Below are 72089 nucleotides of genomic sequence, written 5' to 3'. Positions count from 1 at the left end.
AGTTCACTAGCTGATGAAGAGAAACGAATTTTTTCGAAATCTAATAAAGAGTTCTTTGAGAAGAGAGCTTCACATGCTCAGTCTGAAGGCACGAGTCGAGTAGCTGATACTCGTACTTGTTTTAGGTGTGATCAGGTTGGTCATATTGCATGAAAGTGTACTTATGTGAAGCCTAAGACTGAAGCTGTGAAAGTTCAACAGAAGAAGGTTGATATGAAGGGTAAAGCACCGATGATTGTTGAGAAAAGGGTTGCTGAAAAGAAGAATGTTAAAATTGATAACATCAAAGTGAAAAATGAACCCGTAAAGAAGTTGGTAACTCAAAATGATAAATTTTACAAAAGGGTTGCAGTAACTCAACAGGTGTGGAAACCAAAAATTGAATCAAAAGTTGAGAAGAAAGTTTCAACTTCTGAGGTGAAAAAGGCTGAAGAATCAATTACGGTTGATTATGATGCAAATTTTCCACCTCTCAAGGCTGAAAATTTCAAAATTCAAATTGCGAGAGTCAAGGTTACACCTAAGGCTGATGAGGCCTGGGTGGACACCATGTTTGACTAAACAATTTGAATTGCCGGAGCTTCCTGGTTTGCGAAGCATGAATCGGCATCTTTCTTGAAGTTGTTTAAGTGATGATTTGTTATGTGCAGGATCTTCCAAAACTTGTATCCAGGTGGATCATGGATAGTGGAGCATCGAGACATATGACAGGGAAGACCGCATTACTGTATGATGTGAGAAACATTAACGGTGGTTATGTGGGTTTTGCGGGTAATCAAGGAGGAAAGATCATAGGTGAAGGAATGTTATCGAACGGCATCATAACGTTTGAGAGAGTTAACTACATCGCTGAGCTGGAGAACAACCTGCTGAGTATCTCCCAGATCTGTAACAGGATGTATACTACTCATTTCACCGACAAAGAATGTTTGATCTTGAAACCGGGATTTGTGATACCTGAGGAATGGATCATCATGAGGGCACCAAGAGTCAATGATCTGTACGTGTTGGACATGAGCGTCGCTACTACAACCACGGGTCAGGCTCATTGTTTTGTGTCAAGAGCAACGGAAAAAGAGTCAAGATTATGGCACCGAAAGATGGGGCATATTTACCTAAGGAAGATGAATCACTTGGTGCAAAACGATTTGGTTACAGGAGTGCATGTCAAAGGTTTTCATCTGGAAGGGGAGTGCATAAGTTGTGTCAAAGGCAAACAGAAGAAAAAGTCACACCCTACAAAGCAAGTCAATTCAGTTTCAAGACCATTGGAAAGACTTCACATGGATTTGTTCGGTCCAGTGAATGTCAAGAGTATAACAGGAGATTATTACTGTTTGGTCGTGACTGATGATTATTCCAGATTTTCTTGGGTTATATTTTTGAAATCAAAAGATGAAACGTTTGACAGCTTGATGGCGTTGTTTAAAAGAATTGAGAATCTGTACCAGAGGCCTATCTGTAGAATTCGCGGTGATAATAGTACTGAATTCAAAAACAGTAAGATGGAAGAATTTTGTGATGAAAGAGGTATACTGCATGAGTTTAGTGCTCCGTACACTCCGCAGCAGAATGGAGTAGTAGAACGCAAAAACCGGACGCTAATCGAGACAGCCAGAACGATGCTTGCAGACTCTAAGTTGCCAATAAATTTCTGGGCTGAAGCTGTTTCTGCTGCATGCTATACTCTCAACAGAGTTCTTACTGTAAAGAAATTCAACAAGACGTGTTTTGAGCTAATCAATAACCGCAAGCCGAATTTGAAGTATCTAGAATCGTTCGGATCTCCCTATACGGTGATAGAGCATAATGGAAAGTTTGGTCCGAAGAGCATTGAGGGTATCTTTGTTGGTTATTCAAGTCCTACACGACGTGTCTTCGTTCCAAGCGAGAAGCGGATTATTGAAGCAGCGAATGTTGAATGTCAAGGTTACACTATGCCGCCACAGAATTCTGGTGATTCATGGAGATATAATTATGACAAACTTTGGGATTCGTTTGACATGAGAGAAGAATCAGAGGAAGATGAAGATTTCTTTGATGAGCTGGACATTTTGCGAGAGTATGAGTCGCAGCTCAGGTTCCCAGCAGAGTATTCTGGAAGACCTCGAGAAACTTCAAATGACGATGAAGCAGGTCCTAGTAATGCTGGTGAACATGATGATGAAGTTGCTCCTGGTAATCAGTCGGAGGTGAATGATGATCAAGAAGCTGATAACATGCCAGTATTTGACCATGGTGATTCAGATCTTGAGGGGGAGCAGATCCAGTTGTCAAGTCAAACAAACCAAGTTGGTGAACAAGATGCAGAGCAGAATGTTACTAATCTAGAGGGAAATGTAGATGTTCCAAGCGAAGTGATGCCGCGAACTCTTTCTTATCATCCAGAGGAGTTGATCATAGGAGAATTGCAATCAGGCGTTCGCACGAGACGTCAAATTGACCAGGGCTTAACATGTTTTTATTCTACAGTAGCACCTTTACAAACTGAATTTTCATTAAGTTGTTTTATCTCGCAGGTCGAACCGAGAACTTACAAAGAGGCGCTTACTGAAGACTCTTGGGTCATAGCGATGCAAGAAGAGTTAAGTCAGTTTGAAAAGTTAGGAGTGTGGAAGTTAGTTGATTTGCCGGATGGTCAAAGGAAAATCAATACAAAATGGGTTTTCAAATGTAAGAGGGACGATAGAGGAGTGGTTGTAAGGAACAAAGCTCGACTCGTTGTTCAGGGCTTTAGTCAACAGGAGGGGATTGATTTTACTGAAGTCTATGCTCCTGTCGCACGACTAGAGGCTATCAGAATTTTCCTAGCATTTGCGTCTTGGAAGAATTTCAAAGTATATCAGTTGGATGTAAAGTCAGCGTTTCTTTATGGGAAGGTCAAAGAGGAGGTTTATGTTGGTCAGCCGCCGGTTTTACTGACCCAATCCACAAGAACAAAGTTTATCTGCTGGACAAAGCGTTGTATGGTCTACATCAGGCGCCGAGAGCCTGGTACGAGACTTTGTCTCAACACCTACTCGCTAACCAGTTTATATGTGGAAAAGTGGATGCCACTCTCTTCACTAAAGTCGTTGATGGTCATCTTCTGATAGTACAAATTTATGTGGACGATATAATTTTTGGGTAAATGAGAAATTGTGCAAAGATTTCGAACAGGTGATGAAGCAGAAATTCGAAATGTCATCAATGGGGGAGATGAAATTCTTTCTGGGTCTACATGTAGAACAATTTCCTGAGGGAATTCTCATTCATCAAACGAAGTACGTGCATGATATTCTAGAGAAATTTGGAATGTCAAGTTCTACTCCGGCTGCTACTCCACTTGCGACTAATCATGGGATTCACCCAGATCTCACCGGAGACAGGGCTGCTGAAACGTTCTACCGTTCTATGATCGGTTCTTTGATGTATCTGACTGCTTCACGTCCTGACATCATGTACCCAACGTGCCTCGCAGCAAGATTTCAATCTAACCCGAGAGCTTCGCACATGATCATTGTCAAAAGGATATTTCGTTACTTGAAAGGCACACCCACATTGGGGGTGTGGTATCCTAGAAAAGGCGATTTTACGCTCGAGGGGTATTCCGATTCAGATTTCGGAAGCTGCAAAGTCAACACGAAATCAACAATTGCAGGATGCCAGTTCTTTTGACCTAGATTGGTTACCTGGCAGTGTAAGAAACAAACATCTGTGGCGCTATCTACATGTGAAGCAGAGTACGTTTCTGCTAGCAGTTGCTGCTCTCAGATCTTGTGGATACAGCAACAGATGTGTGACTACGGTTTGCAGTTTCTTAACACACCTCTGTTTGTTGATAATGAGGCCGCAATTAACATTACTAAAAATCCAGTACATCACGCTAAAACTAAACATATAGAGATTCGTCATCACTTTATTCGCGATTGCATCGAGAAAAAGTTGATACGAATTGAGAAAATCCACACTGACGAACAAAAAGCTGATTTGCATACCAATGCTTTTGATAAAAATCGGTTTCAATATTTGTTAAAACTTAATGGTATGAAATTGCTTTCAGTTTCGGATGGAATTGTGAGCGTTGATGAGAGTACTGTTGCGGATGAAGACGAGAAACAATCTGCGATGGTTTGTCGGTTTTTTGCGTGTTTTGGTATTTAGGGGGAGATAGATAGTTGTACATAGTTTATTTTCAGAAAATACAAAAACAGTAAAAAATGCAAAAATACAAAAACATGATAAAATTAAAAAAGAGCTTGTGTATATAGGGAAAATGATTGTACATCGGCTAGACAATTACAGTATGCTAAAGATTTGGAAAGTCAAAATGAGTTAAACAATCTCACTAACGATGTGTCGGTAGGTTTTCATACATTTAGTAAATTTTTTCGGGATATAAACTTAAAATTTCAAACTTGTGAAATTCGTGGGGAACACTACTTGGATATATAGGTAACCCCTGAAATCTCGTTTGAAAGGTCCCATATTCTGAGATACTAGGTCTTTATACTCAGTGATATCTGGGGTATTATTCCGGGACTTCTGCTGTATGGAAGTACTGACCTAGTCTCCGAATAATACTTTCTGCAAAATGCTTGAAACATAGCATCGCCCTCAGCAAGCTGATGAAACAATAAAATTGATAGTCGCTGCTGTTGTAATGCTAAAAGATCCTCTAAAGGGGACACACCAAAAGTCGAGCCGTCATCTCTCTGCTGAACAAAAGTTCTAACATGAGCTCTCACGGTTTCGCACCTAACCCCTTACAGATATCATCTATGGTATACTCACCTGTAAGACTGAATATCTGGGATTCTGGATACGGGAGTATATTCAAGAGGTGGGACACATGAATTGATCTAAGTTCTTAAGACACTTAAACTGTATCCTGAATAGATTGAAGTTTGTGTGAGAATTTAAGATGGATCAGTATATCGACAATCGAGGTGAATTGTTTAAGTCTGAGTATGTAATGTAGCTTAACGGTACTAGTAATTTGTCTGAAAAGCTGATATGATTCCTTGACACGCTTGCCAAAAATAAATCTGTAAATAGTTTACTTTCTGCAATTTAAGTTTTCTGTTATTTCATTTCTTAGTTTAGACCACTTAAAATCCAAAAAGATTTTATTTCTGCTTTATTTTAGACAAACCAGAGTGGAAAGTTGATTGTCGGATTCTAGAAAGATGAAGCAGATGCAGGAGATTCTGAGCTGAAGAATGAGGAGAGCTTACATTGTTGAAAGTTTGATTGTTTTCTAAGTCACAAACAAGTTCATTAACTTGATACTTGTTATTTTCAGAAAAAGTTGAAAATGTTTTTACTAAATCAGTTTGATTCGTCAAGAGATCAACCAGGGTCATTAAATTGAACTTGGTAGATTAATCAAGTGATCAGGGTCATTAACTTGAACTTGAATACTTGAGTGGATTTCTAAAGCTGATTGAGTTTGAGTTTTATTGTTTGAAAAGATAGTTTGTAATGTTATTGGTTGAGTAACAGGTTTGGTCTTCATTATTCCCAACGGAGGCAAATTGTCAAAGCTTGAACCAGATACCTCAGATCCCAGCATACTGAGAGGGGGAGTCTGTGTAAGGGGGAGTCTGGATTAACAGCTAAAGGGAAGATTGAAGATGGAGTCAGGTGATGATTATGAAACCTGTGAAGAATGCTTATGAGGAGAAGACAGAGTTGGAGAAAAGACCAAGATCGAAGACTCTGGATCTGAATACTGATAAAGACTACGTCAACATCCAAGGGGGAGTCTGTTGATGCATGGGATGTCTGTTGACTACGTCTACATGAAGTCTTAGGTCAAGATAGGTCAACAGAGGGTCTAGAATGTCGAAATATGTATTTTATGAGTTAGGTTCGCTTTTATGTGCATTAGATATAAGGTCCGCTCATAGGGTCATATTAGGTTCGCTTATAGGGCTTTTAGAGGGTTCGCTTTTACGTCATGGTAACAGGTCCGCTCATATGGCAGTCATATGAGCGAACCAGTCATGTCTATATATAGCCTGTTCATTTGAGCGGATCTAGTAGTGGTGTATGTGCTCTGGAGCGAAAATCTGTCAAAATTTACTTAGAAAGCAATAAAATCAGTGGAATTGAAAGGACAAGCTGTTGTAACGTCATATATACTGATTCCGCCTTTATATGTGATGATGAACTGTCTCGGCTGACTTTTTGGGTCGGAACAATGGTCCAACATTTCTAGTAAAAATTGCACAGGTCGAGACCTGAGTCGAGACCTCTGGTTTCGAGTGAAAAGTAGCCCAGTCACAATCTTTGATTTCGAGTCAAAGCTTCACAAGTCGAGACCTGAGTCGAGACCTGAGTAGCAACCTTGAGTCGAGACCTAAATAGAAACCTCTTATCTGATGATTCCAAAGACGAATTCAATCCCGAAAAATCAACAAAACAAAATTTTCAAATCTTTTCCTCTAAGGAAACAGTTCAAAAATTTTTCCTTTTGAAATATTTCAAAACCAAGTCTCCTAAACTTCAGCAAACAACTTCCAAACAACACCAAAACAGATCAAAGGCACGAAATTTAATCTATTCTTGACTGTTTTTCATAAAAACCTAGAATTTTCACCTAAAAACTTCAACCAAATAAATCGTGAATATGCAAATCAGTCTTGAACCATACACCAAGAGCAAAAGCTCTTATACCAATTGTAGGTCCCCTATCCCGTATGGATCGTCACAAAAGTGATAATCTACCAAGGGTGCGGAATCCCGTATGTTCTGTGTTTTCTCTCCAACTCGAATACTCTCTCAATCTCGAGAATGTCTAAAAGTGTAAGTCTCATTAACCGGATCTTTCAATGATATCAGACAATCACCAAGTTTGTGCGGAATCCAAACTTGGTGAGATTCAAGAACAAACACGAAAATCAGAAAATACGAAGAACAAAGAACAATACCGAATCACCTTTAAACACTTGCACACGATTCTATTACTATGAATTAGCAAAACCGTATAGTACAAGTGCTCACGACTACCAATCAATCGCCTCCCTCTCTAGAGAAATTGTAACAATGAGGTTCCAAACCCTAAAACAAGTTAGACACTTGTTTATATACTAACTTAAGCCCACTTCCCTACATGGGCTCCCCTTGGGCCTGCTTGGCCCACATGGCCTAAAGCTTGGCCCAAGTGACCTATAAAGGTCCAAAACCTAATATAACTAACCCAGTAAAGCCCAGTTCGTAACCATAACCCGTTGTGTTAATTTGATGTGTCAGTCTCACACTTTAGGGCCTAACAATCTCCCCCTAGACTGATGCCATCAAATTGTCTTCATAACATGAAATCAGCAACGTCTTCAACGAAGTCTATGGTTGTCGCTATGCTGCAGAGGTTGTGGAAGTTCTTGACTTCTGAACTCTCAGCACTGGGTCTCTTTCTTCAGATTTTGTGGTTAGCTTCATATCAGGATCACGATCAGCATTTGCTTGAAAATCTTGTCAAAAAGAATGTGAGAGGAGGATTCTCAGCAGCTCTTTTCTTCTTCAATCTTTGTCTTTCAAGCAGGTTCACGGTACTTCTTCAAATGTACTTTCACTGTCAGATGGCGTTTCGTATCCGATTCTTCTGACTCAGGTACATCTTGTTGTTGTGATGCTTCAGGCTTCGTCAACAGCAAACAGCATCTAAATCTTCATCAACTCCTGTTCTTGATTGAAATCAAGTTCTGCACATGCTTACAAACTCATAAGCAAACATTTCTTATGCAACAGGGAGAGTACCATATGAACACTCGATACATCCAAGTACTTGTACTCGGATTTCCCAATTTAAATTCTTTCAACCTTTGATGATCAGTCTAATATTCAAAAACGGTTATATTTTTAATTTTTTTTTAAGAAAAACAGATAAGCACTTTTTTTTGAATTTTTGATTTTATAGAAAAACAAGACACTATTTTTGTATTTTTGAATTTTTCTATTTTTTTTTATTTTTTTAAGAACTAAAAACAAATAAAACTCAAAATATAAACAACTACCATAATATACAATTACAATTGCAATGGGATCAAAATTCGTTCTCAGGCAGACTAAGGAACACTTTTCGGTACGAGCCTAATCAAACTGGTCTATGCGATTGCCGATATGTTTGTCCACTTAAACTTTAACGCTCAACTTTCAATTTTCAACTTCGTGTATGCTTAAGGTAATATTATACTATTATACCCGTGTGTCCCATTCCAAGGCATACCCCCGCGATCAAGGTAAGCACAACGATTCATCGTAGCAGGTGAGTATACTGATGTCATCCTTTAAGATATCCTGACTGTGTCTAGGTCTGCATATAATCTGTTTTATCATGTTTTGATTTCTTAACAATGAACACCCAAATAAATACTAATCAGATCCTGGAAATATAAACAGCACACTCTATCATGCAAGTATCTTCCCTACCACATATTTCACAAGTCCAATCCAGATTTCTGAAATCTTAACTGGGAATAGATTGAGAAGAGAACAGAATAGATCTTTTGCAGAGATGGTATAATATACAAATCAAATGAGATTTTCTCAGTTTGATATAGGTTTCTTGGGTTTCATTTGGGCACTTGAGGGCCTCTTTCGGGTGTATTAGATCTATAGCGCGACAACGTACAGCTAGGTCAGCATGTATCTGGATGCAGCAGAAGCTGTCCTTGCCTAGCACCTCTAGGTCAGCATGTATCTGGATGCAGCAGAGGAGGTACACGACTTTTTCAGAGAAGATTTCAGAATCAGATCAAAATTGTGTGTATCGGGACAACATACAGACATTCAAATAGAAATGAGCAAATTCCAAGTGACTTTCTTTCCCGGGGTCATGTACAATTTTAGTTCTGAACAGAAGGACAGCCAAGATATCCCCGGATGATTCAACAATATAAAGATCCGAAACCTCAGATGTTGGCTATCTATCAACGCAAGATTTAAGACCATAAAATCATACGCCATTGGTATGTTACCCACATGGTACATAGTTCGTTATGTTTATATCACTTAGTATCTTTTATCATGTTGAGCATCAAGCCTATCGACATATCGCAGTAGATCCTAGTCTTTTCAGCTATGGCACCTTACATGTGTTAGTCAAACCCTTTAACACAAACATTTATTTCACTTCCCATATCATGCAATTTATCTTTTTGGCTTTTTGTTGGTGCACTACATCTGTTGATTCCGTCTAGGTGTCTAGGATCAGGTCTTGCATTGTTTTGTATATCATAGGGCACGTTTTACGAGAAAACAAGAGTCTGTATAGGTTTTAGGAGCATGGATTGCTCATAGGGTCATAGATGTCTTGGGTCGCTTATTTGACCATGGTGGATCGCTTTTGTGGTCAAGTCTGGAACGCTCATATGTACATGTCCATATGAGCGGTTCCAAACCACTATATATAGAGGTCCTTGAGCGATCCTCAGTAGTGATGCCTTGTATTCCACGCCGAAGCTCTGCCGGTGTGAAGATCGAGCTGTAAATCATTTCAAATCAGTAAAACAAGCAGTTAGGAAGAAGTGCTAGCTATATCTACTTGCTTTTCTTATTATTCCGCATCTGAATTGCAAGAGACAACCTCTGAACGACTCATTCGGGTCAGCAATCGATCCTACACTTTTTCATTTTTCTAATGTTTTTGTATTTTTCTCATTTTCTCCCTCTAAAACAATGCATATATATACAGCAAACTCTTTTTGTATTTTTCTTTTCAGAGTTTTCTCCCCCAAAACTCTATATCTATCTATATGTTCCTCTCCCCCCCCCCTAAATTTGTGCATAAATCTTGTATTTTTGCGCAAATTTACCATTTACTAGAGAAAGGACACTTTATATACAAAATAAAAAAAAACTAAGAAAGAGAGAAAATATTTTTGTTTAACCGTTCTATCATCAGATTGAAGACTAATCAAAATCGAATCAAAGTACTGAATTTAAACGGTACCTTTTGCTGATCTTATCTTACTTCTCTAATCTCCTCCAATGGAAACATATCATCTGTAAAAAATTTTCAACTTTTTGCAACAGTGAAATGTTACCCGTTTTATCTCTGGAACAACCGCTATCAACATTCCAGAGATTGTCAACAGCTCCTCCTTAGTTGTTCCTGAAAAGTAAGGAGATTAGTAAGACATGGGTACCCAGGCAATCGTGGTCCTGGGTTTACCTGAAACATCAAAGTAAGACACTTCTTTTAAACACAAGTCCCCTTTCGTTTCAAGGATTGGAGACATTGCTGCTTTGGATTTGGGTTTCCAAATCTGTTTCGGTTTAACAAACGTCTTTGTTGCATTCGGTTGAGCAACTTTAGCTGATTCAGGTTTGTTAGTTTTTGAAACATGTTTTTGTTCCTGAAAAGCTTTGCGTTTGTTTTTGGCAGCGTTCCAATCCCCATCAGAAGGTTTAACCTTAGGATTCACATTCTTCATAGCCTTAGGTGATGATACCTTCATCGGCTTGGAATGGTATTTATCCTTTGGTGTTACCCTCTGATTTTGCACATGATAGGGTATATAGGGACGGTGTGTGCAGTTTCGAGCAATGTGACCAGCAATTCCGCAATTGAAGCATGTTTTTCTCTTCATGTAGAAAGCATTCTGATCAGCTTGATTTGCTCTTGCAGGCCCTGAAGGATGAACCGGTCCTTTCTGTGCTTGTTTGTGTTGCACATTTCCAGCAGACGAAGATGAATTTGGATGCCTATACTTGTCGTTTGCTGGGGCCTTCTGTGGTGGAGATTTCTTTTGATTCTTCTTGTTTTGATGAGACTGCAAGTCTTGTTCAGAAATCTCACCAGTCTTTCCAAAAGCTTTGTTATCACAGTCAAATGCATATTTCTCACATTTGCCATTACAGACTGGCTTAACAAAAGCATTTTTCACATTACGAGCCTTTTGCTGACTATTGCTGCCCGTTGAGGACTGTGGAGAGCCTGATCGTCTTTGAAGTTTAGGCTTCTTATTTCCGCGTCCTTTACCTGCTCGCTTCGGCTCTTGTTGCTTGATCTGAACCTTTTCATTACTAACAGAAGGTTCAGATTGTTCAGCTTGCGTACTTGGAGCCTTGTTCACGTCAGTCTTCTCTTCATCCTTCATGTCATCAGCTTTGACTGAATCGGAGAATTTTGGTTTATCAGATGAAACACCAGAAACTTTAGTAGAAACTTCAGCTGAATCATTAGACGAATTATCAGCATAAGACGGTTCTGCATATGACACTCTTGAGCTGAATTCACTAGAATCAACTGATTCCAATTTCTCAGAATCAGCTGCTTCAGGTGATTCGCATTTGGAATCTGATGGTTCAGCTGGCTCATTCGTTTCGTTTGCTGTTTCAGTCTCTGTTACACAAGCATCAACGTTTTCACCCAAACCATCAGGCCTGACATTCATCATAGAGTGTAAAAATGAGCCAAAAATGTCACACACATGAGAATTTGATGCTTGTTCATCTCCAACGACACCTTCAACTTTAACTTCATCTGCAGGGGAAGACAAAGCATTAGGATCAAAAGTACCCTTTGAAACAAAATTTACTGAAGGAGTCGCTCGTTTATCAACAGGTCTGCTGTTGATTGATGACTTATCAGTTTTAGGACCGTAAGTCATTTTACTTTCATTCATCAGCTCCTCCTCAGTCATAGGTAAATAGGTATAATTATCATTGTAGGGAGGAGGAGTCTGATTATAACCCAAACCACGCCCTTTCTTTTCCTTGTACGCGAGCTGTTGATCACACAAGTTTTTGACTAATTTGCTGGAAGAATCAAATTTCTTAATATTAAGCTCATTTATTTGATATCTATCTCTGATATCTTCCAGTTCCTTAGTTACAGTGCAAAGTTTCTCCTGAACATAAAAGAGTTGACTTGATTTTACACTAACATCATCTTTAAGTTGGATGATGTCTTTTCGCTGAGCTTCAATTTTTTCTTTATAAAGCTTTTCATTCTTTGATAAAGTAAAATTTTTATTTTTTATGTCGTTTTAGTCTTGAATCAACTCAGCGTTGTGTAACCGATATGCCTCATTTCTTTCTCTACACTCAGGAGTGCAAAAAACAGAAAGTATCTCTTCACGTTCTTTAGTAATTTCTCGAGCCAGGGGTTTGTTAAACATAAATGCTGAATTTTGTGATGAGTCAGCATTGTCATATGATTTGATTAATGAGATCAGCTCATCTGACTTCATTTTGTAACAGTTGCAGTCGGTTGTCAATATTATCTGATTAACATTTCTAAACCAACTACAGTTCGCCTGATCTGGAATCCCTTTTACAGCATCCAGAAGCTTTCTGTTGCTCATGCGAGTAGACACCACCATCTCTGCCTTCTCCATTTCAGAGAGAAGTTCAACAAACCGGCCAATCACTGCTTCTATAGATTCACCAGGAAAGTATCTAAATCCTTGGAGTTCCTGCTAAAGCATCTCTCTTTTAGAAGACATTTTTAAGATTTGATCCCCCAAAAATGTGATCTTTTAACTATTTCCTCAACACAAGCCCAAAGCGAGAACCTGTGTACTCACTAACTCAAATTCTTTACAGACAAATGAACCCGCTATCTGAACCGCACCTCAAAAGTCTGTCAAAACCGTTATCACAAACACAAACCTCCTTTTTTTATTATTTTTTTTATTTATAAAATAAACCCCTTATTTTTATTTAATTTGTAGAATAATAATCCTTTTTTTATTATAAAGTAAAAATACTTATTATTATTATTATTATTATTATTATTATAATTATTAATATTAATAAAGTTAATGATTATGTAATGATGACCTCAATGATTAATATGATAATTATTATAATTATTATTATATTTAATATCAATTAAAAGAAAACGCAGATCGTCGTCTTCTTCTCCAAACCGTGACCACGATGGTTGATGAAGATGACCGGTGAACTAATGATGATATAACTTGGTTGCCGGAGAACTGCGGTTGCCGGAGATGGAACGATGATAATGATAGTCGTCGGTGATGAATGAAGGTTGCGAGTCGGAACGGTGGAGTCGAAACGATGAATCAAAACCGGCACTCGGAACCTCAAATCGAAACAATGGAGGTGGTTGCGACTCAACAGTGATGATGTTTAAGAAGTTGCAGGTTTCGTCGAACGGTTATCGAAGAAGAAGATGATATGGTGTTAACGAAGATAGTGAATGGTGATCGGAAGTATGGTGTAGACGGTGATCGTGACTGCGGTGGTTGTTTTTGGTTGTGAGGTGTAGCAGAAAGTTGCAGGTGGAGACAAACGGAGAAGGTGATCGGAGATGCTAAGTGTGAACGGAGAGGTTGATCGGAGAACACGTGATCACGATGGTGGTTACGGTGATGAACAATTTGGTGATCGTTAAGTGGAGAATAACGATGATGAAAGATGAAGTGGAGAAGAACGATGACCTGAGACAGTTATTGCGACTTATCAACTTTAAATCAGAAACTCAAAATGGTTGCGACTCGAGACCTTGTAGAAGATGAAATGGAGATTGCGAGTCGAGACAGTAAAGAAGGATGACTCGAGAATGAGTGTTTGTCGAAACCGTGACTCGGAACCGTTGATGAAGACGACTCGAGACCTTGTGAGCAATGAATAGAGGTTGCGACTCAGATGATGAAGAGTCGAGACCGTGTTGAAGAGTCGAGACAGTGCTGAAGATTGTAGATGATAAGTGGTTGCGACTCGGATCGGAAACGTGTGTATGTGATGACTCGAAACCTCAAGAGATGATGTCGAAATCAGCTGAGATGATAACTCGAGACCTCAGAAATGATGGGACTCGAAACCGAGAAAGCTGGATGACAACTCGAAACCGTGAATTGTATGAGGAGATTAATAAAATATATGGAATGTCAACAACCAATCTCCGAGATTGTGGTATTAACTTTCAAATGAAGATATTTTTCAAAACTTAAAAGATTATGTTTAATCCTGTAACAATTTTTTTGAAAATTAAACACCAAAATATTATGATTTTTCAATAAAACCGAAGAACACTTCGAAGAACACGAAGAACGCGATGAACACCAACCCAAAAAATAACGAAAAACTTGAATCTTTGATATCAAACCGAGCCTAGAAATAGGTTCTAATGGCTCTGATACCACTTGTAAGTCTCGTTAACCGGATCTTTCAATGATATCAAACAATCACCAAGTTTGTGCGGAATCCAAACTTGGTGAGATTCAAGAACAAACACGAAAATCAGAAAATACGAAGAACAAAGAACAATACCGAATCACCTTTAAACACTTGCACACGATTCTATTACTATGAATTAGCAAAACCGTCTAGTACAAGTGCTCACGACTACCAATCAATCGCCTCCCTCTCTAGAGAAATTGTAACAATGAGGTTCCAAACCCTAAAACAAGTTAGACACTTGTTTATATACTAACTTAAGCCCACTTCCCTACATGGGCTCCCCTTGGGCCTGCTTGGCCCACATGGCCTAAAGCTTGGCCCAAGTGACCTATAAAGGTCCAAAACCTAATATAACTAACCCAGTAAAGCCCAGTTCGTAACCATAACCCGTTGTGTTAATTTGATGTGTCAGTCTCACACTTTAGGGCCTAACAAAAAGTCTAACCCTAAAACTCTAGCATAATGCTATTTACATAGTTACAGCCAAGCCATACGAGTTGGGCTCTGGCCCGTGTACATAGATATACAAATTCGGGCCTAATAGACTAATACAAACTTGGACTGATTGGGCTTGATAATAACCTCGTTTTTCCTTTAAGTCTTCATGATCCAATCCTGTTAATATCCAAAGACCAAGCCAAAGCTGTTGTCTTAAAACATGCACCAACAATATTAATGCTTAAATTGACCAAAATGCCATTCAGAAAAGGACAAAAAACTAGGTTTTTTAGAAAAATCTGAGCTGACTTTGTTTTTGACCAAAATGGCAACAAAATTGAAACCACCGAGACCCAAATACAAAAGGTTTGAGATATGGACTAATGTGGCAAAACTACCCAATCCACAGGGACCAAAATGATAGTTTAATCTAAACTAAATAAAATGTATTAAAAATAATTAAACTTATTTAAATAATCTAAGATTCTTTACATCACAATTTAACAAATAGTAAAAAATAACATTTATTAAGTAGTGATCTTTCTAAATACTTGGTTTTCTTACTAAAAGGTACTATTAACATAAAAAAATTATAAATAGTTAACAGAGAAAATATATAACCTTCTTTTATTATTTTATTATTAATAACCGTAAATTTAAATAAAAATATCCATTTCCATAATATTAATCAATGATAATAAATCATAGATATACAACATATAACACGTGAAGGATTTTCCACATGGTTATTATTTTATTATTAATAACCGTAGATTTAAATAAGTTTTTTTTTGTCCTAAAAATTCAAGGAGTCTAACGGTGCAAACGGTTTCCTGAGATGAGCTACGGATAAATTTTTATTTGCAAAAATGTGAATTTTTTGTTACGCTTGCCAAAGAAAATTCCACCACTATCTAAGTTAATCGAGACCACCTGTTTCGAGTCGAGACCACCTGTTTTGAGTCAAATATGAACCACTCGAGACCCCAGTCGAGACCACTAGTTTCGAGTCAAAAATGTGCAAGTCGAGACCCCAGTCGAGACCACTAGTATCGAGTCCAAAATGCACAAGTCGAGACCTGAGTAGCAACCTTGAGTCGAGACCTGAATATAAACCTCTTATTTGATGATTCCAAAGACGAATTCAATTCCGAAAAATCAACAAAACAAAATTTTCAAATCTTTTCCACTAAGGAAACAGTTCGAAAATTTTTCCTTTTGAAATCTTTCAAAACAAAGTCTCCTAAACTTCAGCAAACAACTTCCAAACAACACCAAAACAGATCAAAGGCACGGAATCTAATCTGTTCTTGATTGTTCTTCGTAAAAACTCAGAATTTTCACCAAAAACTTCAACCAAATAAATCTTGAATCTGCAAATCAGTCTTGAACCGTACACCAAGTGCAAATCTCTGATACCAATTGTAGGTCCGCTATCCCATATGGATCGTCACAAAACTGATAATCTACCAAGGGTGTAGAATCCCCTTGATAAACCGATTAAAACAGAAATAAGAACACGAAACAATTTACCAACTCATCTTCTATGATTACCCAACGAGAACGTTTACAATCACCTAAGATCACAAGAACTCACAGCCAATGTTCTGTGTTTTCTCTCCAACTCGAATGTTCTCTCAATCACAAGAATGTCCTAAAGTCTAACCCTAAAACTCTAGTATAATGTTGTTTATATAGTTACAGCCAAGCCATAACAATTGGGCCCTGGCCCGTGTACATAGACATACAAATTCGGGCCAAACAGAATAATACAAACTTGGACTGATTGGGCTCCATAATAAATTTGCTTTTCCTCTAAGTCTTCATGATCCAATCCTGTTAATATTCAAAGACCAAGCCAAAGTTGTTGTCATAAAACATGCACCAACAATATTATTGCTTAAAATGACCAAAATGCCTTTCAGAAAAGGACAAAAAACCAGGTTTTTTTTAGAAAAATCTAAGCTGACTTTGTTTTTGACCAAAATCACAACAAAATTGAAACCACAGGGAGCCAAATGCAAAAGATTTGAGATTTGGACTAAAGTGGCAAAACTACCCAAACCTCAGGTCCAAAATGATAGTTTACTCTAAACTAAATAAAATGTATTAAAAATAATTAAACTTATTTAAATAATCTAAGATTCTTAACATCACAATTTAATAAATAGTAAAAAATAACATTTATTAAGTAGTGATCATTCTAAATACTTGGTTTTGTTACTAAAAGGTACTATTAACATAAAAAATATATAAATAGTTAATAGAGAAAATATATAACCTTCTTTTATTAATTTATTATTAATAATCGTAAATCTAAATAAAAAATATCCTTTTCCAGAATATTAACCATTGATAATAAATCATAGATATACAACATATAGCACGTGAAGGATTTTCCAAATGGTTATTATTTTATTATTAATAACTGTAAATTTAAATAAGTTTTTTTTGTCCTAAAAATCCAAGGAGTCCAACGGTGCAACCGGTTTCCTGAGATGAGCTACGGATAATTTTCTATTTGCAAAAAACGTGAATTTTTGGTTACGCTTGCCAAAGAAAATTCCACCACTATCTTAGTCAGTCGAGACCACCTGTTTCGAGTCAAATATGAACAACTCGAGACCACAGTTGAGACCACTAGTTTCGAGTCAAAAATGTGCAAGTCGAGACCCCAGTCGAGACTACTAGTTTCGAGTCAAAAATGCACAAGTCGAGACCTGAGTCGAGACCTCTGGTTTCGAGTGAACAGTAGCCCAGTCACAATCTTTGATTTCGAGTCAAAACTTCACAAGTCGAGACCTGAGGCGAGACCTGAGTAGCAACCTTCAGTTGAGACCTGAATAGAAACCTCTTATCTGATGATTCCAAAGATGAATTCAATCCTGAAAAATCAGCAATACAAAATTTTCAAATCTTATCCACTAAGGAAACAGTTCGAAAATTTTTCCTTTTGAAATCTTTCCATACGAAGTCTCCGAAACTTCAACAAACAACTTCCAAACAACACCAAAACAGATCAAAAGCACGAAATTTAAACTGTACTTGACTGTTCTTTGTAAAAACCCAGAATTTTCACCGAAAAACTTCAACCAAATAAATTTTGAATCTGCAAATCAGTCTTGAACCGTACACCAAGGGCAAAAGCTCTGATAGCAATTATAGGTCCCCTATCCCGTATGGATCATCACAGAACTGATAATCTACCAAGGGTGTGGAATCCCCTTAATAAACCGATTAAAACAGAAACAAGAAAATACGAAACAATTTACCAACTGATCTTCTATGATTATCCAATGAGGACGTTTACAATCACCTAAGATCACAAGAACTCACAGCCAATGTTTTGTGTTTTCTCTCCAATTCGAATGCTCTCTCAATCTCAAGAATGTCTAAAAGTCTAACCGTAAAACTCTTGCATAACGCTGTTTATATAGTTACAACCAAGCCATACGAATTGGACTCTGGCCCGTGTACAAAGACATACCAATTCGGGCCTAACAGCCTAACACAAACATGGACTGATTGGGATTCATAATAAACTCGGTTTTCCTTTAAGTCTTCATGATCCAATCCTGTTAATATTCAAAGACCAAGCCAAAGCTGTTGTCACAAAACATGCACCAACAATATTATATGACCAAAATGCCCTTCAGAAAAGGACAAAAAACCAGGTTTTTTTTAGAAAAATCTGAGCTGACTTTGTTTTTGACCAAAATGGCAACAAAATTGAAACCACAGGGACCCAGATGCCAAAGGTTTGAGATTTGGACTAAAGTGGCAAAACTACCTAAACCTCTGGGACCAAATTGACAGTTTACTCTAAACTAAATAAAATGTATTAAAAATAATTAAACTTATTTAAATAATCTAAGATTCTTAACATCACAATTTAATAAATAGTAAAAAAAAACATTTATTAAGTAGTGATCATTCAAAATACTTGGTTTTGTTACTAAAAGGTACTATTAACATAAAAAAAAATAAAAATAGTTAATAGAGAAAATATATGACCTTCTTTTGTTATTTTATTATTAATAACCATAAATTTGAATAAAAATATCCTTTTCTAGAATATTAATCAATGATAATAAATCATAGATATGCAACATATAGCACGTAAAGGATTTTCCCCATGGTTATTATTTTATTATTAATAACCGTAAATTTAAATAAGTTTTTTTTGTCCTAAAAATCCAAGGAGTCCAACGGTGCAACCGGTTTCCTGAGATGAGCCACGGATAATTTTCTATTTGCAAAAACGTGAATTTTTGGTTACGTTTGCCAAAGAAAATTCCACTACAATCTAAGTCACTCGAGACCACCTGTTTCGAGTCGAGACCACTTGTTTCGAGTCAAATAAGAACAACTCGAGACCCCAGTCGAGACCACTAGTTTCGAGTAAAAAATGTGCAAGTCGAGACCACTAGTTTCGAGTAAAAAATGCACAAGTCGAGACCTGAGTCGAGACCTATGGTTTCGAGTGAACAGTAGCCCAGTCACAATCTTTGATTTCGAGTAAAAATTTCACAAGTCGAGACCTGAGTCGAGACCTGAGTAGCAACCTTGAGTCGAGACCTGAATAGAACCTCTTATCTAATGATTCCAAAGACGAATTCAATCCTGAAAAATCAGCAAAACAAAATTTTCAAATCTTTTCCACTAAGGAAACAGTTCAAAAATTTTTCCTTTTGAAATCTTTCCAAACAAAGTCTCCTAAACTTCAGCAAACAACACCAAAACAGATCAAAGGCATGAAATTTAATCTGTTCTTAACTGTTCTTCGTAAAAACCCAGAATTTTCACCGAAAAACTTCAACCAAATAAATCTTGAATCTGCAAATTAGTCTTGAACCGTACACCAAGAACAAAAGCTCTGATACCAATTGTAGGTCCCCATCCCGTATGGATCGTCACAAAACTGATAATCTACCAAGGGTGCGAAATCCCCTTGATAAACCGATTAAAATAGAAACAAGAACACCAAACAATTTACCAACTGATCTTCTACGATAATCCAACGAGAACGTTTACAATCACCTAAGATCACAGGAACTCCCAGCCCATGCTCTGTGTTTTGTCTCCAACTCGAATGCTCTCTAAATCTCAAGAATGTCTAAATGTCTAACCCTAAAGCTCTAGCATAATGTTTTTTATATAGTTACAGCCAAGCCATACGAATTGGGCTCTGGCCCGTGTACATAGACATACAAATTCGGGCCTAACAGACTAATACAAACTTGGACTAATTTGGCTTCATAATAAATTCGTTTTTCCTTTAAGTCTTCATGATCCAATCCTGTTAATATCCAAAGACCAAGCCAAAGCTGTTGGTACAAAACATGCACCAACAATATTAATGCTTAAAATGACCAAAATGCCCTTCAGAAAAGGACTAAAAACCAGGTTTTTTAGAAAAATCTGACCGGACTTTGTTTTTTACCAAAATGGCAACAAAATTGAAACCACAGAGACCCAGATGCAAAAGGTTTGAGATTTGGACTAAAGTGGCAAAACTGCCCCAACCTCTGGGACCAAAATAACAGTTCACTCTAAACTAAATAAAATGTATTGCAAATAAATAAGCTTATTTAAATAATCTAAGATTCTTAACATCACAATTTAATAAATAGTAAAAAATAACATTTATTAAGTGGTGATCATTCTAAATACTTGGTTTTGTTACTAAAAGGTACTATTAACATAAAAAAATATAAATAGTTAACAAAGAAAATATATAACATTCTTTTATTATTTTATTATTAATAACCGTAATTTTAAATAAAAATATCCTTTTCCAGAATATTAATCAATGATAATAAATCATAGATATACCACATATAGCACGTGAAGGATTTTCCCCATGGTTATTATTTTATTATGAATAACCCCCAAGGAGTCCAACGGTGCAAACGGTTTCCTGAGATGAGCTACGGATAATTTTCTATTTGCAATAACGTGAATTTTTGGTTACGCTTGCCAAAGAAAATTCCACCACTATCTAAGTCAGTCGAGACCATATGTTTCGAATGAAATGTGAACAACTCGAGACCGCAGTCGAGACCGCTAGTTTCGAGTCGAAAGTTCACAAGTCGAGACCTCTGGTTTCGAGTGAACTGTAGCCCTGTCAAATCTTTGATTTCGAGTCAAAACTTCACAAGTTGAGACCTGAGTCGAGACCTGAGTAGCAACCTTGAGTCGAGACCTGAATAGAAACCTCTTATCTGATGATTCCAAAGACGAATTCAATCCCGAAAAATCAGCAAAGCAAAATTTTCAAATTTTTCCACTAAGGAAACAGTTCGAAAATTTTTCCTTTTGATATCATTCTAATCAAAGTCTCCTAAACTTCAGCAAACAACTTCCAAACAACACCAAAACAGATGAAAGGCACGGAATTTAATCTGTTCTTGACTGTACTTCGTATAAACACAGAATTTTCACCAAAAAAACTTCAACCAAATGAATCTTGAATCTGCAAATCAGTCTTGAACCGTACACCAAGAACAAAAGCTCTGATACCAATTGTAGGTCCCCTATCCCGTATGGATCGTCTCCAAAACAGCATTCAGAACTCGCTACGGCCACTACGAGTTTCTGGTCATGCCATTCGGGTTAACAAACGCGCCTGCGGTCTTCATGGATCTTATGAACAGAGTGTGCAAGCCTTTCTTGGATAAGTTTGTTATTGTATTCATTGATGACATTCTGATCTACTCTAAGAGTCAGGAGGAACACGAGCAGCATTTACGACTCATTTTGGAACTCATTCGAACAGAACAGTTGTACGCCAAGTTTTCCAAATGCGACTTCTGGCTTCGTGAAGTCAACTTTCTAGGCCATATGGTGAACAAGGATGGGATTCATGTTGATCCATCCAAGGTAGACTCGATTAAGAACTGGCTTGCACCTCGCACACCAACGGAAATTCGCCAATTCTTGGGTTTGGCAGGTTACTACAGAAGGTTTATCAAGGATTTTTCCAAGATTGCGCAACCTCTCACCTCACTAACGCAGAAGGGCGTTACTTATCGTTGGGGTAATGCACAAGAATCTGCATTTCAGCACTTAAAGGATAGACTTTGCAGCGCACCTATTCTTTCATTGCCAGAGGGTACAGACGACTTTGTGGTTTACTGTGACGCATTAATTCAGGGTCTTGGTTGTGTTTTGATGCAACGGGATAAAGTCATTGCTTACGCCTCGCGCCAACTTAAGATTCACGAAAGGAACTACACTGCACATGATCTAGAGCTGGGAGCTGTTATTTTCGCGCTCAAGATATGGAGACATTACCTGTACGGTACCAAGTGCACCATCTACACTGATCACAGGAGTCTCGAGCATATCTTCAAACAGAAAGAATTAAACATGCGTCAATGTCGATGGGTCGAGCTTTTAAACGATTACGAATGCGCAATAAAGTACCATTCGGGCAAAGCCAATGTTGTGGCCGACGCCCTCAGTCGAAAGGATACTACACCTAGGCGTGTACGAGCATTGCAACTCACCATTCAATCTAGTATTCCTGCACAGATACGAGATGCTCAGGTAAAAGCATTGAAACCAGAAAACGTCAGGGCTGAAGCCCTACGCGGCTCAAAGCAACAATTAGAGCAAAAGGAAGACGGCGCCTACTATGTAACAGGACGCATTTGGGTCCCACATTATGGAAACTTACGCGAGCTGGTGATGGATGAAGCACATAAGTCTCGCTACTCAGTACATCCAGGTTCGGATAAGATGTACCACAATCTCAGAACTACGTATTGGTGGCCTAGCATGAACGCTCACATAGAAACTTACGTTAGCAAGTGTTTGACTTGTGCGAGAGTCAAGACGGAATATCAAAAACCATCGGGCCTACTCCAGCAACCAAAGATACCACAATGGAAATGGGAGGAAATTTCCATGGATTTTGTTACTGGCCTGCCTAGATCACAACGCGGGAATGATACTATTTGGGTGATCGTGGATCGACTCACTAAGTCTACACACTTCTTGGCTATCAAGGAAACAGACAAGTTCTCTACCTTAGCAGACATTTACTTAAAAGAAGTGGTTTCAAGGCACGGGGTGCCGACCTCGATTATTTCCGATCGTGATGCACGTTTTACTTCGAAACTGTGGCAAGCAATGCAAAAATCTTTTGGCTCTCGATTAGATATGAGCACAGCTTACCACCCGCAAATAGATGGGTAGTCTGAACGCACCATCCAAACTCTAGAAGACATGCTCCGGGCATGTGTAATCGATTTCGGCAACGGCTAGGAAAAACACCTCCCATTGGTGGAGTTTACGTATAATAACAGTTACCACACCAACATTTAAGCCGCTCCATTTGAGGCATTGTACGGGCGTAAATGCCGATCACCTCTTTGTTGGGCAGAGGTGGGTGATAGTCAGATCACGGGTCCAGAACTTGTGGTAGACGCAACGGAAAGAATTGCTCAGATACGACAGCGAATGGCGGTAGCTCGTGACCGTCAGAAAAGTTACGCTGATAAGCGCAGGAAACCACTCGAGTTCCAGGTTGGGGATCGAGTGCTACTCAAAGTCTCACCTTGGAAAGGTGTAGTTCGTTTTGGCAAACGAGGTAAACTTAATCCACTTACGTTGGACCGTTCGAAATCATCGAGAAAATAGGCAAGGTGGCCTACAAACTGAACCTAACAGCAGAACTCGGTGGAGTTCACAACGTTCTTCACGTGTCAAATCTGAGGAAGTGTCTGTCAGATGAGACCCTCATAGTTCCTTTGAAGGAGCTCACTATCGACGATCAGTTGCGATTCGTCGAGGAACCAGTTGAAATCACGGACCGAGACGTTAAGGTCCTCAAGCACACCAAAATACCTCTTGTTCGAGTTCGTTGGAACTCCCGTCGTGGCCCAGAGTTTACCTGGGAATGAGAAAATCAAATGAAACCCAAATAGCCCCAGTTGTTCGAGAACATTGCAACCACTACTGAGGCTGAAGCTACTACAGAATTTCGGGATGAAATTCCAAATCAACGGGGGGATGATGTGACACCCTAGGAAAAATAGTAAACTACACAACACAACTAGCTTCCTCAGTAACCGCATGCTAAATTTCGGGACGAAATTTCTTTCAAGTTGGGGATAATGTGACAACTCGAGTTTCCAAGATTTCCACCTTCGCATTAATTGCACGTTAACTGTTTAAGTTGTTTGTTTCACGACTTGTTTGCCTTGCAATTGTATACGTTGGATTATATGTTGAAATGTTTATTTAATATGTTACCTATGTAGTGTTAAGCGTTTGGTTAGATAAACTTGTATACTGTTGAGATTAGAACTATACCAAACGAAACAAAGTGTTTCGCCATAAACCTCGACGACGAAACAGGTGACGAAACAGATGTGTTTCGTCACACATACCTCGACGAAACGAGGTGTTTCGCTGGCCCATGATTCGCCGAAGCCCATTAAGGGCCCAATACGTTGCACGGGTATTTATTAGGTCCCACTGTTCATTCGTCACACTTTTTAGGAGAATTGATAAACCCTAGAGTCCCCTCTTCTGTGTGACGGCAGCTTTGTGTCTACCAAGCCCTCTTTAATGTTCAAACCATCATTCCTTCTATCTCGGTTAGTGTTTAATATTTGTTGATTGTTTAGGTGAAATCATCGCTAACCACTTAATTCAAATCAGTATGGATCGATTAATAAGTAATGTTCATGTCTTGCTTAGATGATGAATTGATTATAATAGGATCTAGATTATCGGTTATAGATTCGTATGTCGAGGTTGGTTTTACGTGATGATTAATCGGTTAGTAGTTAGGGCTTGATGTTTTGTTTTGAACCATTTAGACTAAGTCGATGTTCATGAATGAAATTGTTATGCTATTGTTCATGTTTGATTTGATATCTGTATACCATAATCGTCACCGGATTGAATGTTAAATGAATACATGTATTATCCTTGGGTGTATCAATGATTACTGACTGTATGATTTGCCGTATGGTGATCGATGTTAGTGTAACGGCTGTGATTATTGATTAGGGTTTTCTGTATGTAACTGATATGCAACGTAACTGACATCTTGGACGAAACGCAAAGCACGTCGAAACAGGGGGGTGTTTCGCCGAAGGGATCATGACGAAACGGATGGTGTTTCGTCGAGGGGATCACGACGACATAGAGGGTGTTTCGTCGAAGGGTTGCACGACGAAACAAGTATGTTTCGTCAAGGGTTTAAACTGCACAGTAAACTCAGTTAAGTCTGTTAAGGGTTAACTGAGTTAGTTAACTGTTGTTAAATGATAAACATGACTTGCATGAACTTGAATACGTGCTTTGTGCTAATTGGTGATCACTGATTCAATGCCCACTGTGATTGTACTTATACGTGAACTTCGTGAATATAAACTGATTATATACACGCGCATACCATAGGCCTTGACTGATTAATTATAACCAAGTAGTTAACCAAACCGAGCAAACCAAGGTGAGTTCACACTCTTTGCAAGGCATGGGATTCCCGGTGGGTTGGGAATGGGATTTGTACGACTACCCGTACTTTCATCACTACTAGACTACTTAACGTCGTCCTCGGTTTGGGAAGGACGCCAGTGCTAAAAACTACGTAAAACCTACGTACTATTGTCCTCGGTTTGGGAAGGACACCAGTGTTAGAACCTACGTAAAACCTACGTACTATTGTCCTCGGATTGGGAAGGACACCAGCGCTAAATCTACGTACTCGCTACGTACTACTGTCCTCAGCTAGGGAAGGGCACTTACGTAAAACCTACGTAAACACATACTTACCATTTTCCTCGGCTTGGGAAGGACACCTATAGATATGACTAGTCTAGTGCATACAACATGGGAAGCCCCCACTTACTATTGTAAAAGTTTGAGAATATAAGGGTACTGGGTAACGCATGGTTATGAAACGAACTTACAATTTCTGAAACGAACTCATTAACTGAACAATCAACTGTGAACTCGCTCAACTTTGTTGTTGACTCTCTGTTACATGCCTTGCAGGACGTTAGGTACTCAGGGAGCTTGCACAGGGAGGCGCGGTCGTTGTGGAACATGGACGGTGGATGCCATGTTAAAAACATTATAACATTTTCGAACTTAATACTTATGTTGGGTTTTCATATTATGCTTCTGCTACTTAAACTATGTGTTGCTTGGACACCAATTGTATTGTGTTGGATTTCATAAACTACTTTTAATTATATGCTATGTTCAATATGATTAGTGGCTTGATCCTGGTCAGTCACGCCTCCAAGCGGTGATACTCCGCATGTAGATTTTGGGGGTGTGACAGATAATCTACCAAAGGTGCGGAATCCCCTTGATAAACTGATTAAAACAGAAACAAGAACACGAAACAATTTACCAACTGATCTTCTATGATTATCCAATGAGAACGTTTACAATCACCTAAGATCACAAGAACTCACAGCCAATGTTCTATGTTTTCTCACCAACTCGAATGCTCTCTCAATCTCAAGAATGTCTAAAAGTCTAACCCTAAAACTCTAGCATAATGCTGTTTATATAGTTACAGCCAAGCCATACGAATTGGGCTCTGGCCCGTGTACATAGACATATAAATTCAGGCCTAACAGACTAATAAAAACTTGGACTGATTGGGCTTCATAATAAACTCGTTTTTCTTTTAAGTCTTCATGATTCAATCCTGTTAATATCCAAAGACCAAGCCAAAGCTGTTGTCACAAAACATGCACCAACAATATTAATGCTTAAAATGACCAAAATGCCCTTCAAAAAAGGACAAAAAACCAGGTTTTTTTAGAAAAATATGAACTGACTTTGTTTTTGACCAAAATGGCAACAAAATTGAAACTACATGGACCAGATGCAAAAGGTTTGAGATTTTTACTAAAGTGGCAAAACTGCCCAAATCTCAGGGACCAAAATGGCAGTTTACCCTAAACTAAATAAAATGTATTAAAAATAATTAAACTTATTTAAATAATCTAAGATTCTTAACATCACAATTTGATTAATAGTAAAAAATAACATTTATCAAGTAGTGATCATTCTAAATACTTGGTTTTGTTACTAAAAGGTACTATTAACATAAAAAAATAAAAAATAGTTAACAGAGAAAATATATAACCTTCTTTTATTATTTTATTATTAATAACCGTAAATTTAAATAAAATATCCTTTTACAGAATATTAATCAATAATAATAAATCATAGATATACAACATATAGCAAGTGAAGGATTTTCCACATGGTTATTATTTTATTATTAATAACCTTAAATTTAAATAAGTTTTTCTTTTTTTTTCCTAAAAGTCCAAGGAGTCCAACGGTGCAAACGGTTTCCTGAGATGAGCTACGGATAATTTTCTATTTGTAAAAACATGAATTTTTGGTAACGCTTGCCAAAGAAAATTCCACCACTATCTAAGTCGGTCGAGACCACCTATTTCGAGTCAAATATGAACAACTCGAGACCCCAGTTGAGACCCCAGTCGAGACCACTAGTTTCGAGTAAAAAATGTGCAAGTCGAGACCTGAGTCGAGACCACTAGTTTCGAGTAAAAAATGCACAAGTCGAGACCTGAGTTGAGACCTCAGGTTTCGAGTGAACAGTAGCCCAGTCACAATCTTTGATTTCGAGTCAAAACTTCACAAGTCGAGACCTGAGTCGAGACCTGAGTAGCAGCCTCGAGTCGAGACCTGAATAGAAACCTCTTATCTGATGATTCCAAAGACGAATTCAATCCCGAAAAATCAGCAAAACAAAATTTTCAAATCTTTTCCACTAAGGAAATAGTTCGAAAATTTGTCCTATTGAAATCTTTCCAAACAAAGTCTCCTAAACTTCAGCAAACAACTTCCAAACAACACCAAAACAGATCAAAGGCACGAAATTTAATCTGTTCTTGACTGTTCTTTGTAAAAACCCAGAATTTTCACCGAAAAACTTCAACCAAATAAATCTTGAATCTGCAAATCAGTCTTGAACCGTACACCAAAAGCAAAAGCTCTGATACCAATTGTAGGTCCTCTATCCCGTATGGATCGTCACAAAACTGATAATCTACCAAGGGTGCGGAATCCCCTTGATAAACCGATTAAAACAGAAACAAGAACATGAAACAATTTACCAGCTGATCTTATACGATTATCCAACGAGAACGTTTACAATCACCTAAGATCACAAGAACTCACAACCAATGTTATGTGTTTTCTCTCCAACTCGAATGCTCTCTCAATCCCAAGAATGTGTAAAAGTTTAACCCTAAAACTCTAGCATAATGCAGTTTATAGAGTTACTGCCAATCCATACGAATTGGGCTCTGGCCCGTGTACATAGACATACAAATTCAGGCCTAACAGACTAATACAAACTTGGACTTATTGGGCTTTATAATAAACTCGTTTTTCCTTTAAGTATTCATGATCCAATCCTGTTAATATCCAAAGACCAAGCCAAAGTTGTTATCACAAAACTAAATAAAATGTATTAAAAATAACTAAACTTAATTAAATAATCTAAGATTCTTAACATCACAATTTAATAAATAGTAAAAAATAACATTTATTAAGTAGTGATCATTCTAAATACTTGGTTTTGTTACCAAAAGGTACTATGAACATAAAAAAATTATAAATAGTTAACAGAGAAAATATATAACCATCTTTTATTATTTTATTATTAATAAACGTAAATTTAAATACAAATATCCTTTTCCAGAATATTAATCAATGATAACGAATCATAGATATACAACATATAGCCTATGAAGGATTTTCCACATGGTTATTATTTTTGTTATTAATAACCGTAAATTTAAATAATTTTTTTTGTCCTAAATATCCAAGGAGTCCAACGGTGCAAACGGTTTCCTGTGATGAGCTACGGATAATTTTCTATTTGCAAAAACGTGAATTTTTGGTTACGCTTGCCAAAGAAAATTCCACCACTATCTAAGTCAGTCGAGACCACCTGTTACGAGTCGAGACCACCTGTTTCGAGTCAAATATGAACAACTCGAGACCCCAGTCGAGACAACTAGTTTCGAGTCAGATAGTTCACAGGGAAAATATATAACCTTGTTTTATTATTTTATTATTAAGAACCGTAAATTTAAATAAAAATATCCCTTTCCAGTATATTAATCAATCATAATAAATCATAGATATACAACATATAGCACGTGAAGGATTTTCCACATGGTTATTATTTTATTATTAATAACCATAAATTTAAATAAGTTTTTTTTTGTCCTAAAAATCCAAGGAGTCCAACGGTGCAAACGGTTTCCTGAGATGAGCTACGGATAATTTTCTATTTGCGAAAACGTGAATTTTTGGTTACGCTTGTCAAAGAAAATTCCACCACTATCTAAGTCTGTCGAGACCACCTGTTTCGATTCAAATATGTACAACTCGAGACCCCAGTCGAGACCACTAGTTTCGTGTAGAAAATGTGCAAGTCGAGACCCCAGTCGAGACCGCAAGATTCGAGTAAAAAATGCACAAGTTGAGACCTGAGTCGAGACCTCTGGTTTCGAGTGAACAGTAGCCCAGTCACAATCTTTGATTTCGAGTCAAAACTTCACAAGTCGAGACTTGAGTAGCAACCTTGAGTCGAGACCTGAATAGGAACCTCTTATCTGATGATTCCAAAGACGAATTCAATCCCGAAAAAATCAGCAAAACAACATTTTCAAATCTTTTCCACTAAGGAAATAGTTCGAAAATTTTTCCTTTTGAAATCTTTCCAAACAAAGTCTCCTAAACTTCAGCAAACAACTTCCAAACAACACCAAAACAGATCAAAGGCACGAAATTTAATCTGTTCTTAACTGTTCTTCGTAAAAACCCAGAATTTTCACCAAAAAAACTTCAACCAAATAAATCTTGAATCTGCAAATCAGTCTTGAACCGTACACTAAGAGCAAAAGCTCTGATACCAATTGTAGGTCCCCTATGTCGTATGGATCGTCACAAAACTGATAATCTACCAAGGGTGCAGAATCCCCTTGATTAACCGATTAAAACAGAAACAAGAACATGAAAAAATTTCCCAACTGATCTTCTATGATTATCCAACGAGAACGTTTACAATTACCTAAGATCACAAGAACTCACAGCCAATGTTCTGTGTTTTCTCTCCAACTCGAATGCTCTCTCAATCTTAAGAATGTCTAAAAGTCTAACCCTAAACTCTAGCATAATGCTGTTTATATAGTTACAGCCAAGCCATACGAATTGGGCTCTGGCCCGTGTACATAGACATACAAATTCAGGCCTAACAGACTAATACAAACTTGGATTGATTGGGCTTCATAATAAACTAGGTTTTCCTTTAAGTCTTTATGATCCAATCCTGTTAATATCCAAAGACCAAGCCAAAGCTATTGTCAGAAAACATGCACAAACAATATTAATGCTTAAAATGACCAAAATGCCCTTCAGAAAAGGACAAAAAAACCAGGTTTTTTGAGAAAAATATGAGCTGACTTTGTTTTTGACCAAAATTGCAACAAAATTGAAACCACAGGTACCCAGATGCAAAAGGTTTGAGATTTGGACTAAAGTGGCAAAACTACCTAAACCTCAGGGACCAAAATGACAGTTCACTCTAAATTAAATAAAATGTATTAAAAATAATTAAACTTATTTAAATAATCTAAGATTCTTAACATCACAATTTAATAAATTGTTAAAAATAACATTTATTAAGTAGTGATCATTCTAAATACTTGGTTTTGTTACTAAAAGATACTACTAACATAAAAAAATTATAAATAGTTAACAGAGAAAATATATAACCTTCTTTTATTATTTTATTATTAATAACCGTAAATTTAAATAAAAATATCTTTTTCTAGTATATTAATCAATGATAATAAATCATAGAAATACAACATATAGCACGTGAAGGATTTTCCACATGGTTATTGTTTTATTACTAGTAGATGCCCCGCCCGCGTTGCGGGGCAACGGCCGAATAATTCTCAATCAATTAAAAAAAGACTACTATAATTTTACTATGAAAAAAACGATGATAAGACCGTAAGTTTGGGCTCAGGGCAAAACTGAAATTTTTCAGGACTAATGAGCCAGTGTTAGGCAGCTAGAGTTATGCGCCGCCCGCGTTGCGGGGCGCTAAACCGAGTATTTCTTAGGTTAATAACATGTACGCCTTTATGTCGGTTACTTATACATGCTACCTATAACACGATATCAAAAAAGATACATCAAGTTAACCAATTAAAGAAAAACAGTAGCATAGTTATGATAAAAAAAATTAACTAAAACGATGACAAGAATGTAATTTAGAGCTGGGGGCAAATTCGTAATTTTTAGCTGCGGGCAAATTCGTAATTTTTAGCTAGGGGAAAATTCGTAATTTTAAACTGGGAACCAAATCGTAATTTGGCAGGAGAGCTGAGGGCAAAACCATAATTTTATTTTGAACTGGGGGCAAAATTGTATTTTTTAACTGAGGGCAAAATCGTAAATTTAAACAGGGGACAAAAGCAAAATTTTATTTTGAATCGAGGGCAAAATCGTAATTTTACACCTGGGATAAAATTGTAATTTGGCATCACCTATAAATAACTATTATATGAAAAAAGAAAAAAAACACAAAAGTCAAATGGCCGCCAAAAGTGGCCAACCACTTATCACAACTATTCCCTGCTTACGTCATCCACTTCTAAATGTATATGTTGAAAATTAATAACAGTAAATTTAAATAAGTTCTTTTATCCTAAAAATCCAAGGAGTCCAACGGTGCAAACGGTTTCCTGAGATGAGCTACGGATAATTTTCTATTTGCAAAAAACGTTAACTTTTGATTACGCTTGCCAAAGAAAATTCCTTCACTATCTAAGTCAGTCAAGACCACCTGTTTCGAGTCGAGACCACCTGTTTCGAGTCAAATATATGAAAAACTCGAGAAGCCAGTCGAGACCACTAGTTTCGAGTAAAAAATGTGCAAGTCGAGACCCCAGTCGAGACCACTAGTTTCGAGTAAAAAATGCATAAATCGAGACCTGAGTCGAGACCTCTGGTTTCGAGTGAACAGTAACCCAGTCACAATCTTTGATTTCGAGTCAAAACTTCACAAGTTGAGACCTGAGTAGCAACCTTTAGTCGAGACCTGAACAGAAACCTCTTATCTGATGATTCCAAAGACGAATTCAATCCCGAAAAATCAGCAAAACAAAATTTTCAAATCTTTTCAACTAAGACCAGAAGGTATGGGGCTCGTCCCCAGCCTCGTCCTCCCGCCGCCGCCCCAAAAAGTCCACCCCCCAGCCCCGTCGCCGTCCCAACCCCGTCAGATTCGTCCGCCCACAGCTGCTGATCTCGTCGGGCCTCCATTTCTCTCTCCTCACACACACACCTCTATACATACATACATATATATATATATATATATATATATATATATCGATATAAATGGGTTCATTCCCCACCCCCTAGGTCCATCCACTCCAAGCCGAGCTATTGTGGTGGTGACGTGGCGGCCCATCCCCTTGGGGATGAGGCTCTCCATACCCACTAGTCTAAGGAAACAGTTCGAAATTTTTTCCTTTTGAAATCTTTCCAAACAAAGTCTCCTAAACTTCAGCAAACAACTTCCAAACAACAACAAAACAAATCAAAGGCAAGAAATTTAATCTGTTCTTGACTGTTCTTCGTAAAAACTGACGTGATGTCGTGGTCACGCAAATTTAATCCCAAAAACAACTATGTAGATAGTGGCAAATGGGTATCGAACACAGGGAGTTTGTGGAAAATGTGCTATTTGAAATGCTTCTCTAAGTTAACTAAATTAAACTAATTGCCAGAGAAAATAAAATTCACGAGTTGGTTTGATTTGTTTGGTTTTAAAAACTAAGATTAATTAACTAATTTGCAAAATGAGAATTTGAGATGTAAACAATTGAGAGACAAATGACTATCTTGAGTATCCGGTTTGTTTCAACTTTTGTGTCAACATTCAACTAGAAAGAACTACATAGACATAGTTCATACATAACCAATTGCAGTGATGAAAGGGGACTAAGTACTCAGATTCCGAGAACGTGAGGTTATCACCCGATGATCAATCAACCCTTACCCAAACCTAACTATACCCATGATATCTCGATTGCCAACGGCACCAAGAACGTATGGTTTCAAACTAGATTATCATAAAGATCAACAAGTTACTAACAATCAATCATGCATCATAACAACCAATTCAAATGGAAAGGAATTGTTATTCTAGAAATATGAATAAAAGACACAAAAGTTTACCACAACCTTCAACACAAGATAATCATCCAAGAAACTAGCCACTCATGGCTTTAACAAACATGATGCAAGAAATTGAAAAGGAAAAATAGTGTTCACAAGTTTTACCAACAAAAGCTAGATAAAGATTAATGATAGATAGTTCCAAGATGTCTTCTTTTACTCCCAAATGCTCCTTATATCCTCTCCAACTCGTTTTTCTTCAGTAATAACCGAAAACCCATGATTAAAAACCATAATGTTCAATAAAAAAACCTTTTAAATGCGGGGGTTACGGTTTTGGATCAATCGTCGCCGTAAGCTAAGCCATGTACCGTAGCTTACGGCAGTCAATGCTCCCCGGAAGTCAGCATAGCGCCGTATGATACGGCACATCGCCGTAGCTTACGGCGATCATCAAACTTTACGGTAACTGCTTCCTGTCTTACGGTAGGCCTTTTTGACATGTTATGGGTGCCGTAAGCTACGGCCTGGTGGCGTAGCTTACGGCGCTGAGTTTGTTTTCTTCGCCAATCTTTCATTCTTTCGCTCCTTGACTCCAACAACTCTAGCATTCCGCCATACCTCCTAAAACTCGCGTCTTGCACACTTTAACACCTGCATCATCAACATCTTGTGATTACCTAATTCAAGCAAATAACCGGATAAAATATGGGATTTCATTAATCTTAAAAACCTTAAGGGTTGTCCTACAGACCACCCGTCAAAAACCCATAATTTTCACCGAAAAACTTCAACCGAATAACTCTTGAATCTGCAAATCAGTCTTGAACCGTACACCAAGAGCAAAAGCTCTGATACCAATTGTAAGTCCCCTATCCCGTATGGTCGTTACAAAACTGATAATCTACCAAGGGTGTGAAATCCCCTTGATAAACCGATTAAAACAGAAACAAGAACACGAAACAATTTACCAACTGATCTTCTATGATTATCCAACGAGAACGTTTACAATCACCTAAGATCACAAGAACTCACAGCTAATGTTCTGTGTTTTCTCTCCAACTCGAATGCTCTCTCAATCTCAGGAATGTCTAAAAGTCTAACCCTAAAACTCTAGCATAATGTTATTTATATCGTTACGGTCAAGCCATATGAATTGGGCTCTGGCCCGTGTATATAGACATACAAATTCAGGCTTAACAGACTAATACAAACTTTGACTGATTGGGCTTCATAATAAACTCGTTTTTCCTTTAAGTCTTCGTGATCCAATCCTGTTAATATCCAAAGACCAAGCGAAAGTTGTAGTCACAAAACATGCACCAACAATATTAATGCTTAAAATGACCAAAATACCCTTCAGAAAAGGACAAAAAAACCAGGTTTTTTTAGAAAAATCTGAGCTGACTTTGTTTTTGACCAAAATGGCAACAAAATTGAAACCACAAGGACCCAGATGCAAAAGGTTTGAGATTTGGACTAAAGTGGCAAAACTGCCCAAACCTCAGGGACCAAAATGATAGTTTACTCTAAACTAAATAAAATGTATTAAAAATAATTAAACTTATTTAAATAATCTAAGATTCTTAACATCACAATTTAATAAATAGTAAAAAATAACATTTATTAAGTAGTCATCATTCTAAATACTAGGTTTTGTTACTAAAAGGTACTATTAACATAAAAAAAATTAAAAATAGTTAACAGAGAAAATATATAACCTTCTTTTATTATTTTATTATTAATAACCGTAAATTTAAATAAAAATATCCTTTTCCAGAATATTAATCAATCATAATAAATCATAGATATACAACATATAGCACGTGAAGGATTTTCCACATGGTTAGGCGTGCATTTGCTTTAGGGGGCTGGGTCTATCTATACCCCTCATCGACTAAAGGTATCTGATTGGGTACACCGTCGTGGGTCGTTCTGTCAGTCGGTCGGTCGGTTGGAGGACCTAATTGGATAATAAAAACTTCAGGTGATGGTTACCAATATAAGGCTATGCGGTATGGTGACCATCCTCCCTTGGAGGATGATCCTCGACCTAGGCGCCACGTCATAGTTCCTTTGAGGATGATCCAACATACTAAAACACTGGAAATGGGAGGATGATCCTACCCCACAAGTTTACTTTTGTTTAGTTCATCTACTTTTTTTTAACATTTATCAAATAAGATAGAAAAATAAATTCATTAATATTAAAAAACATTACATAAACTTTAAAAAAACATAAACTTAAAAAAAATCCTATGAACTTAAAAAATATTAAAAAAAAAACTACTAGTCTTCGTTCGGCATGTGATCGTCAGATTCGTTTTGTGCGTTATTCCAAATGTACTCCACCAAGTCTGCTTGTAAGTTATGATGTGTGTACTCGTTACGTAGAGAGAACATGTTTAAATCTTGTTGTTCCAAACTAACTGCAACAGAATTCCCGTTAGACGCGTTTTCGTCGTCCTTACATATCGCTGTACCTTCGTCTTCAATGATCATGTTATGAAGGATGATACTAGCGTACATAATGTGTCATATCCTCTTTGGTGTAGCAGAACGTGCTGGATGTTCAATGATATGCCGCGTACATAATGACGTTTACGAAAAATGCTGCATTCTCACCCGAAGATGACGAATACCACGTTGAAGAAGAAGATGAAGACATGACTAATTTTTATAAAAAAAAAGTATGAAAGTAGAGAGAGAGATGGGGCTGTAGTGGGTAAAAAATGGGATAAAAAAGTTGAATTTATATAAAAATTTGAAGGATTTTGGGTGGGGTTTGAAATATAGCCGTTTTTTATTTAATAAAGGCAATTAACTATTTTTAATTTGTAACGGTCAAAGCATGGAAAAAGGTGAAGTTTTTGTCTTCTTGTGGAGCGGCTCCAACGTCTCAAAAGAGACGGAGAGGACGAAGACGGGGAGGGGCGGTGTTTGAACCGGCGCCGGACCAAGACGGAAGGGGGACGTCCCCCATACCATGCGGCCTAACAAATGAGATTTTGGACCGTTGGAGGCATTAAATAAAAAAATATTTCTTTTTTTTCAGAATTCAAACTATATTTATTAGGGTATATGGAGTGGCATCGGTTTCAGTCAGTAAACTTTGTTTACCTGTCGGGAACACCACTGCCAATATAAGTTTACCAATCAAACTTGGTTTCATGTGGTGAACCTTCACCAAATCGGGGAGAGGGGGGAAGGGGAGAGAGAAAGGGGTGTGGGGTGGGGTCCATGCCTTCTCAACCAATTATACATTTTTCCTTTTTTTTTAAATAGTTTACCTATTCCAAAGTGTCTAACCACCGCCAACGTTTTTTGAGCAATAGGTAAACAAAATAGGTAAAATGACGTGGCACTGTTTGATTGGGTGATTTGAGAGTTTACCTATTCAAAGTGTCTAACCACTCCCTACACCCTTATATATACCACACAGTATACACTTTTTGTTACCACATTCTTCACCAAAATTCATACACTACTTTATCCTTCAACTAACACACTATGGATTCACAAAATTCAATGGTTGGTGAAACCAAGAAATCCTTTAAATCGCTAGGAGCCGGTTCAAGCGCGAGAGGAGTCAGCTCAAGCTCAAGTCGTCAATCGTATAAAGCGCAACTAAATTTTACGCAACAACCACTACCACAAATGTTTCCATATCAATAATATGCCTATCTGCCACAATTTTTTACACACCCACAAGCTCCTAATCTACCACAAGGTCCTACTCTAGTTGCACAAGGTCAATACAAATACACTTTAGAACATCAACAAGCATGCAAACCGTTTGCAATGAGGAACTCGAATTTACGGCCCCATGTGACAATGTGGAACGAATGCTCCCGATTTTTTAAGGTCTTGACGAGGACTAGGCAATTTCCACTAATTAACAAGATAAAGACAAAGATGAAGATATAGATGAGCCGGTTCAAGTAAATAAAAGAAGATTCACTAGATGTGCAAAGAGTCAACCATGGAAAAATGACCTAGAAGTAGCTTTGGCTAAAGCAAGGTGTTATTGCTCTGAAAATAAGAAAGTCAAAAATCACAAAAAAAAAAAAAAAACGATAGTTTTTGGAACACAATGCTTAAACATGACAACTCACTCATGAACCAAAGGCCAAAGCATTCCAAAGATTTATCAAATATCTTAAACATGGACCGTTTGAATACACAAATAATTGAGTTGAGTAGATACTGGATTCAAGTGGCACACTTTCTATTTATATATTTTTTTGGTTTCTAATAATTGTATTATTTTTATTTTTATATAGGGTCATATACGAACTAGTTGATGTAACAATCTTCATGTGAAGAAAAAGGCGGTGGGTTATTATCAACTTAAACATCTTGGTGGTTTTACTCATGTTGATGCACAATAGATTGTACGGACACACGACAAATAGGCAAAGTCATGTTGATGGGTGAAGCGTCCAATGGTCATTCCGACATGAGAAGAAAGTCATTAGAATCCTACAATTACCACTCATCTACATGGGTGAAGCATTCAATGGTACATTAAATCTTTTGTTTGTATCCAAAAAAAATATGCTCGAATATACCTGAACGAAAGATAAGAAAATTTGTGATCTTATGGTGCATTTTTTTTTTAAAAAAATATAACATATGAATAATATAGAAATGTTTAAAAATTTATATATTTCGTTTTCAAATTTTGCACCTCCTTTGTTAAAAGCCCGTCCCTTTCATTAAGGAGAAGTTTTCAAGTTTTCTCATTAACTATGATTTTTTTTGTTGAACCCTTTCTCTCTCTATATATAATATATATAGGGTGAGAGTTGGCTACTACAAATTGTAAAAAGTCATAAAACACACTCAAAACCTACAAATAACATAGTGGAGATTACTAAAACACTATATTTGTAGGTTTCGTGTTATGTTTTTGATGATAGGTCTTTGATTATCGAATGACTAATATTAGTATGTCTTATGTTGTGTTTTATATTCATAGTTGTAGCATAATGTGTTTGAAGTTTTTAAGGACTATTGGGGTTTGGATATTGTATTTTAGTGATCTTCACTATGTTATTTGTGGGTTTTGAGTGTATTTTATGGCTGAAATGTGGTGTTTTATGACTTTGTACACTTTGTAGGAAAAATAGACTTTGGATGTGTTATGAACTAGTATATATATATATATATATATATATATATATATATATATATATATATATATAGTCTATTATTATTATTGTTATTATTATTATTATTATTATTGGGGTGGGGGTGGGGTTTGGTTTTTGGGTGGTGGTGGGGTGAGGGAGTTTTGTTTGTTTTGGGTTTATTTTGTTGGGAAAATATTACAAAAACTAAAAGTTTTAAAAGTATTATAACTAGGTCACTCGTATCATTTTTTGTCCCAATTAGGTAACTTAACATTCAAATCGAGCCATGTCTTTTTTTTCTGTGTCAAGAAAAGATGGAGCATAAGATGCTGGGGTCGGATTATTTTAATATATTAAATTTTATTTATTAAAAATAAAAAACACTTTAATTACATTAAAAAACAAGTTAAAATCCACGTCATCACTCGACGTTGGCATCAAATAAAATGGAAAAAAGAAATAAAAATCCACATCAACACGGTTACGGTTACCTATGAAATGAATGAAAAAATTATTAATTTTAATAAAAAATGAATGTTGAGTGACCTAATTAGAATACTTTTGAAACTTTGTTACTATTCTACAAAGTTACCCCTTGTTGTTTGTGTTCACACTAGTTCGTAAGTTCTCTCATTAAAGCTAGTTCTCACATGAACCCTACCTTATATATATAACTTTATATTAGTTTTTAACTCGGCCAGTTTGTTTTAATCCTTCGAGCTACCATCATTTTAAAAGACCCAGAATTTAAATACAGACTACATAACTAATGGTAAAACGGCCAACTCAGTTTAAAAGACCTAAATTTCAAACAATTAAACCCAAATTAAATATAATACACTAATCGTATTATTATGAGTTTTTACTTTTTAAACATGCGATTTATGAGTTTATATAAAGTTATATATACAAAAAAAAGAAGGATTTTATAGGATCCAATACCCCGTATTGTGGGTCGGGTTATACGAAATGAGGCTTCACTTAAAAAAAGAACCATGGTTTTGGAGCCAAAACGAAGAATCAGAAGCTTTAATTGAGTGCCACACAACCCAAATATTTTTATTTATTATATATATAAGATGATACCCAAAATTGGTTCGCGTATTTCAGTTGTTGTGGCAATATAATTTGGTGTGACATGCTTAGTGTCGTATAAACTGTATCAAAACAGACTAATTTTCATGATGTTCTCTCATTCCTTGGCAATTGGCATATTGTTATTTGCTAGGTTGTTTAACTAGCCAATATTACTTCTTGTTAGACCATGTGTAATGGGGCATTATCATAATGTCCCTCCTTTGGGCATGAAACAACACATGACATATGAGGCATTATGGAATGTGAAGTTAAAAAGGGGTGTAGTGGTATAATGTCTCTACAATGATTACCCAATTATTATTATTTTTTAGAAAATGAAAACAAAAACAAAAGCAAAAAATTCTATTGGTCCATTCAATTGAGATAGGGTGTTTCACAAACACGTCTTGGGAAAAAAAAATGAAGATCACGCCCTTGGGGGTGGTGTACGGGGCATTATGGGGAGTTATGAGGCAACTTCACACCCATTTCACATTTTCACTACACATGGTCTTAGCATGGTGAAATAGACATGTGACCCATGTTATTTACTTTTTAGAGGCTGTGAAATGTGAAACATCAGTAAATTATTTAGCACGACCTTATTACCATCTTACAATGTGCCGAGAGTCCCATGAAGTACTTTGCCAATGTATCATTCATATTAGTGTTTTAAAAAGGTAATTCACACATCTTAATAATTTATAGACTCGTTTCTTATAATCTGTTAAATATCTAAATAGATTAAAAGTACCATTTTTTTCTCATTATAACAAGAGTTGAGACTAACATGCAATATATAAACTCACAATATCAAAAGTGGCATAATAAAAGTGTATACGATGATGTTCATCCAAGACATCATGCCATTACCATACCTTTCTTCTATTGCTCTTGGGCCCGAATCATCATTAGAAAACAGGTCGGGGTTATAGTTTATGTATTATCATTTCCATCTAGCGTTAGATCGTATATGTAATTAATGAAAACAGGTTAGGGTCGTAGTTTATGTATTATCATTTCCATCTAGCATTAGACCTTATATGTAAGCTAAAAGTTTCTGTGTTTGAATGAATGAGTGATATTCCGACTCTAATTTAGATGATCTTCTTCTGTGCATATACTTTTGCGTCTTCTAATAAATTTGTTTTATTTGTAAATACTTTTAAAATTTGTTTAATTTGTGAGTATTTTTTATTATGTGCAGCGAACACTATTTTTTCAAAGCAAGTATAAGTTTAAATGACTTTTTGAAAATAGTTTGTTCGCTACAGAATTAGAAACTAAAAATACATGTGTTGTTCAAAAGGTGAAGATATTAGAAAGATGGAGGACCGTAATTATAGTTCAAATGTTTTATATAAAAGAGGGATTGTGTGCTAGGAAAAAGATACACGTCATTGAAATCATTGCATATGAGCACCCTATACTTTGTTAAATACAATTGATGGATGTTGATGACAATGAAAGTCTCAAAGGTGGATTGGTGTGTGTGATCATATTATAAATTATACAATTGGGAGTTGAAGGTTGTGATTATGAAAACTAATTTGAATTCTATATGGTCTTAAAGTACAAAATAGTCTTTTAAATTCACTCTCTAGTTTACGGGAAGTTTAATATAGTTCCAACTAGAAGTCCGTTAGGTAGACGTGTTCAGTTTGATTCAATTTTCGAATTGTGATTTTCAGTTTGAAATTCAAATTATATATAACTCCCCCCCCCCTACAAATGCGGCAGGAATTTGGTCATTATCAATTTGTCTTATCGAAACATAAAGCTGAACATAGATACCATATCAAAGAGAAGTATTTGCATATCGATCATATCGGATTTTCCAACGTAGAAGAATACCTGCACGAATAAACGTTGATGATTACTTACGGCGTACCAGAAAATATACAATTGATCAACTACAGTTTGCGATTGATTTCGGAGATGCAGAGCGGTGAAAAAAATTAGGGTTACACAAATGATAAAACAATACTTTCTAAAGGATCCGAATAAGATCCGAAAGAATTGAAAGTGGGTAAAGTGGGCCCGAATAGAAATTGACAGATTCTACACTATCTTCATGCCACGTGTACAAAAGGAGATAAAAAATGAGTTGTTTGAATTGCCACGTGTCAAGAAAAAAAGGGAGAGTTGTTGTATGGACAACACAATAGGATGGATGAGGTTTACATTATTAATATAGATAGATGGATTTTATTTTATTATTTTTATATACTAGATATAAAATCTACGCTTTTAAACTAAATTACATTTTTTATTTGAATTGAATCAACCCAAATTCCAATCGAAGTGGAATTCGGTGTCAAAATTTGAATAACCTATTTGACGAACTTGAATAACTTGAAATTTGAAATGTCTGAGACCCCATTCTTAAGTTAGATTATGTCACACCCCCAAAATCCACGTGCGGAGTATCACCGCTTGGGAGCGTGACTGACCAGGATCAAGCCACCAATCATATTGAACATGTAAAGTAGTAATAGTTATCCATCAATACGAAAGGTGTTTATCAAAACCAACATAGTTAAGTATTGCGGAAGCATGATGTAAAACCCAAACATAAGTATTATTGCATGAAAAGTAATAAGTGTTTAATAAGTAATCACGATCCATTTGCCCACAACGACCTGCTCCTCCTTGTGCAAGCTCCATTAGTACCTAAGGTCCTGCAAGGCATGCAGCAGAGAGTCAACAACTAGTTGAGCGAGTTCACAGAAATTAATTGCGTAACAGTAAGTTCATGAGTATCAGGTGGCTCTACTGGGCCGTTAGTACGTTCTATTGACTAGACTATTCATAACCATAAGTGTTCTTCACAATCCGAGAACAGTAGTAGGTATAAGTTCACGCAGGTTTTACGTGAGTATCCTTCACATCCGAGGATAGTAATGAGTATAAGTATCCTTCACAACCGAGGATAGTGATCAGTATAAGTATCCTTCACAACCGAGGATAGTGATCAGTCTGAGTATCCTTCACAACCGAGGATAGTAATATGTATAAGTATCCTTCACAACCGAGGATGGTAATATGTATAAGTATCCTTCACATCCGAGGATAGTAATATGGTAGTCTAGTCATAGTGTCAGTATGAATCTATTCAACTTTATCCTTATCAATCCCATTCCCAACACCCCGGGAATCCCATGCCTTGGTAAGAGTGTGAACTCACCTTGGGTTGCTCGGCAGATACACAAAGAAGAGGGTTCTTGAACTAACAGTGGTCAACCACGTCCTAACAGGGTTATCATACAAGTTAGGTTTGGTTCTAGTAATGCACGTATAAATCATATCAATCACGTATGGCACGTTTAACAGTCAAAAGCATATCATAATCATACTTGTGCGTCTCGGATGGTTGGGCCGTTGAGCTTGTGCGAGCCCAACCATCTTGTGCGATATAAATCTAGGCCCAAACAGTTCCCGGCCCAATTAATTAATACCTTAGTCTTGTGCGAACCCTTTGGGTTGTGCGATCCAAACTAGCCCAACCCAACATAACACCCGGCCCAACAACATAATTAAACAAACAATCTTATGCGGTCCAGTTAGCCTTGTGCGATCAAGGCACATTGTGCGAGTGGGCACTTGGGCTGTCCGGCGCAGCAGTTTGTGCGATTGTGTGTGTGTGTGGCCCAATGACTTGTGCGATCGGATCAGATGGTGTGACTGATCCATTTGTGCGATTGGATGTTGGGCTGTGCAGTTCTCTTTGGGCTGATCGGCCCACTGCTTAGCAACATTACAACAGCTTGTACGTTTGTGAGCGGCCCAACGTGTTGTGCGATTGTACCGGCCTTGTGCGACTGGACATCTTGTGCGACCAAGATAGCTTGTGCGACCGGTTAACAACTTTCGTGAATTAAGCAAATCAGTTACAATTCCAATTAATTCCTTTGACCAATTTCAATAGTTTCCAACTTTAACAATTATCAATTAACACAATTTCCATACCTTAAAAAAATCATATCGATTAAAACATGGTTTTTATCTCAAGATCCTTATGAACCCTAACCATCATTTAATCATAACATGAACAAGCATCACAACATTTAGTCGAATTAATTCTAGCATCCTTAACCAATCCTAGTATGAATTCCGATTAACACAACCAAATTCATATTCATATGCAAGCTGATTTCATGAGTATAATAACCAAACCATTCGGATTTCGAATAAAATACATGTATAGCCGATTACCTTCACTCGAGCCTAAACACATATCATTCACAAGAACATCACCCACGGTTCCTAGCCTATCATCACATATGCAATTCTAATCGGTTTAGTCTAAGCATAGAAACATATCATAGAACAAGCATATGCGTAAACAACACACTAACCGATTGTAGGTGAACAAGAATTGATCCGAATCCGAGAGGATCTTCAACAGATGGGGTGCTTGGCTGCCGTCGGGTTTGAGCGAGATAGTGAGAGAGAAAGAGAGGAACTAGGGTTCTTGTGTGTGTTGATGGTTTGCCAAAAGTGTGGGAAAATTACTAACACCCTAGTGTTATACGTATAAGTCTAGTGGGCCGAAACCCCTTTAATGGGTTGCCCATATTCCGAATACAAGAGGTGCGGCCCAAGTGGGCTTGTGCGGTCGAATGGTGTTGTGCAGTTCGGGTTTCATGTAACATTCACATAACATAACATTCCACATAATGCACATATTAACATAACATTCAATTAAATAATATATTTCACATAAGCACGTAGCGTTATACAAGTACAAAGATCGGTTTGGAAATACGAGTTGTCACATTATCCCCAACTAAAAAGAAATTTCGTCCCGAAATTTGGTATGCACTCACTGAGGAAGCTAGGTAAGTTCAGTCGTTCACTGGTTTTTCCTGGGGTGTCACATCCTCCCCCCGTTGATCTGGAATTTCGTCCCGAAATTCCGCAGTAGTAGCTTCAGCCTCAGTAGTGGTTGCATTGGTTCCGAATAACTGGGGGTACTTTTCTGTCATCCTGTCTTCGCGTTCCCAGGTGTACTCTGGGCCACGTTTGGAGTTCCAACGTACTCGAACAAGAGGGATTCTCTTGTGTTTGAGGACCTTCACATCCCGGTCCGTGATTTCAACTGGTTCCTCGACGAACTGCAACCGCTCGTCGATAGTGAGTTCCTTAAAAGGAATGATGAGGGTCTCGTCTGACAGGCACTTCTTCAGATTCGACACATGAAAGACATTGTGAACTGCACCGAGTTCAGCTGGTAGGTTTAGCTTGTAGGCTACTTTGCCTATTTTCTCAATGATCTCGAACGGTCCGACATACCGCGGATTTAGTTTGCCCCGTTTGCCAAAACGAACCACACCCTTCCAGGGTGAGACTTTAAGTAAAACCCGGTCCCCGACCTGAAATTCCAAAGGCTTTCTACGCTTGTCCGCGTAGGCTTTCTGACGGTCGCGTGCTGCCGCCATGCGTTGTCGTATCTGTGCTATCTTTTCTGTGGCGTCCACTACAATCTCTGGACCCGTGATCTAACTATCCCCCACCTCTGCCCAACAGAGAGGTGACCGGCATTTACGTCCGTACAATGCCTCGAATGGAGCGGCTTGTATGCTGGTGTGATAACTGTTATTATATGAGAACTCCACCAAAGGGAGGTGCTTTTTCCCAGCCGTTGCCGAAATCAATAACGCATGCCCGAAGCATGTCTTCGAGAGTTTGGATCGTTCGCTCAGACTGCCCATCCGTCTGAGGGTGATATGCTGTGCTCATGTCTAACCGTGAGCCGAAAGATTTGTGCATCGCTTGCCATAGCTCTGACGTGAATCGTGCATCCCGATCCGAAATGATGGAGGTGGGCACCCGGTGCCTCGAAACAACTTCCTTGAGGTAGATGTCTGCGAGAGTGGAGAACTTATCCGTTTCCTTTATAGCTAGGAAGTGTGCAGACTTGGTGAGTCGATCCACGATCACCCATATGGTATCATTCCCCCGCTGGGATCTAGGTAGGCCTGTAACGAAATCCACGGAAATTTCTTCCCATTTCCATTGTGGTATCGTGGGTTGCTGAAGTAGGCCCGCTGGTTTCTGGTATTCCACCTTGACTCTTGCACAGGTCAAGCACTTGCCGACGTAGGTTGCAATGTGGGCCTTCATGCTAGGCCACCAATAAGTGGTTCTGATGTCGTGGTACATTTTATCCGACCCTGGGTGTACCGAGTAGCAAGACTTGTGTGCTTCGTCCATCACAAGTTCGCGTAGACCGCCATAAAGTGGGACCCAAATACGCCCCGTTACATAGTAGGCGCCGTCTGCCTTCTGTTCTAATCGCTGTCGTGAGCCGCGTAGGGCTTCAGCCCTGACGTTTTCGGGTTTCAATGCTTCTACCTGAGCATTTCGTATCTGTGCTGGAAGGCTAGACTGAATCGTAAGCTGTAGCGCTCGCACGCGCCGAGGTAAAATGTCTTTCCGACTGAGGGCGTCAGCCACCACATTGGCTTTGCCTGGATGGTACTTGATAGCGCATTCGTAATCGTTCAGTAACTCGACCCATCGCCGTTGACGCATGTTCAAATCCTTTTGCTTAAGGATATGCTCGAGACTCCTGTGATCGGTGTAAATCGTGCACCTGGTACCGTACAGGTAGTGTCGCCATATCTTGAGCGCGAAAACAACAGCTCCCAGCTCTAAATCGTGCGTCGTGTAGTTCCGTTCGTGAATCTTAAGTTGGCGCGAAGCATAAGCAATAACCTTGTCACGCTGCATCAACACACATCCAAGACCCTGAATGGATGCATCACAATAAACCACGAAGTCGTCTGTGCCCTGTGGCAAAGAGAGGATAGGTGCGCTGCAAAGTCTATCCTTTAGGTGCTGAAAAGCAGTTTTCCTGAGTGTTGCCCCAACGGTAGGTGACACCTTTCTGTGTCAGTAGCGTAAGCGGTTGAGCAATCTTTGAGAAGTCCTTGATAAACCGTCTGTAGTAACCCGCCAAACCCAAGAATTGGCGTATTTCCGTTGGCGTACGTAGTGCAGGCCAGTTTCTGATCGAGTCTACCTTGGATGGATCGACATGGATCCCATCCTTGTTCACTACGTGGCCTAAGAAGTGGACTTCACGAAGCCAGAAGTCGCATTTCGAAAACTTAGCGTACAGCTGTTCTTTTCGAAGGAGTTCCAAAATAAGGCGTAGATGCTGCTCGTGTTCCTCCTGACTCTTGGAGTAGATCAGAATGTCGTCGATGAAGACAATGACGAACTTGTCAAGATAGGGTTTGCACACCCTGTTCATAAGATCCATAAATACGGCAGGCGCGTTCGGTAACCCGAACGGCATGACAAGAAACTCGTAGTGACCGTAGCGAGTTCTGAATGCGGTTTTGGAGACGTCCTCCTCTCGGACTCTCAGCTGATGATAGCCTGACCGTAGGTCTATCTTCGAATAGTAGCACGACCCTTGTAACTGGTCGAATAAGTCGTCTATGCGTCAAAGAAGATAACGGTTCTTCACCGTTACTTTGTTCAGTTCCCGGTAGTCTATGCACATCCTGAAGGTACCGTCCTTCTTTCCCACGAATAATACTGGAGCTCCCCAAGGCGAAGAGCTTGGACGAATGTAGTCCTTTTTTTTCAAGAGCTCTCGTAGCTGCTTTGACAGTTCTTCCCGTTCAGTTGGAGCTAAGCGATACGGTGCGTGAGCTATAGGTGTCGTCCAGAACTATAGGAATGAGGTCGGTAGAGAACGTCTGCCCAGCGAGGATAAGATTACAACCCTGAACTAAGTACCGCTTCTAGACCTTTACCAATAACTAACACTACGACACGTTGGGTGTTCAAGGGAGTTGGTGTACGTTTTACATTCGACTAACTTTCAAGGACATATAATTGGTATTCACACCCGAATCAAACAATATAGTAACATAGAAGTCGACAAGAAGAAACTTACCCATTATTGCGTTAAGATCGTTCCATGCGTCACCCTGACCAATCATGTACACGCTGCCCCGGCGTCATTGTTTCCATTGTTTCCCCAGCGTTATCCCCGCTGTCGTCCCTGTTTCCATGGTCGTGGTTCTGATTCTGGTTCCAGTTCAATTGTGGATAGTGTCTCTCATAGTGATCTTTTGTACCATACTGAAAACATTCCCTAAAACTTTGCTGCTGTCGCTGAGCCTGTGGGGCTTGAGGCTGTTGTTGTCGTTGTTCCTGACTTACAGGATGTGAGTTTCGACAATCCTTAGCTTCATGACCAATCTTGAGACATCTCTGACATCGTTCCTTGCGACACCGTCCACTGTGGTGTCTGTTACAATGGTTGCACCATGGGTGAATTCCTCGATATCTTTTCTGCCCATGACTACTAGAAAACTGATGTCTGGGCCTTTGGTAGTCGTCTATCTCTTGCTTCTGCGTCAGAGGCTGGACCAAAATTAATCCCGTGCTCAGGTTTTCATCCCACTTGTGTTTGTTATCTCTAGAAGCACATGCAGTATCAGTCTTAGCACGTTTCGGTAGTTTGTTCTGTTCTACAGCCTGGTCTGTGAGACGATGAGCCAGTCGAGTGACTTGCTGGATAGTGCCAAGGTTAGCTGTGGTCATATGACTCTGAATTTCGGGCACTAGACCCTTGAGATACAGTTCGATGCGTTTGGTGGGAGGGTCTACCATAGTAGGACAAAATGTGGCTAACTCGTTTGATCTCCTCGTATAAACTTCAATTTCAGACCCCACCATCTGTAGGTTGAGGAACTCTACCTCTAGTTTGTGGATGTCCTCTTGACTGCAAAACTCTTCCTTAATTAGGTCCTTGAACTCGTTCCAGGGAGTGGCGTTAGCAGCTGCCAGCCCTAACATCTGAACCTGTGCTTCCCACCAGGTTAATGCAGCACCTTCGAGTGTTCTAGTAGCAAACTTTACTCTACGAGACTCAGGGCAATCATGCACCTCGAAGTCAGTTTCGAGCCTTTCGAACCAATGGAGGAGGCCTTCAACTCCCTCAGTTCCACTGAAGGTACTAGGTTGGCAATCCTTGAGATTTGTGAAGGTGCAAGCAGGTGACTGAGTGTGTTGACCTATTGTGTATGAATAGGACAAGGTTTAAACACGAAAGTTGGTGTAGGAGTGTAGGATCTAAAGATCCTAGTGTGTGCTATAACCACAGGATATACCTCCTGCTTGTGCGGCTGCAAGTGCCGCAGCAACTTGAGCTTGAACTAGAGCCTCTAGCTGGGCTTGAGTCATGTTAATCCGTCCAGACATGATCTTCATTGTAAAAGTAGCGTAAGTGGGAATGGTTCGCGAGTAGAGCGATGACAGAAAAGTGTAAGCACGTAGGTATTCTCATGTAATAAAGTCATGTGTATCTAAGTGTACTACGAGCAAAGTTCTATATAGTTCTAGCAAGCAGGTAATAAACATAAACCTTATTACCTAAGATGTCGAGTCTTGCACGTGGAGCGAAGCGTCGTTGTGGATCGTTGAGAGCACTGTTCTGGTTATAGTCTGGTTTTAATAAAAACGTTTCCCCATATTAAAACCAAGTTCTCTATAACCAATGGCTCTGATACCAATCTGTCACACCCCCAAAATCCACGTGCGGAGTATCACCGCTTGGGAGCGTGACTGACCAGGATCAAGCCACCAATCATATTGAACATGTAAAGTAGTAATAGTTATCCATCAATACGAAAGGTGTTTATCAAAACCAACATAGTTAAGTATTGCGGAAGCATAATGTAAAACCCAAACATAAGTATTATTGCATGAAAAGTAATAAGTGTTTAATAAGTAATCACGATCCATTTGCCCACAACGACCTGCTCCTCCTTGTGCAAGCTCCATTAGTACCTAAGGTCCTGCAAGGCATGCAGCAGAGAGTCAACAACTAGTTGAGCGAGTTCACAGAAATTAATTGCGTAACAGTAAGTTCATGAGTATCAGGTGGCTCTACTGGGCCGTTAGTACGTTCTATTGACTAGACTATTCATAACCATTAGTGTTCTTCACAATCCGAGAACAGTAGTAGGTATAAGTTCACGCAGGTTTTACGTGAGTATCCTTCACATCCGAGGATAGTAATGAGTATAAGTATCCTTCACAACCGAGGATAGTGATCAGTATAAGTATCCTTCACAACCGAGGATAGTGATCAGTCTGAGTATCCTTCACAACCGAGGATAGTAATATGTATAAGTATCCTTCACAACCGAGGATGGTAATATGTATAAGTATCCTTCACATCCGAGGATAGTAATATGGTAGTCTAGTCATAGTGTCAGTATGAATCTATTCAACTTTATCCTTATCAATCCCATTCCCAACACCCTGGGAATCCCATGCCTTGGTAAGAGTGTGAACTCACCTTGGGTTGCTCGGCAGATACACAAAGAAGAGGGTTCTTGAACTAACAGTGGTCAACCACGTACTAACAGGGTTACCATACAAGTCAGGTTTGGTTCTAGTAATGCACGTATAAATCATATCAATCACGTATGGCACGTTTAACAGTCAAAAGCATATCATAATCATACTTGTGCGTCTCGGATGGTTGGGCCGTTGAGCTTGTGCGAGCCCAACCATCTTGTGCGATATAAATCTAGGCCCAAACAGTTCCCGGCCCAATTAATTAATACCTTAGTCTTGTGCGAACCCTTTGGGTTGTGCGATCCAAACTAGCCCAACCCAACATAACACCCGGCCCAACAACATAATTAAACAAACAATCTTATGCGGTCCAGTTAGCCTTGTGCGATCAAGGCACATTGTGCGAGTGGGCACTTGGGCTGTCCGGCCCAGCAGTTTGTGCGATTGTGTGTGTGTGTGGCCCAATGACTTGTGCGATCGGATCAGATGGTGTGACTGATCCATTTGTGCGATTGGATGTTGGGCTGTGCAGTTCTCTTTGGGCTGATCGGCCCACTGCTTAGCAACATTACAACAGCTTGTACGTTTGTGAGCGGCCCAACGTGTTGTGCGATTGTACCGGCCTTGTGCGACTGGACATCTTGTGCGACCAAGATAGCTTGTGCGACCGGTTAACAACTTTCGTGAATTAAGCAAATCAGTTACAATTCCAATTAATTCCTTTGACCAATTTCAATAGTTTCCAACTTTAACAATTATCAATTAACACAATTTCCATACCTTAAAAAAATCATATCGATTAAAACATGGTTTTTATCTCAAGATCCTTATGAACCCTAACCATCATTTAATCATAACATGAACAAGCATCACAACATTTAGTCGAATTAATTCTAGCATCCTTAACCAATCCTAGTATGAATTCCGATTAACACAACCAAATTCATATTCATATGCAAGCTGATTTCATGAGTATAATAACCAAACCATTCGGATTTCGAATAAAATACATGTATAGCCGATTACCTTCACTCGAGCCTAAACACATATCATTCACAAGAACATCACCCACGGTTCCTAGCCTATCATCACATATGCAATTCTAATCGGTTTAGTCTAAGCATAGAAACATATCATAGAACAAGCATATGCGTAAACAACACACTAACCGATTGTAGGTGAACAAGAATTGATCCGAATCCGAGAGGATCTTCAACAGATGGGGTGCTTGGCTGCCGTCGGGTTTGAGCGAGATAGTGAGAGAGAAAGAGAGGAACTAGGGTTCTTGTGTGTGTTGATGGTTTGCCAAAAGTGTGGGAAAATTACTAACACCCTAGTGTTATACGTATAAGTCTAGTGGGCCGAAACCCCTTTAATGGGTTGCCCATATTCCGAATACAAGAGGTGCGGCCCAAGTGGGCTTGTGCGGTCGAATGGTGTTGTGCGGTTCGGGTTTCATGTAACATTCACATAACATAACATTCCACATAATGCACATATTAACATAACATTCAATTAAATAATATATTTCACATAAGCACGTAGCGTTATACAAGTACAAAGATCGGTTTGGAAATACGAGTTGTCACAGATTAAGTTTAATATGTATTAAAAATATATGCTATTGATTTTATGTACCAGATATAAAATATATGCTTTTAAACTAAAAAGTGTATTAGAAATAATTAAACTTATTTAAATAATCTAAGATTTTTAACATCACAATTCAATAAATAGTAAAAACTAATATGTGTTAAGTAGTGGTCATTGTAAATACTTGGTTTTGTTACCAAAAACTACTATTAACATAACAAATTTGTAAAAAGATAATGAGAAAAATATAACTTTCTTTTATTACTAATAAACGGAAATTTAAATAAAATATCCTTTTTCTAGAATGAAATAATAATAAATTATAGATATACCACATTTAGCATGTGATGGATTTTCCACTTGGTTAGATGTTCATTTGCTTTAAGGGGGTAGGGTCTATCTATACCCCACGTCAACTAAAGATATCTGATTGGGTTCACCGTTGTCGGTGGACTGGGTGACCTAATTGGATTATAACTTCGGATGATGGTTACCGATGAAACAAGTGAGATTTTGGACTTTGGAGGCATTAAATAAAAAAAATACTTATTTTTTTTTTGAAATCCAAACTCTATTTATAAATACCACACGATATAAAATTTTTTACTACAATCTTATACAACACAATATGCAATTTTTTTAACACGTTCTTCACCAAAATTCATAAACTACGTTATCCTTCACCAAAATTCACACTATGGATTCACAAAATTCAAAGGATGCTGCAACCAAGAAATCCTTTAAATCGCGAAGAACCGGTTCAACCGCGTGAGGAGCCGATTCAACCGCGAGTCGTCAATTCTATAAAGCGCAACTAAAATTTACACAACAACAACAACCAAAAATGTTTCCATACCAAGAATATGCCTATCCGCCATATTTGTTTACACAACCACAAGCTCCTACTCTACCACAAGGTCTTTGTTGATGCACTTTTGTGTCAGTCACTGTACGAATAGGCTAGATAGAACGTGTGTTGAATATTGTATAGACTAAATACGAACACACGACCCAAGTATGAAGTGAGAGGTGCATATATATAACTTCGTACCAAGGTAAGCTACCTTCGCACGAAGGTAAGAGTTATCTTCGTACGAAGGTAAGCTACCTTCGCACGAAGATAATATCCTCAATTCGCACGAAGATAAACAGTGTCTATAAATAGTGTTGTGTGTTCATGAGAAGATAAGTTTTGGAGTTCCCAGAGGGGAATATACTCTTTCGGTACGAATGAATGAAGCTTCCGTTGATTCTGTTTCTACTCCTTTTTAATAACATTCTACTGAATTAGTGGTATTATGCCCAAATTTCCGTCTAGAACCGCCAGATCCTGAACTTTCAATTGGTATCAGAGCTACGGTTAATCACCTGCGCTCATGGGTTATGGACTTAGGAGGGTTTTAGGCGTAAAACATCAAAATAAAGGACATTCTACGGACAAAAAGTAAAATTGAACTTATAGGATTGTTAGAAAATCATTTTCGACCAACTCTGTGCAAGAATCAGCTTGAAATTAACAAAAATAAAGATTTTGGATCGAAAAACGTGTTCATCATGGATTTATCTTCGCACAAAGGTACTATCTTCGTACGAAGGTAACCTGAAATGCCTAAAAATAGGCATAGAAAAATTTTGTTGGTCGTATTGATGAGACGAGTGTCCAGAAAAAATTTGGTGATAGAAATATTTTCGAGATTCTCGGGGACCCTGTCTGGAGCTTCAGAGAATAGATTTGATGATACGATCGTAAAATGTTGAAGATAACAGGATAGTCATTGATACCGGTGCAGAATGATTATCATTTGGTATAGTGACTTCTAATGGGCCTTAACGTAAAATCCGCAATTGCTGAAAACTGAATTTTCCAGATTTGAGGGGGCATTTCAGTGGAAAATTTTGATACGGTCAGAATTTGCAAAAATGAGTGGGAATAAAAATTTCACGTATATATGAAGATTCCGATATTTTTGAAATTCGTGACCATGCAACAGTATTCGGGTGGTTCCGAATGCAGATTATCTGGGAAATGCAGAAGATTTAGACTCATTAGTGATGAGATCAAGATGATGTCTACTTTTCGTAAAAGCGGGGTTGCATTACTGAGTCTTGGAGGAGATGTTTATCAAATTCTGTAGTCGTAGTCACGTTGATGCCTGAGTCCTCGTACAAGCCGGTTGCACACACGACTGCTTAGTGGTACGAGTAGCTATCAGAGAATGTTCATGGGATAGCTCTGTGATAGACCAAAGTATCCAATTTAACTCTGCAAGGCAAATGAACTGTTTTCCGGACTAACCGCCAGGAAATGAGGATGTTTTATGGTTTCAGTTGCGCCAGGACTAATGGGGAAGGTTATATACTTGCAATTCATGACTAAAGAAGATGATATAATGGATTTTTCAGACAAAGTAATGTACCAATTGCTCACGAAATAGACTATACATTTGGGATTTCGTGATCACAGGAAGTTCTGAATTTTTAGATCATGATACAGATTGATGCTTAAGGGTTAGAGTCCTGATCTTTGATGTGGGGCAGGAGAGCAGGATTAGCAGTTTTTATTGATACCAGCAGAGGAGCAGAGGATCTGAGGATGTTCAACTTATATTACATACATGAATGTTCAGTGATAGGCTTTGGTGTTATCAAGGCTAGCTCAGGGTTTCAAAATTACCGAGGATATCTGAGGTCATTCAAGCTATGTTGCATACATGAATGCTCGAAGATGTTCTTAGGTGCCATTATTTTTAGTCTTCAAGTAGATGAACTGTTCTTCTTGGACTAACCGCCATTGAATGACGAAGCTTGTTGATTAAGTTGCGCCGCTTCTGCGGAGATAGCTATATATCTGTTATTGTGACTGAAGAGGAAGAATGTGATTCTGATCGCGAAAGAATGTTACTCAGATCTGATATGTTACTAGATGATTTGATTCCGATGAAGATTTGCTGATTGAGAAGATTACTGTTTTTCTGATCTATCTTTCAGGAGTATGCTTATTTGTGATTACGAAAAACGGGATTTCAGATTTTTGTGGGTATTCATTTATTTGAAGTTTATCGGTGTGGTAATTCGAAGTTTCTATCAATTGTTGGTTGGGTTTTTGAAGATCAAAGGATCAAGCAGAGGAATGCGTTAAAACCAAACACGAATGTGGTTAAAGTTGAAACAGAGAAGCTGCATTGATTATTTCAAGTTGGTGATTATTCGAGAAAATTTGTCAATTAAGTAAATCAGAGGAGGTCGGAGACCGTGCAAACAAAGACCTGAAGATTAATTGTTGGAGACATTTGTTTCAGGGGAAATTTATGCTTTATGTTGATAATGCAAGCCCGTATCATCAATCAAGGGGGAATCAATTGAAGATTTCAAGATGCCTTTTTGAAGTTGCAGAAATATTCAAAGACGACTCTGATATTCCAAGTTCAAGATCAAGCTTCGACAGTGACGTCCAAGGGGGAAAATTGTTCATGCACTTTTGTGTCTGTCACTATACGAATAGGCTAGATAGAGTGTGTGTTGAATATTGTATAGACTAGATACGAACACACAACCCAAGTACGAAGTGAGGGGTGCATATATGTAACTTCGTATGAAGGTAAGCTACATTCGCACGAAGATAATATCCTCACTTTGCACGAAGGTAAACAATGTCTATAAATAGTGTTGTGTGTTCGTGAGAAGATAAGTTTTGGAGTTCCCAGAGGGAAAATGCTGGAGAAATTTCTCCAGAATTTCGCCAGCTTGACAAGATGTATACTCTTTCGGTATGAATGAATGAAGCTTCTGCTGATTCTGTTTCTACTCCTTTTTTAATAACATTCTACCGAATTAGCGATATTATGCCCAAACTTCCGTCTAGAACCGCCGGATCCTGGACTTTCGGTCTTACTCTAGTTTCACAAGATCAATACAAATTCCATTTAGAACATCAACAAGCATGCAGACTGTTTGCAATGCGGAACCCGAATTTGCGGCCCCGCATGTGACAATGTGGAACGAACACTCCCGATTAGATGACAATATTGTCAACAAAATAATGAAGAATATTATTTAGATGACGGTATTGTAGAAATGCAAGTTAAACAAGAGGAAGACAAAGATGAAGATATAGATGAGCCGGTTCAAGTACATGAAGGATGATTCACTTGATGTGCACAAATTCAACCATGGGAAAATGACCAAGAAGTAGCTTCGGCTAAAGCAAGGTGTTATTGCTATGAAAATAAGAAAGTCATAAATCAACAAAAAAAGATAGTTTTTGGAGCACAGTGCTTAAACATTACAACTCACTCGTGGACCAAAAGCCGATGCACTCGAATGATTTATCAAATATCATCAAAAGGGACCATTTGAATACACAAATAATCGAGTTCAGTAGATATCTACTACATGCAAGTGGTACACTTTCTATTTTTATTTATTTTTGGTTTGTAATAATTGTATTAATTTTTATTTTTATATAGAATCACTTTCCGACTCGTCATTTATGTATCATTTGATGATTTCCTCACTTTGGGTTTTTTTAAAAGATTATCTTGGTTAAAGTGGCATGTTCCTCTTTTGGAGGCAACACTACCCTCAGCCATATTGGTCTGTGTTAGCAGGGATACAGCCCGCAAGGCCAGAATATTGAAAGATATTAAGTTAGTTATTAATGCAAAATGTGGCATGTCCCTCTTTTGGAGGCAACACTACCCTCGGCCATATTGGTCTGAGTCAGTAGGGATACGGTCCCGCAAAGCCGGTTTAAGGTTTTAATAGTAGTTTATTTATAAGGGATTCGAGCCGTTCTTACTTCCCCCGATTTTATGCTATCTGCCTCAAAGGAAGTCCTAATAAGCTTGAATCAAGTCCTCGCAAGATCTATACACTGAACAAGGCAAGAACTTTACCCATACCACCCTTCTAACCCCCCCTTCCAGGCAGTTAACGCGCTTTATATAGACTTTAAAAACACGAATGAGTGAATCAACAAAACATGAAGAGATGATAGAATAAAGTTCACTTTCAATATAAAAAAACTAGATATTAAAGTCATTAATACAAACCCAATTATAAAGTTAACCCAAGCTTGGAAATCAAAAGTAATACATAAATCACTTGTCTACACCAAGTGTTGTAAGAGATTATCCAAACATGGCCTTTGTTTGAGAAAAACTCTTACGATCAATCTTGGATCTCGAGACTACTCTACACACTCTAGAGATGGATGATTGGTGAATGTGATGGATGATGGTGGTATTGTGGTGGTGGAGTGGTGGCAGGTGTGAGAGAAGTGGTTTTCTAAGGGATGAGTTGGAAGGGAACCAAGCACTCTATCTTCTCTGTCTTCATTAAATGGGCTTGTCAGTCCAGATGATTGCACGAACCCATGTGTCAAAGGCACGGCCCCGTGGCCATTGTACTTGCTGTACTATCAAAGATTTGCGTATCTGGGAGTTGATAATGGCCCGTGTCCATGGGACGCAGCCCCATGTCTCTTGTCTGCTTCTGTTTGTCTTCTTCTTGAGTGGTCTTGGGGTGAAGCTTGGAGGGTTGGCATAGTGTATCATCTTTCCTTCTATTGTATTTATGTTGGTTTTTGCCATTAATTTGTTCCTTTTGCACATTAATCTCTTTTAATCTTGAAAATCAAAAGTATACAAAGAAACACACTTTTCCAACATTAATACTAAAAAGGATTGATTTTATACCTTATTTGATATAATTTATTTGTTGCATTTGGCGCATATCAAATACTCACACACATGAATCTTTGCTTGTCCTCAAGCAAAACTCTTTAGTATTGCTTACACATCCAAATGGAATCGGTAGGGAAGAAGTTTTTTTTTTTGGGTCTTGTTTGTAGAGTCACGGGATTCCAAGTTCTTTTTATTCTTGTTTTTATTTTATTTAAAATCCTATTCGACATGATTTATTTAGAACTCTTTTAAAAAAATATTTTTGAGCATAACATGCTTTTATAAAATTTCATTAAGCTATATACAAATCCACACACCTCACAAGTGATCACTCAACACTCGGCCGAAGATGTATAAGTGAAACACTCGATACCGGTATGGAACTTACTCCTACCATATGCTTGACAAGTAATCAAACCTCCTCCTTTTTAACATAATCTTTGTAGATAAAGAAGACTTTTAAAATGGTAGGTTTTGGTTAGGGGTAGGGTAGTTTTATTGAAAAGTGGCCAAAAGCGTAAAATATCGGTTTTCTTTTGAAAATCATATTTATTTGTGATTTATGCATAAGCTAGAGGTTCATAAGCAACAAATTCGCTTATTTTATTCCAAGCGATTAGAGATTTTTTTTTAATAAAAAAATATTCACAAGGTAACTAAGTCACATCTTTTTATATATTTTAAAAGAACCGAATTTTACTAAAATAGAGGGGTGTGAAAATACAAAATGGTTTTGGGTGATGGGTGGTTTATGCAAAATGGTATTTTACGGGTTTTGGAATAGAAGTTTTAGGCTCAAAAGTGGTAACTAAGGGAAAATTTGGTTTTTGGAGGGGAGATAAATAGAAAATAAGATTGAAAACGAAAAAGGTTTATAATCCTAGTGCTTCAATCATGTACTTATTTGGATTAGTTGGTAAGGACCGGGAATGTATTGTTTTGTCAAGTTCTAGATTTGTAAGAACTGTACGGGCTATTCACACAAGAAATAAAAAGTGAGCATTTAGTAGAGATATAGTATTGAATGCTCGGTAAAGGCTCAAAACTCATATTTTGTGGGAAAAGGGTAAAAGTGTGAAATTATATATACAGTTAAATTTTAAAAATAATTGTCATGCCTTTTTATAAATTTTTCTTATATTGTTCGTTTTATCACAACGCTATCGGTTGTAAATTTGTAAAAACTTAAAAAAATTTTAGAACTTGGTTTCTAACTTAAACTAAAGACAAGACAAGACAAAACAAACTAAAAAAATTATTTTTGAAAAATATTTGGGGTGTTTTAGCGGTTCCAAGTAGAGTTTTGTGTAATGCTTGATTTAGGAAAAATAAATTTAAGTCCCCCCCCCCCCTCCACACTTAAATTACACATTGTCCTCAATGTGTCTATAATTGGTTAAATTTTGATTAAATGTGTAAAAGTGGGTTAAAAACAACAAATTTTCAAAAATCAGATACTGGACACGGGGGCGTGTTTGGGGGACACGACCCCGTGTGAAAAGTGCCAGTATCATGGCTTTTGTGAAAATTTTCAGAAGCTAGACACGGGGGCGTGTTTGGGGACACGACCCCGTGTCGAAAGTGTCATTAACAAAACTTTCCAGAAGCCAAGCACGGGGGCGTGTCTATGGGACACGACCCTGTGTCAATGTTCCAGAATCAAAACTTTTGTTGCAGAACTAAGGCACATGGGCGTGCTTACCTCACACAGCCCCGTGATACACTTACTGTTTTGAAGATTTTGTTTTGGGAGGCGTCTGTTTACGTGCATAGGGTGTTGTTTCAAAGTCCCTTTGGCCATTTTCCATATTTTTACACACTTTTGTTTTTGAAACACCAAATTTCATTCCATTCATCCATCATTACAACTAGAAAAGAAAAATAAAAATCCAAGAAAGATTTAAGTGCTAAGATAGATAGTTGGTGGATACCCTACGAGATTATTTAACCCAAATAGCTCTCCCATAGAAAAATAGATGAAAGACTAACAAAAACCGAAACTAGTTTTCGGAAAGCGAGGGCCTTGAGCTATTTCCCAGGAATACTACTTCAAAGGTCGTTGAGCATATCCTCAATCTCCCTTGGAAGGAAGATGAAGGGCTCATCATCGACCTCTTCTTGCGGGAGAGGAGCGGAGTTCACCAGAACCTCAAAGTAGGCGTTAATGGGAGGTTCCGGGGGTATTTCTTCCCACCCGGTGGGATTAATCACCTCGTGAGCGATGTTCCAATCGTCTTGAGGTAAGATTGGTTCCATCGGGGGCATCACTAAAATGTTCAACCTTTGATGAAGAAGGTTAATCTCTCTAAAGCTATCCTCCAGGGTAAGAGCAAGGAAGTTTACTCGATCCACGAGGACCTCCTCTACCGTTGTCATTTCTTCAATGGACTCTCACAAGGCGCAAACATAGCGGACTAGAGTGGCTTCAAGTGAGAGCCTTATCCCTCTTCGTTTGTTTCATGAGTTTGTTGAAGACGTACCACTCTGTTGGCTCGACATGCTAGTTAAACATGACAAACCGTTAAAGTTTAGAATTACAGACGAATCACACGGCCCCGTGCCTGAGGGGCATGACCCTGTGTTGCTTCAACAACTCTAATATTTCAGCCCAAGAATCTTTATTTTAAGTTAAAACTGTTTGATTTTTTTACATTTCTGAATGTAAATAACTTAAAACCTTGTTGTATAATAGTAGTTTTGTAAAAATTTGGGCTAAAAATCATGCTCTTAACCTAACAATTGAAGTTTTTGAACCTTGAAGCTTCAAGCTTCAATGGAGGTTTTTGAAGGTTGAAAAAGGAGTAATGACTAAAAGTGGTAAAGACAAGAAGGTTTAAGGAAACCTTTTTAAGAACCTACCTTTTCAGGTATATGTGAGAGATCAGGAAGGATCTTAGTATTTTAGGAATGGGTCCAAACATTCTCCTCATGGCTGACTTTATAGAAAGTGATAGTACGTCGACACGGCCCGGTGTCCAGAAGGCACGGCCTCGTGTCGCCTGCACGAGTCAGAAAATGTTCTCTGTTAGTGAGACTCGGGCCATGTTAAGGTAGACACAGCCCCGTGTTAAAAATTTTGGGGGGGAGGGTGGCAAGACCCCGTGTTTTTCAAAAAAGCCTTCCTGTCTGGGGATAGGTGGGGCACGACCCCGTGGGTGAGGATCATAGCCCCGTGTTTTAGAGTTTTTATGAAGTTTTGTTAGAATTTTTAAGGAACTGTGTTTTATGGGGTGGTTCCTTATTGGTTGGAACAACACCGAAGTGCCTGATGTACCTTAGGTTCCGGTGATAGATACAAAAACGCAAGAGGTTGTAGGAAAGGTAGAAATCTAAGACTAAAGTAGGTGGGCGAAACCATCCTTTATTTACCTTTTCCGGGCTCTTGTTAAAGAAGTTGTGAGTCGATTCGCTCTGATCTAAACCGTTGGTGTGAAATTCACAAGCCATTAAGGAGTGCTTCATTGTGAGGTCGATACATGGATGACTATCGTCTTTTTTTCGCACGGGGTGATGTGTGTAAAATGCAACATATAAAACACATCAATTAAGGCATAAAACTAACCCTTTTTAAGTACTAATGTTGGAAAAAGAGTGTTTTTGTCTTCCTTTTGTATTTTCAGGATGAAATGAGCTCAAAATCACAAAAGAAGCAAAAAGACTACTAAATCTACCATAAATACAAGAAAAGGAACAAAAGTGAACTGCCCGGACCCTCAACGGCACCTCCCAAGACAAAGAGAAGAGAAACAGAGTCTGAACACGCCCCGTGTCCAGCGAACACGGGGGCGTGCCCAGGAAGCAGCAGAAAAGACAAACCAGTAGAAGCTTCCATTGCTCACCACGGGGCCGTGCCCAGCGGGCACGGGGGCGTGTTGAAAGTACAGCAGGCGCATTAATTGTAATTCGCAATTACAATTAATGAAGAGAGAGAATGTCAGACGGGCACGGGGCCGTGTTCAGCGAACACGGGGCCGTGTCCAGCGTTCTGTTCAGCCTATAAATAGAGGAGCTTGGTTTCATTCTCTCTCATCCCTTGGCACACCACCTCTCTCACACTTCATCCACCACCCATCACCACCATAACACCATCATCCACCACCATCATCCATTGTCCATCATAGAGTGTGTGAGTCGTCTCGGGATCCAAGATTGATCGTAAGAGTTCTTGACAATCAAGGCCATGTTTGCCTAAGTCTCTTACATCACTTGGTGAAGACAAGTGTTTAGTATAATACTTTTTATTTTTAATCTTTTGCACTTTTTATTTGGTTTTGTATTAATGACTTTAATAACTAGTTACTTATGTTGAAGGTGATCTTTCCTTATCGTTTGTCCGTGGTGTCTTGGCATTATTTTACTGTCTATATAAAATAAAAGATTTTCACCATTCATATCTCCACGGTCTATATGGAGGTATGTTGGCTACCTGGTCGGGGGTTAAGGGAACGGTTTGGTAAAGGTCTTGCCCTTGTTCAGCGTTTAGAGGTCCTGCTTGGGACCTGGGTCAAATTTAGTAGGATCTCCTTCAATGCCCATAGGTATTGGATGGCGGGGATCCAAACTCTTTGACCCCCTCATAAGCTAACTACTATTAATACTATAACCCGGCTATTTAGGACTGTATCCCTGCTGACTCAGACTACTTAGCCGAGGGTAACGTCACCGCCAAAAGCGGGGCCTACCATAATTTGCATTAATAACTTAATTCATTATCTTTCAATAATCCGACCCTTTAGGATTGTATCCTTGCTGACTCAAACTACTGGGTTGAGGGTAACGTCACCTTCAAAAGAGGGGCCTACTACAATAACTAAGATAATCTCTTAAACAAGTGCAAAAGTGCGAAAATAATCAAAGGTTATACTAATACACGTGTCGGATCCAAGTGATTCATCTTGTCTATCTGTTTTTATTTTATTTTATTTTTCAGCATTTAGTTAGTTTTTATTTTTCTTAGTTTAAAATATTTTTCTAACTTTTTGATTTGATTAGACGTTGAGGATAAACCGGTATTAAAAGCTCTTGTGTCCTTGGACGACCTCGGTATCTTACCAACACTATACTACGTCCACGATGGGTGCACTTGCCCATATGTGTGTTTAGTGTTAGTAAATATCGTGTTTTATAAATTTAAAACTTGGCTAAAAGTGTAAAAAGGGCTTAATTATATATCTAAAAATATAACACACTTCACGCACATCAAGTTTTTGGCGCCGTTGCCGGGGACACAAGGATTTTAAGAAAGTTAGGAATCAACGGCCTAATCATCTTTTTATTTTTCTTTAATTTTTTAGGATTTTTTTTAGATTTTTCAGCTTCTGCAGAGCTCAGCACGGGGCCGTGCCTGCTGAACACGCCCCCGTGCCCAATCATTGGAACTGGCAATCCTGTTTTATATCAGACAGTAGGCTGAACACGGGGCCGTGTCCACTCAACACGCCCCCGTGCCCAAGATTCAGTTGCTGAAAACAGAACCGTTTGATCCCGGCGGTTGGTAACTTCTGATACAAACATGAGTAATAGTGATTCTTTTTACTTTCGGCACTCTTATGGTTTGTGGTGTCAAATATGTGGAGGCGAACACGAGGAATTAAAATGTTTCTTCCTCACTTATAGGCCACACTATATAGACCCACCAATTCCTTGTAGCCTTAAGAGGGGCGAAAGTAAAAATAAACACTATTTCTCCCTCGAATGCGCCCAACCGGATATTCTAGGAGATATGCTCCTTGACGAGCTATTTCAACTAGAAGAACTACTTCTAAATTGGTCAAAAGAACTTAGGAAGGATTTCTTAGATCCATCCCAAGACGATGACCATGAGGAAATGTTGGAACCGCATTCTGACAACCTCGTTGCTCCCGAAAATACCTTTCTTCCTAGACAAGACGTGGACGATAGTCGTCCCTGTGCCGATTGTGCCGTGAAGGACTCCCCATCGACCTCGTTCGGTGCATACATAGACCTGAGCGATTCGGCATACACCTTCTTTAACGAGAGCCCGGGAAAGGGTTGGACTTGTCCACCTAGAATGAAAATAGGAATTACCCTCACCGACAACCTCTTGCGTTCTCGCCTTAGTATAGGACAATTAAGGTATCTTAGGCACTTTGGGGTTGTTCCAACAAGTCAGGAGCCACCCGATAAGAATTAGCTCCTTAATAAAGACAAAACTTCATAAATCAGCTTTCCGACACGGGGCCGTGCTCGGCCAACACGCCCCCGTGTCCATCAAAAGATTCCCTTCTGATCATGACGTCAGAATACGGACAAACTGTGTCAGAATTTTCTCTGCACACGGGGCCGTGTCCAGCGGACACGGGGCCGTGTCCAGCAGGCTGTCATTTTCTATAAATGCAGCCAAAAATCCTGCACATTTGGACCAACTTGGGGACAGAGATTTGAAGGAATCTTCTCTCAAACAATCCTAGGTAAGTCTAAAAGAAGTTTCCAACAACTCATCTTGTCCTTTCCTCTTCTAGACATTTCCTTCTTCTTCATCTTTCTTCAAAAGCCACCATGAAAAGTTTGAATTTTCAATCTTTATGGTAGGAAACAAGGAGTTTTGATCATGGAATCTTGGTAAAAACATGTTATGTAACATTGTTTAGAGTTATTTACTGTCAAAAAGCTTGCACAAACTCAGAGAATAACTCGAAAACCCAAGGTTCCTTGCTCTAAAATTCTGCAGAAAGATGAACACGGGGCCGTGCTCAGTGAGCACGGGGCCGTGTCTAGAAACTGTTTCGTCTTATAAACTACTTTTGGTTTATTTTTCGTAGAATGGCGAGTGAAAACAGCGAAACATCATCCGTGCATTCCTCAAACAGCCGAAGGGGAAGGAGACCCTCCGTTGAAGCCACACTTGTGCACTACGTGATAGCACTAAGAGAGGCTCTCGACGAAATGACGTCCGTAGAGGAGGTCCTCATTGACCGTATCAATGATCTTACAATGGGATTGGAAAGCAGCTTCCAAGAGATTAACCTTTTGCACCAAAGGTTAAACATTTTGGTGGCACCTCCTATGGAACCAGTCCTTCCACAACAAGACTGGAACTTAGCACTCGGTATTAACAACCCTACCGGGTGGGGAGACATCCCCGCGGAACCTCCTATGGAAATCCCACAAGAAGTCCCGGCGGAAATTGAAACTCCTCAAACAAATGCGAACGAGCCTTCCTTCCTCCTTCCAAGGGAGGTAGAGGAGTGGCTTGCCGACATATGAGGAGAAACGCATCCGAAAGTTGGAGCTCTACAAAGCCTTGTCTAACTAGGATCAGTAGATTCTTGGAAATTTTGCTAAAATTAAAATAAAACATAGGGCTAGAACTCCATAAGCTTACTATCTATGTAACTTTTATCTTTATGTATTATCTCTCTATTAGCAATGTTATGATGGTTTTTATGATTTATGGACTCATGGTGGTAATGGATGAAAAAGGGAACGAGAAAAAATGGAACCATGCAGAAGAACAGAACAAACCGACAAAAATCTCCATAACAGAAGGCTCCACACGGGCCGTGCCCAACCAACACGGCCCCGTGCTGAGCCCCCTGCAGGAAAGCAACCAGTTCAGGTAACTGGACACGGGCCGTGTTCAGCGAACACGCCCCCGTGTCCAGGCTTCTGTTTCAATTCTATAATTTTTGTTACTGGCACTTGACCACGGGGACGTGCCCGGTCAACACGGGGCCGTGTCCAGAGCGCCAGTAACACAAATCTTTGTTTTTAAACACACTTTTACATATTCTAATCAACCAAAAACTCTATTTTTGGACACATTGAGGACAATGTGTAATTTAAGTGTGGGGGGGATGCTAAAACCTTGGAATTTTGCAAAATCCTAAAACAAGCCTTACACAAAACTCTATTGGAACCGCTAAACACCCCAAATTTTTTCAAAAACTTTTTCATTTTTTTATTTACTTGTCTTAGTTCAAGTTGGGAATAACAAGTTATAAAAGGGTTATATTTTTACAAACTTACAACCGATAGCGTCGTGATAAAAAGAACTAACATAAGAAAATTATGAAACGGTATAACAAGTCTAGCTAAAATTCGATTATATATGCTTGATCACATTAAAAACCCATTCCCACAAAAAGTGAGTTTTGAGCCTTTATTGAGCATAAAAATACACATATTTAGATTAAATGCTCATTTTTCGTTTCTTGTGTGAATAGCCGCTCGGTCTTTACAAATCTAGAACTTGCCACGACGATACATTCCCAGTCCTTACCAACTTAAACCCAAGTAAGTAAATGATGGAGGCATTAGGACTAACTATTTTTCTTTCAAAACCATTATTTTTTTTTATTTTTTTTACCTACCCAAAACCCCCCTAGAAAACCCCTTTGAGCCTAAACCTTTCATTTCATTGCCCCCAAAACAATTTTTTTTACCCACCAAAAACCTTTTTCATTTTTTCACCTTTATTTTAGTAACATACTCGGTTTTTCATAAACATACCCTTTACGTGACGAAAAAAAAAAAATATGATGAAGTCAAAAACAAACATAAGCTACAAAAAGCTTGTTTGGAGAAATACTTCAAAAATAAATGTCACCAAAAATAAGGTATTTCACGAAAACCGACATTTGTTACGATTTTCGCCCTTTTTACTAACCACTAACCAACCACCCACCTTTAAACCCAAGCCTTCACCCCAAAAGACCTCTTGATATTTACAAAGGTAAAAGTTAAAAAGGAGGAGGATTGATCGCTTGGCAAGCATATGGAAAATGTAAATCCGTGCCGCTCTCGAGCGATTCACTTAAATATACACCTTCGGCCGAGTGATTGAGTGATCTCCCGTGAGGTATGTGAACTTGTATATAAATGGAATTTTAATAAGGCATGCTATGCCAAATTAAGTAGTTTATCTTATGAAAAGTTCAAAATAAACCATGACGAATAAGATTGTAAATAAAATAAAAATAGAACCTATACAAACCTTGGATTCCCGACACTCTAGGACAAGTTGAAAAACTTCTCTTCTACCTATTCCATTTGGGAGTGTAAGCCACATTAAAAGAGTTTTGCTTGAGGACAAGCAAAAGTTCAAGTGTGGGGGTATTTGATGTGTGTAAAATGCAACATATAAAACACATCAATTAAGGCATAAAACTAACCCTTTTTAAGTACTAATGTTGGAAAAAGAGTGTTTTTGTCTTCCTTTTGTATTTTCAGGATGAAATGAGCTCAAAATCACAAAAGAAGCAAAAAGACTACTAAATCTACCATAAATACAAGAAAAGGAACAAAAGTGAACTGCCCGGACCCTCAACGGCACCTCCCAAGACAAAGAGAATAGAAACAGAGTCTGAACACGCCCCGTGTCCAGCGAACACGGGGGCGTGCCCAGGAAGCAGTAGAAAAGACAAACCAGTAGAAGCTTCCATTGCTCACCACGGGGCCGTGCCCAGCGGGCACGGGGGCGTGTTGAAAGTACAGCAGGCGCATTAATTGTAATTCGCAATTACAATTAATGAAGAGAGAGAATGTCAGACGGGCACGGGGCCGTGTTCAGCGAACACGGGGCCGTGTCCAGCGTTCTGTTCAACCTATAAATAGAGGAGCTTGGTTTCATTCTCTCTCATCCCTTGGCACACCACCTCTCTCACACTTCATCCACCACCCATCACCACCATAACACCATCATCCACCACCATCATCCATTGTCCATCATAGAGTGTGTGAGTCGTCTCGGGATCCAAGATTGATCGTAAGAGTTCTTGACAATCAAGGCCATGTTTGCCTAAGTCTCTTACATCACTTGGTGAAGACAAGTGTTTAGTATAATACTTTTTATTTTTAATCTTTTGCACTTTTTATTTGGTTTTGTATTAATGACTTTAATAACTAGTTACTTATGTTGAAGGTGATCTTTCCTTATCGTTTGTCCGTGGTGTCTTGGCATTATTTTACTGTCTATATAAAATAAAAGATTTTCACCATTCATATCTCCACGGTCTATATGGAGGTATGTTGGCTACCTGGTCGGGGGTTAAGGGAACGGTTTGGTAAAGGTCTTGCCCTTGTTCAGCGTTTAGAGGTCCTGCTTGGGACCTGGGTCAAATTTAGTAGGATCTCCTTCAATGCCCATAGGTATTGGATGGCGGGGATCCAAACTCTTTGACCCCCTCATAAGCTAACTACTATTAATACTATAACCCGGCTATTTAGGACTGTATCCCTGCTGACTCAGACTACTTAGCCGAGGGTAACGTCACCGCCAAAAGCGGGGCCTACCATAATTTGCATTAATAACTTAATTCATTATCTTTCAATAATCCGACCCTTTAGGATTGTATCCTTGCTGACTCAAACTACTGGGTTGAGGGTAACGTCACCTTCAAAAGAGGGGCCTACTACAATAACTAAGATAATCTCTTAAACAAGTGCAAAAGTGCGAAAATAATCAAAGGTTATACTAATACACGTGTCGGATCCAAGTGATTCATCTTGTCTATCTGTTTTTATTTTATTTTATTTTTCAGCATTTAGTTAGTTTTTATTTTTCTTAGTTTAAAATATTTTTCTAACTTTTTGATTTGATTAGACGTTGAGGATAAACCGGTATTAAAAGCTCTTGTGTCCTTGGACGACCTCGGTATCTTACCAACACTATACTACGTCCACGATGGGTGCACTTGCCCATATGTGTGTTTAGTGTTAGTAAATATCGTGTTTTATAAATTTAAAACTTGGCTAAAAGTGTAAAAAGGGCTTAATTATATATCTAAAAATATAACACACTTCACGCACATCACGGGGCTAGGGTAGATTTGTTGGCCTCGGCATCGTTTATTCCTGAATGTGCCCCCATCGAATCTCTTTCGTTTTTGTTCCCTGATGAATATCGCACCTTCATCTTTTCTATTTGACATAATTGTTCCGAGCTTATGTCTCTTATGGATGAGGTTTGATGGAATTCAGGTGGATGGTAGTTATTTTTTTTTTACTCCCGCACATCTTAAGGTGATCGTCACAGGAAAACGATGGGTCTAAGTAGTAGGGATTAAATTTTAGAATGAGACATTCTAAATCTTTATGAATTCCTCCACATAACATGTGTTAAGTAGTGGTCATTGTAAATACTTGGTTTTGTTACCAAAAACTACTATTGACATAACAAATATGTAAATAGATAACGAGAAAATATATAACTTTATTTTATTATTAATAAATAGATATATAAATAAATATATCCTTTTTTCAAGAATTAAATGATAATAAAACATAGATATACAACATTTAGCATGTGATGGATTTTCCACTTGGTTAGGTGTGCATTTGCTTTAACGGGGCGGGCTCTATCTATACCCCACATCGACTAAAGATATCTGATTAGGTTCACCGTCGTCGGTGGACTGTGTCACACCCGCTCGTAGCGGAAGCGCGAGGTGTGATCTGATCGGTTCTCATTGCATAACAATATAAGTGAACATACTAAATGAATAAAAACAAGCTCCAGTGCCATTGTCATAATCGTTTCAAAAGAACGCAACATAAGTTAAATTTATTGGTTACAAACCATCAAATGAAAATAAGTTACCATTATTTTATACATCAAAATGTAAGTCATAAAATGTCAAGGCTTTGACCATTATATCACCGCAAAGAGGCGGTATATAACGGGCAAACCCTTCAAATGGTGGCATGGAGTCTTGATACTTGCTTTCCTTGACTGAAATGTCTGTATGGTCCACTAATTCCCTGAAATACATGTGAGTTTGAAAACATCAACAAAAGTTGGCGAGTTCATGCTGTTTAGTTGTATAAGATGTATCTTGTAAAATGTGAGTTGTAGAAAATGTATCTGTAAAATGTGAGTTGTATAAAATGTATCTGTAAAATGTGAGTTGTATAAAATGTATCTGTATGTAAAGATGTAGTATGTAAAGCGTCAATGAAATCGTTGATCATTAATGTTTCGCGAGGACATTAATATGTGTGACAATTAGGAAGCAATCCAAACCTAGACGATTTCGTGTCGACTATCATCGACTGGGACACAAACGCACTCTTCTGTATGGGTCCACAACCAAGAGTGGGGCTCGCCAAAACCCATTAGATCTAACCCTCTGTACCAAGGTCCAAACTGGATTAATGGTGCTTAGATGTACGACCCTAGTCGCACATGATCTAAGGTGTTTAATTCCATGACTTAACATACAATTGAACATGTATTTTCCCGATATTTGTAAAGTTGTAAAGCATTTAAAATGAATAGGGGACATGAACTCACAGAATTGCGTCCGTGAATAGTAAGTAATTGTGATCTCGCGTGCGGTCGTCCTGAATAGTGTCACGACCTACAAACGTTCTATATTTGTTAGACACTTCGGCCTTTGTAATGACTTGAGTACAAGTCTTTTATCTTGAATATGTGTCAAGACTTGCATGTCTTTGTTATTCGTTGAGCTGTGTCTTAGATGTATTAACTGATAACGGTTTAGTGTATATATTTCGCCAAATATATATTCTTGTATCTCGTGAGTTGTATCGTAGTTGTATAAATGTGTTTTCACCTAACACTTTCACCAAGTGTTAGGTGATGTGAAAGTGCATACCGTTGCACGTATAGGAATACGTATGTCCGCGTGTTTGTTATATGTGATCTTGTATTTTTAGAATATATATACTTATATATTCTAAGATATGTTTCATAAAAATATATATGTTATACTTGGTAAAAGGTATAGAAAATATCTTAAAAATAATCTATTTTTAAGATTAGTTCTAAAAATGTATTTTTAGTCTTTCACTAAAACAATATATTTTAGATGGTAAGAAATATATATGTATGTTTATATATTTCAAAAACAATACCTTTTTAATATAAACCATAAGTAATATATTTTGTATATTTTGTATATTGTAGAAAATATATAGTTACTTATTCGGTTTAGAAAACGTAGTTTTACCAAGTCGTCGATATATGGTATATTACAATCCGTAATATTTATATAGTCCGTATATTTGTCCGTAAGTCCGATTTGTCCATAAGTTGTGTCCGAAGCTCGGAACGTCCGCAAGTTGTTTTTAAGGTGCATTTTTGTGTAGTCTTGTAAGACCTTAGTTGTAATGTGTCTTGTGTTTATTTGTACCATTTTATTCAAGTTCTTAGTATTCATACATATATCTAATACAAACAAATAACACATAGCACATAAGTTGTTAAGATAACTAAATATATATGTTCTCAAAATATATATTTATATCAAATTTTGCTTTTATAAAAACTATTCTTTAAAATCTTTTTATTCTAATAAAGATTTTGTCAAAAATGATAGTTTTTATAACACATGATTTTTAAGAAAAATGGCCATATTTACTTTGAAATATATACTTAGCCATGTTTTAATAAAACATATATTTTTCTTATAAAAATCACCAACAATCTTCTCATATTATTCTTAATAAAAACATATGAGATTTATAGCAAAATCATTAACAAGATGAAATCAATAGCATGGTATGATCATAACATATGCTTACTAGTTCAAAATCCATGCTTTACTTCTAGTTTTAACAAACTTTTTATAAAACCCATCTTGTATGTTTCTTTTTATAATTTTGTAAAAGTATTGTTTTTAGTGAAAAACTTTATATACTTTAACAAAACCAAAGATTATGATCATCCATCTAAACATTTATGTTTAACAAAACCCTTAAATATTTTCATGTACACTTGTTAGATTATGTTTTTAAACATCATCTAACAAGTTATTCATATGCTAATGATCAAAACTAGATCTAATATGCAAGTAATCATCCTTAAATCACAACATAAACAAACTTTTATATCATGATTATTATTTTGCTTCTTTGTATTTTCATATTATTTTGTATGATTATTTAGTTCATTACATGTTCTTTAAACAAATAATACATAAATAAGTATGAAAAAGGGATTTTAGAAGCTTACTTCTAGCACTAATAGCTAGGGAGGATCTTGATGATGATTAAAGAAAAGAAATATTGTTGATCTTGGGGTTTTGAAAGCTTTTGAATGGATGGAAAGGCTTGCTTCTTCTTCTTGTTGCTTTAGATCATCCTAAGTATCTTCGAGTTCCATTTTGATCATCAAAGAAGTGTTAAAAAGATAAAGGTTTTTGATGGTGTTCTTGGCTAAGGTATGAATATTGAGAGAGTTTTCTTATGTGTGTGAAAATGAAGGTGAAATGCTATGAAATGTGCTTAATGATTTGTGATCTAAGTTGTTATTACTTTTCACCAAGGTTCACCACTAGACCCACTTTTTTAACCAACTAGCATCAAGGGTAAATATCAAGATATTTGTGGAGACAAGGCAAAAAGAGGTTCCCACATAAGGGAGTTGTGACCGTGAGCATGGGGGGGGGGGGTCATGTTTGCTTCTTGTTTCCTTTGATGAAATGAGTTAGTTTATTTTGAGAGCATATTAGGAAACTTCATAAGCTTAAGTGTTTAAGTGTTTTAAATGTGTTAAGTGACCATTACTAGTCTAACATGATCCAAATAACATTAGATGGTCACTAAAAAAAAGATCCGATATCGTTTGGATATTCGTTTCGTTTTGTTTCCGTTAGTCGTTATTTGAACGCTAAGCTTGTGTAAGTTGTGTGAATTGATGTGATTATGGTTCGGATGATACCCGAAGGTATCCTCATATGAATTCTATGTTAAACAGCACTTTTACATGTTGCAAAAATATTAAAAAGCTGATTTCTGCATAATTTCTGCGGAAAAGTGTTGAAATTGTCGCGTTTAGTGCTTTTCGGGCAGTTTTTAGTGTTATCGGACTTCGGGAACGTTTTAAACTAAACCCTTGCATTCCTAGTTAGGTTTTAATGTATATTAGATGTTGGACTTTCGTCTGAGTCCTAAAGGTCATTTAGATGGTTTCTGCGGATCCTGCGTTTTCGTCAGAATACTAGTTTACTAGGTGCTTTTCAAGTAGTTTCGATGCATTGTTTAAATTGTTTCAAATGTACTTAATAAAAATGAATCATATGCATCCTAAGTAAGTATTCCATGAGTATTCTAAGTATATGTCATGAAATACGCAGTTCAGGTGTTCAAAATGCATAAAAATGTAGCTAAAAATGAGTACTTTAAGTGTAAGAAAGTTACCGAAAATTGGCAGTTGTCACATTCTCCCCCTGTTATTGAGAATTTCGTCCTGAAATTCAAGCTGAGTCATCCTTTGCAGGAGTGATGTGTGTAAAATGCAACATATAAATTACATCAAATGAGGCATAAAACTAACCCTTTTTAAGTACTAATGTTGGAAAAAGAGTGTTTTTGTCTTCCTTTTGTATTTTCAGGATGAAATGAGCTCAAATTCACAAAAGAAGCAAAAAGACAGCTAAATCTAACATAAATACAAGAAAAGGAACAAAAGTGGATTGCCCGACCCCTCAACGGCATCCTCCCAAGCAAAATAGAGAAGTCAGAAGACTGAACACGCCCCATGCTC

Source organism: Helianthus annuus, chromosome 8 (assembly GCF_002127325.2).
Source record: "Helianthus annuus cultivar XRQ/B chromosome 8, HanXRQr2.0-SUNRISE, whole genome shotgun sequence".
NCBI classification, from domain to species: Eukaryota; Viridiplantae; Streptophyta; class Magnoliopsida; order Asterales; family Asteraceae; genus Helianthus; species Helianthus annuus.
The sequence above is the reverse complement of the archived record's forward strand: the minus strand, read 5'-3'. Positions refer to the sequence as shown.